Below are 72,089 nucleotides of genomic sequence, written 5' to 3'. Positions count from 1 at the left end.
CGCAGCCGGCCATTGGTTCCAAACATGCTTATTTGGCGGCCTGCGCAATTGTGGCAGGGAAAACTGTTGATGGGGATTTTTAATCTTCCATTGTGCACACACAGTCTCTTGGTGACTGCAAGTCTCAATTGGCAGAGCTACATGCATTGCTTTTGGCTCTTGAATTTGCAGTTCCTGAGGTTCCTATGGTTCTAGTGTGCAATTCCTTTTACTGTGTACAATCCTTCAATAACAACTTGTTCTTCTGGACACAATATGATTTTTGTGATTCTAAAGGTATCGCAATTATACATAATACCCTTTGGGTTAAAGTGGCCACTCTTAAGGAGCACTTGCCACTCACACATGTTATCCATATTTTGGGCCATTAACGTGTGGGAGCACACGCTGTTGGTAATTCGTTGGCAGATGAGGCAGCCAAATCTGCAGTAGCCACTTGTTCAGTAGCAGCAGTCACTAGTCTATGACTAAAATTGCTGATGATATTCTAGCAGCTATTGCAGCTACGAAGGAGGGAACAGCGTTTCCCCAGGGTTTTCCGTCATGTTATTCATATCACTTGTCTTCCGATCAAGTCCCATTAGCAACTATTCCTTCCATTGGAGATCGGCTGATTACCAACGAGGTCCGCAGAATTTCTTTGATAATTGCCTCTCATGAAGGCATGGCTTCTGTGCATGCCGGAGTGTCAGCGACAGTGTCTCTTTTACAGCAACGTTTCTGGTGGCGTGGATTATATCAGCAAATGCCTAAATATGTTCTTTTTTGTGACATTTGTCAACAAATTAAGCCTTCTACTGTTGCACGTCCACCCCACACTCAGCTTTACAACTCCAATCAGCAATTTTGGCTGCATTTATCTTGATCACTGCGGTCCTTTGACATCTGATACTGCATTTAAACATATTTTGGTTGCAGTGGATTCATGCACTAGATTCCTTTGGGTTTGGCCACCACATAGTGCTGACGCTCAAACTGTCATTAAGGATTTTCGTGTCATTGTCAGGACGTTTGCCTGCGGCACCTTCCATTCTGACCAAGGTCCTGCGTTTGCCTCTCAGGCTTACTGGGATGCGATGAAGTCTCTGGGGGTGCAGTGCAATATTCTTCTCCAGACCGGCCTGAGAGCAATTCAGTCGTGGAGCAGATGAACCGTGACTTAAAGCAATCTTTAACAGCTAGGGTCTGAGGTACTGGCAGGGGTTGGCTGACTCATTTCTATGGAGTCCAATGTGCACTAAATAATATCCCTCGAAGATCTCTGGATGGGCAGACCCCATATGAAATGCTCTTTGGCATTAAAATGTTTTAGCCAGAACTTGATGGTATAGACGTTGTGGTGGCTGCCAAAAAATGTGACGTAGAAAATCAATGTGCTATGTTAGAAGATTTACAAAAAGCTTGTGATTCTCAAGCAAAGGCCAGTTGCTCTCTTCCGTAGATGCAGCGGTGCTGATTCCTGTTTCTGGCTGACTTCCTAAAGTTGGAGATCTGGTCCGAGAAAAAGTGGAGAACAAAAAAGAATTTGGTCCATCCTACCGTGCACGAGTCAGAGTCCTTGGTTTGAAAGGCACCCGTACTGTGATCCTGTCTCCCATACCTGGTCGTAAGGAGAATCGTTACATTTCAATCAAACATTTTAAGCTACACCATATGGCTGATACTGAATAGTATGCCTCCAAGCATTTCACGTCACTATCTTTCTTTGAATCCGATGGTTTCTGGTTCTTCGACTACTCTCCTTCAAACAGAAGAGGAGATGGAAACTTCAATTAATTTATTAACTGTTTTTCCTTCTACATCCACATCTGCAGATGTAGAAGGGAAAACATGGCCGCAGTTGCAGCTGATGCAACTGGTGGTCCACGGCAGTGTGCCCATAGGCATGCTACAGCCTGACACTCTCTCCTTGGAGTAGCGCTCGGACCTTGCTGAAAGACAGCGGATCCAAAGCATTCAGGCAACCTTACAGGTTGTAGGCGTGATGGCCATATTGGAAGTGTGTACTGAATCTCTTCTATGTATACATTTTGCTCATTACCAGGCAAGGCTGTTACCACATAGGTCATGAACACATTTTCTGTATACCCTTCTACAACAGGTCAGTTCTGACTTGAGATGGTGTGTTGTATCCACAGCTGGGTCTTCGCTTCTGGTGGGTTCTTGACTCCATCTTGCTTCTTCTTGCTTAACAGATTTTTTTCCTTAGAATCTTTTCACATCACCTGCCTTTCTTATCCTATTCTTACTTTGGTTTTGATTCAGCCAGTTTTTCAATCTGCTAGTCTGCTGGTTCTGGCCGTTTAAAAAATGTGGCCTCTCCTCTGTTAGTTGCCCTGCCTCTATTTCAAGTTCTCCAAAATGTTTTTTGTGCCCAGAGCTTTTTCCTCCTGCAGCAACTTCTTTTGGGAATACACTTCAGGTGGTTCTATAACCCATCGGAATTTGTGGCACTTGGAAGGGATTGTCCTTACCTCAGCGTCAAGAAATGAACTTTGTGATCAGCAAAAACCTGACATTAAATGTTTCAAATAATATCTTGTAGCTTTGAATAAAGACTGAGAAAAAATATCGAAGAAATTGTATTAATTAAATTTCTTACATTTTGAATCCGTGGTTGCAAAATAACAGGCAATGAAATAGCGTAGTAAACAAGTGATACAAGTTCAGCACTGGTAGAGGTGTGAAGAAGGAAAACAAAATTAAAAACAGGTACAGTCGCATGCAGGGTGTACAGTTGTTACATATATAAATTAATTATCCAAATGTTCTAACAATCTGTACCTACACAAGTTGACATTCAAAAGCAGAAGGTTCCTAAGAACAAACTTTGTAATCAGAAACCACCAGAAATATCTAAAATTCAAAAACAAGAACATGTTTTGGTAAAAGCAATTAGAACTGATGGTAATGTGATGGAAAGACAGAAGGTAATAAAGGGGGGTATAGCTACTACCCTTTGCAAAGAATGCACAAATATAGACTGTACACCAACGAGGGAAGAAATAACCATGATGATGAGGCAAAAATTAATAATGCACTAAATCAGGGAAAGTCATTGGCATAATGAAAGCCATTACAATTCAAAGGCACTAAGGGATCCAGTACGGATAGATTATCAAATCATGTTCAAAATTAGGGAGATTAAATTATATTAAAGTTAGAAGCTGGGTCAACTAAAACCTAGAACAAGTAATTACAGCCCTTGAGTAAGGACCTTCCATCTATGACAATTTTAGAAGTGGCATGGTGATTAGGTGAGGTCAAGGTTGTCACACTTGTAGACTCAATTGTGTATCCTGGTGATGCAATGTAGAAAACCTATTGTTCCTGGTCTAACAGGACAATTATCTAAAAAACAAAGCAAAGATAGTCAGTGACACAGAAGATGTAAGGTGGGAAATTAGTCCGAAGATTGTGTGGCAAAAGAGAGATGTTTCAACCTCCTTTCTGCTGTTGCCAAATTGAAGCAAATATTACCAGATCATGGCTAGAGGACCAAAGAGTTGTTGTTAGAGTGTAATGTAGCAAGTAGCTTGCCTTGAGATATTTGGGAGTAACAAGGTAGATAGGGATATTCAATGTCCCATAGACTACTACAGGCCCTCCAATCCATTTGGTGCACTGCCTGGTGAAAAGTAGTACTCTGCTGTCATTCAGTAGGCTGAGCTCTGATGATTAGGTGAATTTAGACCATACAGACAGGCTGCAAACCTCAAGAGGCCCTTCCTTGATGCACCTCAGTCTGTAAACAAGAGCTCCACAGAAGAGCCATTGAGGGGCCAGTCTTTGGTTCTGGATAAATATGATTGGGTCAAATCATGTTTTCTCAAGTGGAACTGCTAGATCAGGTAAACACAGCAATGAAGAAGTCCTGTACTCTGCTACCTCAAGCACGATGTTCCCATATCAACGACAGGTGTGTACATCCTGTGCCTCTATCTAATGCCCGACAGGAAGGTGTCAGGTATTTGCACCTCGATATGATCTTGCAGTTAGCACACAATGCATTTTCAACCAATTTGCCCAGTAAAAGAAGGCCAGCAGTGTAAATTAGGATACTCCTAGGGCTCTGCTTGGCATTTTTTCAGCAACCTGCTATAATGTCATGTTGTCAAGTGACTAGCAAGGCTGCAGTGAAGTGAAAGACTAAAATGAGTGCATTTTTTCTAAAGAGACTTAGGGCCTCATGTAGGAAGCCAAATACCGGTCGGTAACGGCCGATTTTCGGTAATTATACCGTTACCGACCGGTATTTTGGCCATTGGTATGTAGGGGGACAAACTTTGCTTTCGGAATTTACCGAATCGGTAAAATTACCGATTCGGTAATAATACCGAATCGGTAATGTTACCGAATCGGTAACTTTTCCGAATCGGTAATTTTACCGATTCGGTAAATTCCGAAAGCAAAATCGAGATGTAGGGGGAGTGTGTGTGTGTGTTTAAGAGTCGGTATTTACCACCAACTTATAGTTGGTGGTAAATAATGAATGTATGTGTAAATGCATTTTTACGCGCGTAGCAGTGTGCAATGTGGCATACATACATGCCCTTAGGGCATGTATGTGTGCCACATGTGCACACATGGCCGAATCAGGGGTGCAACAGGGTGTCAATGTGACACCCTGCCACCCTTGTATGTGTTCCCCCCATTACCGAATCGGTATTTACCGATTCGGTAATGAGGCATACCTTCCCATCAATGGGAAGGTATGCCTCATTACCGAATCGGTAAATACCGATTCGGTAATTACCGACTAGTAACGATTCGGTAAAAAATACCGACTCATTACCTACATACCAGTTACCACTTCTAAAATACCGATTCGGTATCGTTCGGTATTTTAGAAGTGGTAACTGGTATGCTACCTACATGAGGCCCTTAATGAATATGGAGATGTGATAGGCTGGAGACTTGGAAAATAGAGGGTGTCAGGGGAATAGAAGGATCAATTGTGAACACTGAGGCTGTTAATCATTCACAGTCAAGGTGCATCTAACACTTGAAATTGAGAGTAGGAGAGTTTCTGAGAAGCAAACAGAGATAAGTGCTGGGCAGTGAAAAAGGGCCTATGCAGAGGTGGTAATGTTGAGCATGTTATTCAAAACACTACAATTATTTTGCCTTCTGGTACGCTGAATTCTTTTAATTTGCTTTTTGCTATGGCTCACTACTATTTCAACACTTGCACCCTCTAGCCATAGACTTGCTGGTTAACTTTTTTTTTAACAATTTGGGAAAATCAGTCAGAGGACCGCTTGCACTGTGCAAGATGCCGTTTGCAATGATTGTACAGTGCGGACAAGCATCCAGCACTGTTCAATCAGTGCGGACAGCATTTCCCTACCGCACTACGCAGTTCGCGTATCTACGCGTAGCGTGCGTAGTGCGAAGTGCACTTCGCGTAGCTACTTGTAGCGCTACTACGCAAAATACGCCATTGAAAATATGTAATGTTCATGGAAATTTTCTTCTGGGCTAGTGAACAAAGTTCCCATAAGATTTACAGCTACAAACTGTTTAGGATCAACACTTATCTTGCTTTTGGGACAATCTCTTCCAAACATTTTCTGGATTTCTTTCAGGGTGTCAGGAATGGCATGGAAGAGACAATTATAAATTTGTCAGATTATTTATTTTGACCTGGCTAACACCAGACTCTCTCGACCAAGGTCTCTTATTTGCTAGGCTAGCAGCACAACTCAAAGCAGGCAGGAATTATACTAGGTACTTTTGCAGGGCAGAGGCGGAACTTGGCTCGCAACGGAGATGGCTGCTTAAGCCTCGGGCTCCGGCATGCAGCACCTGTATCCTACATTTTTCCGGCCCTGCACTGCTTGTAAACGCGGCCAATGAAATGAATTGTGCGCCGGGCTTGGTGCGCTACCCAGCGCTATTACTCCTGAGCTGAGAGACTTTGCAGGGACTGTGAAACGACTGACGGAGCGTGGTGCGGTGCTGGGCCGCTAATCCCCGGAAGCCAGTATGCGCACAGGCGGGCTTGCGTCGCTGTGCGTGCGGACTGAATACTAGATGTGCCGTTGGCCCCCACTGTTGCGTCCCAGGCTCAGGCACTGTGGCAGCTGCGACGCGGGGGGGGACAACGGGAGCGCTGCCTCGTATCGCGGTTAAAGCGAGGGGGGCGCTCGGAGCTGCAGGCACCTCCGTATTCCACTAATCTTAGCCGGGAAGGGCCTGATAAGGAGGAGACTCGCCCACCATCGCTAGATGCGTGAACGGCGGCTGGAGCTGCGCGCGCCGTTATCGCAAGCTGGAAGCGGCACATTGGGGGTACTGAATGTGCACCCTGGGGCAGCAGACTGATGAAACCTCGACGATAAATACTGCCAGACACAGGCTGCCTTGGTGGGACTTGACAGGAGAGGCCTTCAGATGTGGTTGGGCGGCGACCACCGGAGCAGAGGTTAGGTGACCGTGCAGGACAGCGACATGTCGCGGATCGGCCGACCGAGGTATTGGATGGTCGGCGCCCCTGGGACAGTTTGGGGCCGCTGCTGCGCACAACGAGGGAGTGTTGGCTGCAGGCGGTTGTATGGCGCACCGGTGAGCGTGGCCCGGAGCGTAGATTGAAGTTGGATTTTATGGGGAATCTGAGAGAAAAGTATTGCCACAGCGACGAAGCTCTGCAGGCCACGGTGAGCAAGGAGCAGACGGGAACCATCGTGGCGGCCCCCTTGCCCAATGCATCTGCCCTTACAGTGGGAGGTGAGGAGTAGGAAGAGCACCGCTGCACGTGTGGTGGATCAGTGGGCCTCCATAGGGAAGCCGGGCGGTGACACTCTATAAGGGAAGAATAAACGACGGTGCTCCACCCGCAGCTAGTGCTGGGACCCAGGATTGGAGACTGGTGAGGACTGCACCAGGTGAGACACGCTGCTTCTCAGCACGCCCTAGTTGGCGCCTTTGGGTGTATTTTTGGACGCGGTGTGCGACGCCACACGGAGGAGGTAGCCGCGATGGGCAAGTCTGACAAATCCCAATCGAAACTATCCTTTGAGCTGAGGCGTCCCAAGCCCCAGGTCCCTGCCGAGGGGGCTGACAGTGGCACCTCTGTCCCTCCGGAGGAAGACCAGGATATTCGGAGCTTGCTGCTATCCATGGAGAGAGGATTGCAGAACTGTATCACCTCCTTGGGCGTAAAGATCGACGCTCTCTCATACAGAATGGATCGAATGGGGAAGCGAATCGATAAGCATGCGGAAAGACTAGATCAGTCGGACCAACGCCTTGTGGAAGTTGAAGACGCACAAACTTTGTTGGATATGGACCACAAGAAACTTGGGCGTCTTATGCAGGTGTTACAGGATAAAACAGAGGACCTGGAGGCACGTACCCGTCGCTGCAACTTGCGCATTACAGGCCTGCCGGAGACGACGTCAACAGGAAGAATGGAGTGTTTTGTGGAGTCGCTACTGGTAGAGCTGCTTGGTCAGGATGTGTTCTCAGGGATGTTTGTGGTGGAGAGAGCGCATAGATCCCTGGGACCCAGGCCCCCTCCGGGAGCGCCGCCGCGACAAATTATAGCGAAACTGCTGAACTACCGTGACAGGGATGCGGCACTCCGTGTGGCACGGGAGAAAAAGACACTGGTGTATGAAGGGTCGACCATCTCACTCTATCCGGATTTCACTGCCAGAGTGCAGGAGGAAAGGCGGCAGTTTGCTCCAGTTAAAAAGCAGTTGCGGGAACTGGGACTGGATTATGCGATGCTGTATCCGGCCAAGCTGCGAGTCAACAGGCAAGGGAAATCCCATATCTTCCTGGACCCAAAGGCACTGCAGAAGGCGTTGACAGACTGGAATAAAGAGTGGAAGCGGAGCCCAGAGAGACAACTGCAGGGGCAGTGGTGGAGAGTTCACTGGAGCTTCAGGACTGATCCAGGAGAACCGGCAAGCATGTGTTGCATTTACTTTGTACCTAGGGAGGCGAAGAGGGTGGGGGTGGTGGGGGGATTTATTTGGACGAGGGGCAAACAGCGACGGTTGGATAGACGCTCACTGAAATGGTGTCAAACTGCATGCATAACAGTCGGCCAAACATCCTATAGGCTGTGCACTGGGGAATGAGGGCTGGCATGCAGGCATGGGCCCCAGCGGACAACACATTACGCAAGAAGCTGGTGGGGTACACGAGCTGGGCGCGCAGTCGGGGGTTGCGGGTTGAGTAGAGATGCAAACAGTGTCGTGATCCTCACATGGTGGTGGGGCAGAAATTTGCTTGCTGCGCTTGGTGGTAGTAATTGGTTACAAGGTGATAACCCGTTAAAAACTGAGGACTGAGCGACCTCCGCCCGCGAGTGAATACCACAACTTTGGGGGGTCAATTTGTTCAGGGCAGGTTGGTGGGAGGTGCGGGTAGTCCCTACATGGGACACGGCATGGCCAAGTTGTGGGTGGTCTGCTGTGGGAGGGGGGTGGGTAGTGGGTTCCTTTTTCTTTTTCAGAGGTTCAACTGTCAGTATGCTATATTGTGCATTCTCCATCATACATGCCGCATACAGTACTCAGCGGTAGACGCTATGCGTTTCAGACAGGATAGTAATGACTAGTGAAACTGTTTCACGCGGGTCGCCTGATTCTGTAAGAGTGGTGACCTGGAACATCAGAGGCCTGAATGATCATCGGAAGTTGCGTAAGTTGTTACACTACCTCAATAGACATGCTATTGATATAGCCTTCCTACAGGAAACGCACCTCCCCAACCAGAGCCAAATGCTGCGTACCAGAGGGTTGATGGGAAATACACATGCGACTGGTTTCACCACCCACGCTAGGGGGGTAATAACTTGGTTCAACCCTAAGTCGGACTACAGGGCACAATTGTTGTCAGCGGTCGGCGGAGGCAGGTTTGTGCTTTCGCGTTGTCTGGGTAGAGGTCTGGACTTATTATTGGTTAATGTTAATGGCCCAAACTATGACTGCCCGGAGTTTTATACGGCGCTAGCTAACACAGGGAGGGACTGTGGAGTATCACACATGTTGTGGGGAGGAGATTTCAATATGGTCATGAATCCAGGCCTTGATAGATCGGGAGGCCCGGCTAGAACACAGGCAGCTGCAGTTAAAATATTAGGATGGGAAATGCTCTGTATGGCCCTTACGGATGTGTGGAGAACCCTTAATCCTACGGAGGGGGGCTTTACGCACTACTCTGCCTATCATAACCTACATACGCGTATAGATTACTGGCTCGCGTCGACGTCTCTTATGTCACAGGTTCGTGCGTGCCAGGTGCTGCCACGTACTCTATCGGATCATTCCCCTGTCTTGCTGACCTTGGCTACACCCGGAAAAACCATACCACCTTTTATATGGCGGTTTCCCCCACACTCACTGCTGGACCCCCTTTTTAAAGAAGACATGGCGGAGGCGATCACACTGTTCTTCGAAACCAATATTGGTTCATTGGATAGCTTTCAAACGGTTTGGGAAACATTTAAGGTTTATATTAGAGGGGTGGCAATTGCCAAGCATTCCGGGGTACTGCGCGATATACGGCAGAGACTGTCGACATTGGAGCGCAAGCTGGGGGACTTAGAGGTTAGGCAATAGTCTGATGCATCGGAAGATACAGCGGCTGAGCTGAAGGCACTGTTGGCGGAATATCATGAGGCAGCAGATGCGGAAGTGCAGCATCTAGGAAAGTATGCCACGGCTAGGGTGTATGGGGAGGGCGATAGGCCTGGCTCAGTATTAGCTAATATACTAAAAGCCCGGAGGGGTAGAGCCGCTATTACGAAGGTCAGATCGGACGAAGGCCTACTACTAACGGAGGAGGCAGACATAGCTACGCGCTTCAAGTCGTATTATGCTACTCTCTATGTGTCGCGACAGATCGATATGGAAGAGAGCATACGAGACTATCTAGACCACATTCAGTTACCCTTTCTCACCAATGCACATAGGGAATTTCTGGCCCTCCCCATAGAGAAGGATGAAATCCTGGAGGCGTTGGCGGTATGAAGGCGAATAGCGTCCCAGGGGCGGATGGTCTTACGGTCGCCTTTTACCGAACCTTTATAGACCTGTTGCTCCCACATATATCGGCACTGTTTAATGATATGTGTGTTACGGGCCACATGCCACAGTCTATGAGAGAGGCCATATTGGTCGCTATCCCCAAACCAGGTAAGGTGCTGGAGGAGTGCAGTTCTTATCAACCGCTATCTTTGTTGAATGTCGATACTAAACTATTTGCGAAGGTTTTAGCTACGCGCCTGGCCCTGCTCACTTCGGAGCTGGTCGCTCCGGAGCAGGCGGGGTTTGTGCCCGGTAGAAACCTCACGTATAATCTGCGGACGGTGTTTGGCACTATGCAGCATGTGCGGCGGGATTCGAGGGCTCTGGCTGTCTTCCTGGATATGGAGAAGGCCTTCGACTCGGTAGAATGGCCTTACATACGACAGGTCCTGACCATAATGGGATTGGGTCCAATCTTCTTACAAATGATTGGGGTGCTATATAAGGGACCTACTGCGAGGATACGACTAGGCGACCTGGTCACGGATGCTATTCCAATCTCTAGGGGAATGCGTCAGGGCTGCCCCCTGTCACCCATACTATATGCCCTTATAGAGGTGTGAGCTTTCCAACCTACAGGATCGTGGTCTCCACATACGCAGACGATACCCTGCTTTATGTCAGGGACCCTGAGAACAACTTGGCACCGGTGCTACGAGAGGTGGTGCATTTTGGGGCGCTCTCTGGACTAAAGGTAAACTGGACTAAGTCCATCGCTTTTCCGTTGACCCCGTCCACTACCCCATTCGAGATGGAGTATCCGCTTCAGTGGTCGGACGACTCGGTTAGATACCTTGGGATACAACTGCATATGGACTCCAAAGTAGTACTCACGGAGAACTATGGAAGAGCCATTGATAAACTAGAAGATGATGTGGAGACCTGGATCGGGTTACCCCTGTCTATGGTGGGTCGGATATCCATTATGAAGATGGTGGTACTCCCCAGATTTTTGTTTTTGTTCACTAATATCCCTATCGTGTTGCCGCACACCTTTTTCGCTAGGCTTACTAAGTCCCTGTTGTGGCTGGCGTGGGCAGGGAAACAGGCTTGTGTTAGCTGGCGCGTATTGACGTTACCTTACCATATGGGAGGCCTAGGGGCGCCGGATTTGGAGCTGTATTACAGGATTGCACAGGGAGCTCAGGCGCACAGCTGGATGCATGGAGAGGACTCGGTCCCATATCTAAAGCTAGAGAGACGGTTTGCAGCACCTCTCCTGCCACCCGCGGTTATTTTTGAGCCGGCTGATCGCAGAACGGGATTTTTAGACTCACTAAACTCAACTCGACATGCATGGAATAATATACTGTAGCAAACGGCGGGGGCATTATTATACTCCCCGGCAATGCCACTTGAATGGGCGGTCTGGTTGACCCTTTGCAGGGATCGCGGGGTGGTGCAATCCCTTCGAGAGCTGGGTATACACTTGCTGGGGGACCTGTTCTCGGAGGGCATCGATAAAACATGGGATGAGGTGGCTGCCACAGTTGAGACCTACTACACAACTCCAGCGCTTTCAATTCCATAGGGTGAGGGGGGCATGGCGGCAGCACCTAGGGGACGATATGGCCGAGCCCCCTGAGGTTCTGGAATTATCATATCTCATCAAACACAAAAGTCCCCGTAGGCTGGTATCCAAACTATATGGCATAGCGATGTCACAGAGATCTCGGAAATATACTAAGGCCAGATTAGCCTGGCAAAGGGACCTAGACACAGTAATAGACGACGCCATGTGGGCGTATTGCTGTTCTGGTATACGACGCATATCATTACACGGCAAACATAGGCTGATTCATTTTAAATTCATAAATAGAGTCTATTACACACCGGAGAGATTGCACCGGTATGGCCTGCGGGAGGGGTCGACTTGTGAGAGATGCCGCCACCCCACTGCTGATTTCATCCATTTAGCGTGGGACTGCCCAGGTGTAAACAAATTCTGGGAGGCTATCTTTCAGCAGATAGGAGGTATAGCAGAATTAGATCTTACTCCAGACCCTGCAGTGGCGCTGCTTGGACACTCTAGAGTGCTGCCCAAGGCAGCACGTAAGCTAGTGGACATGGGTATGTTATAGCAAAGCGCAGGGTAGCATTGTGTTGGATGCGTGGTCCCTTACCTACAGTGGCGCAGTGGGCACGGGACGTGCTCTACTGCTGCACGCAGACAGACGTTTAGCGAACTGCTCCCTCCGCGGAGTAGACCAAAGAATTTCTGGGGATTGTATGCCGACTATTTCAGGAGGGGCGGTGTGGCTGCGGAGACTAAGACGGGGACAAACAACGAGACGGCCCCCGACGCAGCCGTTCCCTGAGCAGACTGAGGGGGCTACCTTCAGGAGCTCGTAGAGTCGTATAGATGGGGGGACAGGAGAGTTCCTATACTAACAGGGGACTGATTGTAGCGGGGAGGACACAAAAGGCCACTCACTTACGTACACCTGTCTGATATGAGAATTAAGGTATGGAAGGCTCTTATTAGAGGAGACGTCACGGATAGGCACTGGTTACGAGGGTAAATCGTATATGGGTTACTGACAGGACACCTCAACGGTTACGGGTAGGGGGTGGGGAAGGTGTTGGTTTTTCATGTGTTATGTTTAAAGTAGAAAAATCTGTGCCCCCTTCAGGGGAAAATGACTACAAGAAATAGCATACAAGATTGCAATCCTAGCCATACCAAACTACAACTTTTGAACACAGCGATGCCCAGCCTCCGGGATGTGGGATAAGCTGTGATGTAACGTGACTATAAGTGACATAGCAGCCGGCCTCAGGGTTGTAGGCGCACAGCTATGTATGTCATCATGTGTTGTCAGTTAAAAAATAAATAAAATAAAAAATAATAAAAAAAGGTACTTTTGCAGGGCAGGTGTTGTTATGTAAAGAAGGCTGATGTCTATCATCCTAGGACAAATATAGACACTTCAATGCAATTATGTCCATGCAGGATAAATCCCTGCTGGAGCAACTTCACAGGAAATCTAACAACAGAAAGTGCCAGAGAGGGCCCCAGTCTATAATAGGCAACTAGGGGAAATTCAACTGAAGGTAGAGTAATGGAGAGTAAATGAAACTGGAAACACAAGTAGAACACCAATGGAGGGTCACTTAGACCTGCATAAGAAAAGGTCTGCAGGAACTCATCATCCCCACCACAGGCAACTTGCACACAGTCGCCCAGTCAAACAACAAATGGTAGACATGCTACAAACACATCATAAAGTTACACACTAATTTTAGGCTGGTAGTCTGCCTCTCCTCCAGAGATAAGACCAAAAAAGCCTGTGCACCTAAACTACAATCAGCTGCCACCCAGATTTAGTCCCCAAATAGCTTGATATGAGGAAGCAGTGCCCACCTTCAAGTATGTATGGAGGAACTTCGTTTCGCACATCACACAATGCACAGATCTTGCCTTTAATTACCACTTCATATGATAGAAGATCAGTTTGGCGATCTTATGATGGTGAAGCGGGCACTTCTAAACTACTTGGCAGCAAAATAATCTGTGAAATCCTCATATTTAAAGGACAGCTGCTGTTAAATCACAATGATCTTTCCTTCCTTCCTTCAAGATCCTGGGACAGCTTTATATGATTGCAGTAGGTGCAATCCAAGGATCAGGATGGTAAGAATAATTTTGGTGGTGGCAATAATGAAGCTGCACTGCCCTAGTTTCCGATTTAACCTCAGGAACGTCACAAACTGGCCAGGACATTCATAAAATATAATCAAAAATGTATATGCCCTAATAAGTTAATAAATAGTCTCTTGATGACAATTATGATTATTATTCAATCAATCAATCAAATCAAAGGAAATTTTGTATGTATGTATATAGCATTCCTGAAGTACAAACCTAGCCAAAAGTCAGCAGAACGCTGTACTTAGTCAATTAACGTCTATAAAACATGTATAAGAGGAAAGCGTATACATATGAACCAGTTATGAAATTCATGATACATTACGCAAGTAAGAGGTAACAAAATGTACATAATTTGCCAAAATATAAAAATTACAAAACAACTAACCTAATTTATATTAGATACATGGTTTCTGCGTAATCAGCAAAATCATGAAGACACCATAGTGACAGACCAAGATAGAAAGTCCTAACCAAAAGCAAGAAAGAATAACATTAGTCGGAAAATACTGACTGACCACATGATCAGACATAGGAGAGGTCCACAATTCAGTATTCAGTGTGCCAGTCTCAGCATACCTGTTCTGATCTTCCAAGCATAAAATAATCATCTGGTGACAACCATTACAAGTCAATTGCTCAGATTTAGTCTAATGTGTAAGAGGACAGGAGAAGAAGATCAGACCCACTAATTGAATGTCCTTTCTGCTTGAAATATGTAGAACTGAACGGCAAATTGGATATTCATTGTAATTGCTTTTGTAATTGCATTTATATAGTGCTTACTACCCCTGACGAGGCATCGAGGCCCTTTTCAGCTAGTAGCACGCTACTCCGGAACCCAAAGTCTGTTAGTCTGTTAGTTGGATTGAAACGCATAGGGGAGGGATAGAAGAGGGAAGGGTCTAGAAAGTGTTTATTTGCAGATCATAGCAGTAGAGGGGAGGGGGAAGAGTCAGAGGGAAGGGTTTAGAAAGGCTTGTTTTGCGTTGCAGGAAAAGGTTAGAGGCCGAGAATGACTGATCACATGCTCTCCCCCCACTGAGAAGTCGGACTATTTACTTGCCATTAATGCATAAATGCTTGGAGCAGTCCCTAACAGCATGACCACATCTCAACAAGAACAACATGTTGTTAGCATCCAGCTTCTCTCTCTCTTTCTGTTTCAGTTAGTTTTGCTTCCAGCTTCTCCCAGCTGCTTAGATTCAAATTGGGTGTTTTAGTGGCATACTTCGGTATGGCTAAACTTAAATCTTTTTTCCAAACTGCTTTACTTGTTTATCTTACAAAGCTAAATCCATTAGCCATTCTTGATCATCAGGGAGAAAAGACACAGAAGACATTTTTTTCATTCACATCTTCGTTAAGTCCTCTGTGGAAACTTGCAACTTGCACTTCAAGATTCTATCAAGCGTCTGTTGAATTCCTGTAAATGGTTATGCACTGATTGAATTATGGAGCAACATTTAAATACTTTTGCAAAATAAGCTAAACACTGATCAAAATTTCCCGCAACGTGATCTTTGGTATAAATATGAAGTGATTTCTGGCTAAGGAATTTACTCATAAATTCTTTAAAAGGAATGTCAAAGTGAAAAAGAACGATCAGATGAAGAGACTTACATTGAAAAATAATATTTGAGTAATTTTTAGGGCCTCCTTTGAGCCCCAGCCCTTGCAACATTGCTCCCATTGTATTGATGATTACATATCGAACCTTTTCATCCCTCTTCTCTTTGGGCATAATATGTAGTCTTTCTTAACTGTTGAGCTCACATGAGAGAGAGAGAGAGAATATGTCTTTGTGACTGTATGTGAGCCAGGGTTTTATGTGGGGTGGTGATCAGCACCAGCAGTGCTTCATAACAGACTGCCTTTCAAGTCCTTAACTATAAAAGCAAACACAATGATTTCTTTCTCCATGGTATAAGTTTCTGATAGTCCCATTCACTGTGTCTCAAAGGAGTTTTTACTACATGCTCTTCCAGTCCTTGGGTTCTCTGCAGTGTGCACAGAGCCATGGTTGCCTATGTGACAATAGTAATTACAATTCTGTGGGAAAATGTGTGAAAGAATTAAACAACATTCAAAATATGGAAACCGCCAATAAAAAAAAGAAATATAGAGTGGAGAACCCCCACTGGACCCCCGTCATGGGGGAAACATGCTTGCTTGTTGCAGTCCAGTATTGCATTCCTTATGCCAGCAGTGGGCAGTGCCAAGTATATGTTGATTGAAAACATTTATTTTCAGCTAGGACTCAGACAGTTACCATCACAAAATACTAAAGAAAAGAAAACGCCTCACACCGCAACCTGTGTTCAGGGACATTGATTGAAGGTATGCACGGGTATCAGATACTATCTCTGGAATGGCCTTTTCTCTCTGTCGCAGTACTACAGGTCTCAGAAGCCAAGAAGGCAGTGTGTAAACAAGGTGTATAGGGCTTCTTGAGTCCACTTTACTTTATGTAATTGCCACTGCTTGATCTTCCCCCAGCTCTTTCGTAAGAACACTGGGCCTGAGTACAAGTTTGAGGGATGGGATAATAGTTCCATATGATACAATGGAATCAAAATTTGTCTGATGTGATATCCATCAAGTTTGTGGCAGAGTAACCCTGTCTGCCATACTCGTAAACAGGCCCTAAGACTTTATTGGATATTAGAACATTCAATCAATCAATCAATATAAACTTTATTCGGATACAAATACATATCCATAAAAGTACAGACAAACAGCAGCATGTTCAATGAAAAATTTCAGCAACAAAAAACAGTTAAAAAGAATCCAGTTGAAATTAGAATTAGTCCTCCAATAATACAGTACACAGGATAGAAAGTGCAAAATCCATTAAAATGACGTATAGCTTAAAAATTAAAATATCAAGATAAAATACAAGGATTCAGCAGGGGCACATAGAATTACGAGTAAGTACCGCCGCCTTCAGGAAAGAGCAAAACCGAAAGGTTAGCTCATCGTCTTTTAAAGCGATGACCATATGCAGCCTTATAATCAGTCTCCGGTAAGGCTTTAAAATACGGAATTAAAAACCTTTTAGAACATTGAAATGTTGGGAGCTCCATTGAAAACAATAGACTGGTCTAGGCTTCTAATGGCCGGTAGAAGCCCGGAGCATCACCATTCTAATGTTTAACAAAGGTCTCACGGAGTCTGAGGGATTTCAACCCCAGAGGGCTCCGAGGACCCTTTGTTTTACAAAGTAGAACATTCTGTCCTCTAGGGGCAAAATGCTCTGATAGCCTTAGAGCCCTCTGTAACTGGTTCTAACAGCCATTAATGGCCCGCTCTCTTGCTAAAGGCCCTTGCCTTCGGCTCAGGCCTTTAACGCTGGAGCAGGCCTTTAATGGCACTTAGAGCCTGTTACGGTGGGCTCTAAGGCTATTGTAGTAATCGCTCTTCCCCGGGATGTCACTATGCGTCACTTATGGTACTTGTTGCATTTTGACGAATCCCCATGCACTTTTCAATTCATTGCTCTCCAAGCTTTCTTTACGATTGTACGAACTCTGTGGACAAAAACAAGTTAATTCCATTACGAAGCTCATGAGAACTCTACCCTCCAAATATTTCTGTCCTATTTCTTTGTGCCAACATATCGCAGTTCACCATTATAGAAATTATGCAAACTGTGCACTGCTTTATATAAGGAAACGGACAGATAGTATGCAATCAAGAAACTGTAAAGCTTAAGTATTAAGAGCATGTGACATTGCAGAGATGGTTTTCTTAGCCCTGCCTCAGGGCAAAATGCACTCAAAAGCTTAAATTAAAAACCCTTCCTCTGTTATGCACTGAACTCAGCAATTACTGAATAAAAACAGCATATTTTACAAAGCTTTATAATGCCTTCATTTTCGATTTTGCAGCATTGAGGTTTTACTTTCTTCTTCGTCTTGGCATTGTCTATGAAGTCTAATGTGATGGGAGAACCTGTTTTAAGGAGCAGGGGTCTTGGGAATCACAGTGTGTTTGTGTGTGCATAAGAAGATGGGATGGCAGGAAGAGGGGGAAAAGGACTGGCATTGGTGGTGTTGCCACAAGAGTGCCTGCCATAGTCATCTTTACTGGTACTTAATCCAGTGGGAAATGGACGGGGACCACCAAACACGCGCAAGTGCTTTTCTATGAATGTTGTCTAATGTTTAATTCACAAATGTAATTGGTGGCCTCCCACATGGAGTTAGTTCCTCTCTGGATAAATTAGTTATGCCTAGCCAACATCTAAGCAACGGTTTTCAGTTCTTCATAATACTAATTTGCATAAAACAGGATCAGAATATTCCACCAATGTATACAGCATTGGAAATCCTCTTTGCAAGTAAGCCACAAAAGTGAACCACCGAGTAACTTATTTTTACTCTGGTAAATATCAGTCCAATAGACCCCCAACTTCCAGTCCTAAAACGCCACCATACCAAAACTGAGGCCAGCTGCAAAGCATATTGTCATAGCTTTTTCAGTTTCAGGGAATTGGTTTCAATTAGACTTAAACCTCATAAACTCGTAACTATGCTCTGAAACTGTGTAACTTGTAACTATGCTCTGAAACAATGCTCGTCCTCATGTTTAAATTATTTTTATTGCAGGAATTAGTAAATCTTTACATAATCGGCCAGCATTACATCTCAAGCCGGAGCGTTGAAACCCAACCCTCCGATCCCCCCCGGAAGTTGCTTACACAGCCGTTCAGCCCACAACCCTGGGGTCGGGCGGCGAAAGTCCGTGGGGGCTCAGGAGGTTGTCGAGGTCGGCCCGGAGGATTCGTTGTCCTTCATCTGCTTTTCTAAACAACCCTATAACTCCGAAAACACCCCCCCACCCTTAAAACCCCCCAATCCCAGAAAACCCTCCCCCCCCCCGCCATCAGCGCGCGGCATCAACCGCAACCGGATCTTCTTGGGGACCCATGGGGAAAGCAATAAAGCTGAGCAGTGCAACCGTCTACCGGGACTCAGGGCGCGCCGCTTCCTCACGTTCGGCATCGCCGGGGGCGCAGTACTCCCTAAGGGCCTGCACGAGCATCTCCCACTCCAGCGCTGTCTCCTCGGCCTTCTCGTTACGCTGCCTCCAAGCTAGCTGGTATCTAAGCGTACTCTCCCCCGCCGCCCACTTCAAAAATTCGCTGTGCCACCGGCTCCCCGTCGGGCCGGTCCGTGCCTTCCAATTCCTGGTCACCTCCCGTTTAGCAAGGAGCAGCCCCAAGTCGATGAATTTACTAGATATTTTATTCTTGGGGGTATGAGGGAACCAATGCAGGAGACCCACCGCCGCATCCAACGAAAGGGATCTCCCCGTCGTTTCCTCCAGGGTCTTCCCCACTTCCTCCCAATAGGCCGACAATCCCGGGCAGGCCCACAGCATGTGGAGAAGGTCCGCCTCCTGGGCCGGGCACCTGGGGCACTCCGCTGAGGCCGCCGCAAAATATCGCCTGATTTTCACCGGGGTCAAATATGCTCTATGGAGCACATAATAGTGGACTAATTGAAAGCGGGCGTGGCGTGTGCCCTTCCAGGCACGCCGCACCAGCTGAGCCCAGGTCGTCTCTGGGATCTCCTTGCCAATGTCCTCCTCCCATCGGTTTCTCAGGGTGGTGAGGGGAGCCAGCCCCTCCTTGAGCAGTCTACCGTAAAGGCATGTGACCGCCCTTACCGTGCCCGCGGACATCATCACGTATTGGCACACTGGGGACAAAAGGGGTTCTGCCTGCCCGGACCTCCAGTGCGCCTGGATCGCTCGAACAAGGGCCGAGTGCAGCAAAAAGTCGCCGCGGGGAATCCCGAAGCGATCAATGAGTTCCTGGAATGGCAAGAGCGTCCCGTCCTCGTAGAGATCACCGATGAGCTGCAGGCCGGCGTCCTCCCAGGTCGCCAGCCGCGACCAATCTCCCCCATGGGGCAAAGCCGTTAGCATCCCCAGCGGTATTTCGGGTGCATACGGTGTTCGCTGGTGGCCCCGGGCGTGGGCCCGGTTCCAGCACAGGCGAACAGTCCGCTCCTCCATGGACAAGTCCTGCAAGGCCAATCGTTGCCTCATCACTATGAAGGAGAGAACATGCCTGGCCATACCCGTTCCCCTCCTGTCCTCGGGGCCCCGGAACTCCCGAGCGATCTCCTGGGTGAAGGTCTGGAGCTGCGCCGCTAAGTAATATTTTTCGAAGTCCGGCGCCGCAAGCCCACCCTCCTCCTTCGGCCTCATCAGGGTCTTGAGGGCCACCCGCCGGCGGCCCGAGCCCCAAAGGAATCCGACTATCATGGACCGTAATAGTCGAAACGTGGTCGGTGGGATCCAGATCGGTAGTGTCCGGAAATAATATAACAGCCGGGGGAGCGCCACCATTTTAAGCAGAGCGATCCGCCCTGCCACCGAGAGCGGCAGCGTGGCCCAAAAGCCCATACTGCCTCGAAGTGCCCGGATGCCCCGGGCAATGTTCCCATCAAGGAGGCCAGAAGGTTCGTGGTAGACATACACCCCTAGATATTTGAAGCAGTCGGGTTCCCATCTAATCTCCCCACTTAAGGCAGGTGTAGGGGTGCCCCTGCGAATCGGGAAAAGACAAGTCTTAGTCCAATTCACTCGAAGGCCCGAGACCTCCCCAAACTCCGTGAGCGCCGTCGCAGCTCCACGTAGGGCAGCAAGCGGGTCTTCTAGGAAGAGCAACAGGTCGTCTGCGTATAGCGAGACGTAGTGCGGGCCCGACAGGGTCCACAGGCCCGCGTAATGGGCTCCCGACCGGAGATGCAACGCAAGAGGCTCCACCGCCAGCGCAAAGAGCAGTGGGGAGAGCGAGCAGCCCTGCCTCGTGCCCCGTTCCACCGGGTATCGTGAGGAAACCAGCGGTCCCGCCCGAACCCTGGCTGACGCCGAGGCGTACAGCACCCTGGTCCAGCTGACGAAACCCTCCCCGAGGCCGAACCTCCGCAACACAGTGCAGAGGTAGTCCCATTCCAGGCTATCAAAGGCCTTCTCTAAGTCCACTGATAGGACAACCGGGCATGGGGCGTCCACAAGCGGTTCCCCAAGCAAGCGGCACAACCTGCGAATGTTCATGGTCGTGTTACGCCTGGGGATAAAGCCAGCCTGGTCCTCATGCACTAAGGAACTCATGTGCCCAAGCAGCCTCGTGGCCAAGATGCTGCTAAGTATTTTATAATCCACCGTCAGCATCGATAAGGGACGGTAGGAGCCCGGATCGGATGAGTCCCTGCCGGGCTTGAGGAGCGGGACCACCAATGCCTCACACATCGAGCCTGGAAGGCGCCCCAGCCTCCTCGCCTCTCTATATACCACCAACAACCTAGGGGCTAGGAGATCGGCATAAGCCGCATAGAACTCTACAGGAAGCCCGTCCAGGCCCGGGGTCTTATTTCTCGCCATCTTTTTAATGGCGCTACGGATCTCTCCCAGTTCTATGTCGGCCCCCAAGGTTTTAGCCACCTCCTGCTCCATTGCTGGAATCTCTAGGGGCCGCAAATAATTATCTAGCAGGGCAGGGTCTCGGACAGAGCGACTGCGGTACAAGCGCTCATAGTATTGCCGGTAGCAGCTCAAAATCGCAGGCTGAGTATACACCTGGGTTCCGTCTGCCCTACGCATGGACGTCGTCAGTGAAGTCTGCCGCGCAGGGTTGGCCAGCCACGCTAACAGCGCGCCCGACCTATCCCCCTCCGCGATGGACCGAACCGTATAGGCTTTATAGTCAAAACAGCGGAGCCGTTCGACCTCTGCTGCCACCGCCTCCCTCGCCTCCGCCGTGCGCGCCTGTAAGTCTGGGTGCCCTGGGCGGCGTAATTCCAACTCGCGGAGTTTCCGATCCGCTGTCTCCAGGTCCGCGAGGATAACTCGCCGCACACCGACCTGTTTAGATATGCAGTACCCTCTCACCACCACCTTAAAAGCGTCCCACTCTAGCGCTCTCGTGCTCGCGGTGCCACCATTGGACGCGAAGTACTCCGAGATCGTGTCACCCAGGTCCGCCTTGAAGGCACTGTCCTCAAGGGTCTCGGGACGTAATTTCCAGGTGGGCACCGCCGGCACCCCAGGAAACCAGCGAAGGTCCAACAGGAGGGGGTTATGATCAGAAATGGTTCTGGTCAAATATTCAGACCGGACCGCCGCCGAAACCAATTCGGGCGAACCAAGAAAGCCGTCCAATCGAACGTGCAATTCATGGAGGCTCGAGAAGTAGGAGTAGTCCCTAGTTGTGGGGTGTTGCGCCCTCCAAATGTCCGTTAGGCCCCAGTGAGTCTGCCAGTCCCGACGGTCCCTAGCCAAACGACGAACCGGAGAATCAGGGAGGGGTGGGTGCGAGCGGTCATTGTCTACATCCACTACGGAATTGAAATCTCCACCCAGCAGGATGGGCCCGGAGAGGCAGTGGGCCAACGAGCCCGATAACCTGGAAAGGAAGGCAGTCTGGTCGACATTAGGAGCATACACACAGCAAACGTTTAGGTCTCTCCCTCCCAAAGTCCCCGAAATGGCCACATAGCGCCCTTCTGGATCTATCACTGTGTTCGTGACCTGGAAGGGGACCCCAGCTCTAACCCAGATCAGCGCCCCTCTGGCATACGCGGAGTACGAGGTGCAAAAGACCTGCCCCCTCCATCTACGCTGTAGCGCCGCCCCTTCCGCCTTGTTCAGATGGGTTTCCTGCAGCAGCGCCATTTGTATCCCCCTACGCACTAAATAAGCGTGGACCTTGTGATGCCTGGACATTGTATGAAGCCCCCGTACGTTCCAAGTAACACATTTCAGATTGGCAATCTCAGCCATTGTCCCATATCAGTCTCGCAAGGTCTCCCCAGCTGGGTCCCAACCATAAAAGGACATCGATCCTCATAGCACTGATGGCGGCCATTGTCCCCAAACAAAACTGAACAACCCAAATATTAATCAACTCCCCATCCACCCTCCCCAGAACAGGACCCAAATAGCACCATCTAGTTCCCATCCAAACCACACTCCCCAACAACCCACTACACCTTACTAATCCTGCAGTCGCCACCACAGGAAGTCCTTAAGGGCCAGGTGCGGGCCGGACGGAGGCAATGGGCCCTCGTCGCCCAGGCCACCAGGACTAGAGCAAGCCCACAACAGTGTCACGAATAGACCCCCTGGGGGCCAGTCCAGGGCACCCCGCCCATCCTACCCCGGTAGACAACCACTCTTACCGTCACCCGCCATCCCCCCGCCGGGCCCCCACCCAACCTGAAGAAGCACACCCAGTTACCCCTGTCCATCCAGTATGTCCTCCACCGATTGTGGTGTGATCTCCGGCGTATGGCCACTGTCCGGTACAGATCCCTCGGAGTCCGTTGAGCCCCTCTCGTCACCCGGGATCCCCTCCTCCGCCGTGGCATCGTCCCGTGACCCAGACAGCGCCGTCAGCACCTCCAGCACTCCCCTCCGCTCCGTCGATGTCTCCACAGTTGAGGGACCCCCCGATCGGCCTCCGCGACCTCTAGTCCTCCTGGATCTCCGCCTCTGTCCCGGCTCTGCCATCCGTCTAGGCGAAGAGCCGGATCCACCTTTCCCCGCTCTATAGAGTTCGAGCCAGTGACAAGCGTCCTCTGGGGTGTCGAAGAACTGGGTTTTGTCATCGACAATTACGCGGAGTCTCGCCGGGTAGAAGAGCGAGTACTGGATACCCTCACTCCGGAGCTCGCGTTTAACCGCCAGGAAGGAAAACCGTCTGCGTTGGGTTTCATAGGTGTAATCCGGGAAGATGTTCACCTGACTATTCGCCACTTTGAATGGTCCATTGTGTCTGGCGGCATTGAGGATCAGGTCCCTATCCCTGAAGTGCAGCAACCGCGCCACCACCGGCCGCGGGGCACGGCCCTGCTGCGGCGGCCTCGCCGGGACTCTATGGGCACGCTCCAGAGTGTAGAAGGAGGACAAACCCTCCGGGGCCACCGTGTCTCGGAGCCAGGCCTCCAGATACGCCACCATGTCGCCATCCTCGACCTTTTCCGGCAGGCCAACCACACGAATGTTGTTCCTCCTGTTGCAGCCTTCTGCATCCTCCGCTCTCTGCTCGAGGACCGTGATCCGGGATAAAGCCTCCTTCATTTCCGCGGCCAGGGTGCGCTGCGCCGGCTCCAAGGTTTTCACCGAGCTCTCCACTTCCTTGACCCGGTCCGACAGTTTGCCGTGGTCCGCTCTAAGGAGACCCAGGCTCGTCGCCACCTGGGCAATGTCCTGCTGGAGGGCCGAGCGCGTGGTCGCTATCGCCTCCAAAACGCGGTCGAATTGCCGCTGCAGAGGTGCACCACCGGCCTCCTCTGGACCTCCGCGTTCCTCCTTGTCCTGGGTCTCCAAGTCCGAGACGACCGGGGCAGACCCCTTGGCACCTCTAGGTTTCCCCATGTCGCCGGCCGTTCTCCGCCCGGGTCCCGGAGCAGGCGTCCCCGAGTGTCGGCACCGGCTACGACTCCCTCGGGTGCTAGGCCACAGGTCAAGTGCCGGAGATCTCCGTCTCCAAGGCCCGTTGGATCGTCCCAGCCGCGGCCCGTGCCACCACCTTGCCGTCCGGGGGCACCGTGGGGGAGGCGGGGACAATCGTCGCCGGGCCGGGCAGGCTCACACGGCCGACCGAGTGTCACCAGCTCTACCGGACGACTCGCGGTTCCAAAGGGTTGCGCCTCCCATGGGAGTGGGTCAGCCAGGAGAAAGTAGCCAAGTACGATGCAGGGAGTGGGGCCACCGTCGGGATCTCCAGTTGTCCCAACGTGGGCTCCGCTATGGTGTGGGCATCCGTTCATCCGAGTGCAATCCCCAGTAGAAGAGACCACTCTGACCGATGTCCAGTTTCAATCCCCACCGGGAGACCACCGAGCAGGGGGCGCCCCGTCGTCAGCGACGATCCTCCAGTCTATCGGATCCGGCCACGGGGACAAAGAAGTCCGGGCGCCATGTTGGGTCACACTCCGCAGTTCCCTTAACTGCGATTTGCACCGGGTCACCGCTCGTGCCGATCACGCTGGGGGCCCCGGCAGGTCTCCGTCGGGCCGGTCACCAAAACATGGGGGTCGGGGTGCCCCGTAGCCGCCGATTTACAGGATAATCACGGGCTCAGTCCCGGAGCCGAGCTCTCAGGCGACCATCGCCATCGGCGCCCAAGCCACGCCCCCCAACAATGCTCGTCCTCATGTAAAGCGCTCTGATACCTCCGGGTCTAGCCAGCGCTATATAAAACCTTTCAAATAAAAATAAATAAATAAATGTAAGCAAAGAATGAAAGGCTGTGGAATACAGGAGACATACCGAAGACGTCTGCAAAGATAATGAATAAATACAAATAGCATTGGCAAAGCCGATACGTCCAACCTTTTGGATTTGCCAGTGCAGACCTATTGGCTTTGCCAGTGAATTTTGCCAATGCTGTTCAACATCTACAAATAGAAAGAAAAATATTTATTTTCGAAGCTGAGTAGCATCTGCAAAAAAACAAAAAAAATCACAATGTATATGAGCCTGAGTGTTACCACGCAAGCACAATCATATGTCATGATGCACCCTCCATTTCTTCCTAAATGTACAATTTTAAGATGGTAGATGTCCTTCTTGGAGCATTAAATTATAATAAATAAATAATGTGGGCGCAAAAAACATTTTCACAAAGGTGCTGCCCATCAGGAAATTCCAGCTGCCAGGCCTTCCTAACAATTTTTATTTTTTTTTATTAAAAAGGGACGGGGGCAATGAAGGAATAGGGTGTTGGGGTATATGAAGTCAACGCCGCCAATGAGCTGTGATGACAGTTAGCAGGAAGGGGCAGGGAAGCAACAGAGGAGTTGGGGTTATAACATAAAAGATGAGTGGGATGGGGAGTGGTGGGGAAGCATCATGGAGTTGGGGTTGATGGAGAGCAACATGGAAATCACAGGGCAGGGGTGTGTAAGGAGAAGCAGTAAACTGGTAAGAGCCACGTGGTGTGCTAAAACAAAAGAAACAAGCTTTCCCATAACCAGTAGATTGCAGCTGTAAAGGTGGAGCAATTTGCTTCACAATGCTTGATATTTCTACATAGAAAGGGTTTCAATTGGATGACTTGCACAGATTAGCCCCGCCTATCCCTACTGCCAATAGCTTGAGAGAGGGAAGTGTGAGAGGAAGCGAGGAAAAGAGAAGAAGGAAAAGGAAAGAGGGGAATTAATACATGAGGAGGGTGGAGAGGTAAGGAGAGAGGGATAGAGAGCGAGAGACAACATGAGAGAGTGAGAGGGGAGACAGGAGAGAAACTAAGTAGGAGAAGTAAGAGGGGAATGTTAGAGTGAGAGAGAGAGAGAAAGGGATGGGGAGAGACAGGGTAAAAAATAGTAAGAAAGAGAATAGGGAGAGGGGGAAGGGGAAGGCAGCGAGAGAAAGGGAGATTGGGGCGACAAAGAGAGATTCATGACATTACTGATGCATGCAATAGCAGATAAAGTTTTAAATTAGTCCAGGACTGGCTGAGTCTTCCGCCCATCCAGGAATAGACAGCCTGGGCATGTTTGGGTCCACTTCACCACCCTTCCACATAACAGCGGACATCAAATGTTGCCCTTCTTGCAAACTGTTTAACAGAAAGGAAAAACAGTATTTCTGTGAGACACTGGCCTCAGGAAGGGAACATGGCCAGGAGTAGCAGACTGAGATGAGAATGGAAGCAACAAGCTGAACAGAGGGAGATGGCATCTGCTGTGCAGCAGAACACACTCCTCGAGTGACTCAAGAATAGAAGAAAGTGGATAGATTAGGCAGGGGAAGGGTCTCAGCTGCAGCAAGACTTCGCCATTTCTTCTTTGAGAGCATGAAAATAAATAGAAGAAGCTATGTACAGTCTCTGCTACTAGGTGAGGAGCTTGTCACAGTATGAATGTAGTGAAAAGGCAGCCGCCTTCGCCATGTTTGCTTAGACCTGGGAGAGGGGCGAGTGATGGAATTGTGCATTAGGAAGAGCACAAATAAAGAAACGCAGAACATCAAGTAAAAAATGACTTCGACCAAAGATGAATGACTAACTTCAGAATGACCTCAGCTATTCTTGGACCTGCAGCCCATCATGCAGTCATTCATTACCCTGGGTATACTAGTGAAAACCAGCTGCCGTCAGTCCTAGCTTTGGGGTTGCAGCCGGGGAAGGGAGATATTTAAAACAAAAAACAGGGGGCGGGTGAAAAGCAACAGATAAGCAGGGGGAGAAGGGGAAGCGACACAGAGAGTTAAGGGGCAGGTGCAAAGAGATGGGGGAGCCGCATAAAGAAAACATGGACCTCTATTGATTGCTTAAAGGAATTTTTTGGGGTTTTTTTTGCATATTTTATAGAGCGAACTCGACCCGAAGGTATTGGAGCGCTTTACATGAGCACCGTATTTACATTACACATTCAGGCACGGGGAGATTAAGTGATTTGCCCAGAATCACAGGATGTGGACGCGACCTCGATCGAGGCTCGAACCCAGGTTTCCTGCACCGAAGGATACATGTCACTAAATGAAAACACTGTGAGACTGAAATGCTTCTGGGAGGGGCAAACTCAATAATAGGGAGGAAAGACTTTGAATCAGGAACAGGAACGTGAGATAGACAACAAAGCTATCCAATCTGAGCACTGGCTGACCCAAAGCCCGTTCTGTAAGAAGGGGAGGAACAAATATGAGCAGGATGGAAAGCCACTCAATAAAAAAGCAAGCAAATGGGATTGACAAGAATATCCACCAATGATAAATAATAGGCTGACCCAAATCCCACTTTAAGTATTGGTACTGTGAACAGTTGTCTTTAGGGAAGACCTAAAGAAACATTGGCAAATAATTCTAACCAACAAGGGAGCCTTGATTTAGCACTCCGAAATTCGGAGCTAGTCAACCAGTTTCAGGCCAAAGCACATTTGCTACGCTCATGGGCAAATGATGTTTGGTCATGGTTTATGTACGGTTTATTATTAATGAAAATGGTTTAGTTTTGTCTTGTCACTCCGTGGTTGACAGAGGAAGAATTATGTAATAAGTGTTTTTTGAACTGGGTCTTTGTATTTGAATTTCACAACACTGAGTTTATCTCCCTTTTTTCAAAATAATTTGTTCACTAGATCCCGCTGTGACAGTCTGTGTTTTGATGTGTCTAAAACATTGAGTTTTATTATCTGCATTAAAACAATTGTCTGTGACCATCCACTTACACGAATAAACACTTCTTTCAATTAAAGTCACTCTTTTAGTATTAAACCAGCATTCACACTGGAAATCAAATTGCAGTGATGTATCGAGCAGCACTGATCTGAGCTATGGCCCTACCAACATGGCCACCTAGGTCATGTATGGAACTGACACAGGCCCCAAACCTGCCTCTTTATTTGCCTCTGATGAAGGTCAAGGGATGGGTCTGTGTATGTGTAAGTGACAGACTAGGAAAACCACAGGCAAGAAAAGGCAATTGTTGGGGAACTGCATAGAGACATTCATTTTGTGGTGCTTTCTTGCCATTTTAGTTGTAATAGAACTAGCTTTCCAGTGGATTCCTGAAAACCGTCTTCATCAAAGCGATGTTGTATTTTGTGCAACAGAACTTTTCTTCCTCCCCAATTCAATGTGAAACATATAGGTATCAACTGGTCCCGTGTCATAGGCTGTCATGTAGCCAATCCTGCATTTTTATCTACCAGCACAAAGCATGCTGGTACTTTTACAGGCCTATGTCTAATGGGAAAATGGAAACTAGGACACCCAACACCTCTGGTGGGTTTGGCTGGTAAACAAAGCCCGAGTGAGTGGCACATCAAGCTTCAGGGTCAGTGCACATGACTATCTTGAAGTGAGAGCGACCTACCTGTATCTCTAATAACACTTGAGAACATAACATCCTACTTGTGCACCCCAAAGACAATATTTTCACAACTGACAAAAAGTCATTGAGGAACTGGAAGACAACAGCTCCAGCAGGCCACATTTATGAATTTGTCAAATCCAATTGGATCAGGGAAGGCCTTTCCGGTGCATTTTGGTTCTGAAAAGTAGTTTTTTACACGGCTGTGCAAATAACTACCAGGCATTCAGTCCTTTCATAGTGTTTTTTCACGAGTTATTACCTATTGCGCTAATTACCTTCTCATATGCCTCGCTCTCAGCTGCTCTGTCTTCTGGCCTCTACATGTATTGTATTGTATTGCAATAGCGCTTACTACCCCCGACGAGGCATCCAAGCACTTTTTCGGCGAGTACCATGCTACTCCGGAACCCATAAAGGATTATTGGTGAATTAGTATAGTGAAATATGAAAGTAATTTGAGTGGTGGATGTGCTAGTTATTTGGAGTGAGAAAGAAGAGGGAAAGGTCTAGAATTTTATTTTTGTTGGAGTTTTTAGCCATAGGAGGGGGTTTGGTGTGAGTAAAGGGGAGGTGGAGGGGAGTTAGTATAGGGGAATATTAAATGAATTCGAGTGATAGACCTGTTATTCTGTTTTTTGGATTTAAAAGGAATAGTGGATGGAAAGAGGGGGATAGAAGCGGGAAGGAGGGATAGAAGAGGTTCTAGATTTTCTTTCCACTGATCAAATGGCCACCCTTCAACATACTGTACAAGATATCCAGCGGCCATCTTCAAATATCTGATTAAAGCAGATTGCAATGTTGATCCACCAGAAGCAAAGATTTCCCCTTGACTCAGTGCTAGGCTTAAAAGGGCTGTGATTGGCTGCACCTGCAGCATATCTCATCTAAGTTCATTTATTCCCAAAACCCCTTATAATGAAAATGCCTTAAAACTAAATCCGTACCGAAAAATACAATTTGAACATGATGAACCTAAAATAATGTGAATTAAAATACATTGCTTAGCACCATAGTGTGAATCTGAGACCCTACTGCAGAGTGTTACTTGAGCATTCAAAGTTTGATATCCAATCAGCTATAAGCAAAACATGTTTCTTGGGGGCATATTATCAAGACAAGCGATAAAATTATTATGTAAGATGTGAAGGACATCTAACCTGAGCTTCAATTGGAATTCCATAGAGCATATTATCAAGCCCATTATCGCAGTTTAAGCGGCAGTTTTCTGCCGCTAAAGCGGCGATAATTTTATCGCCTGTCTTGATAATATGCCCCTTGATTCTTTGTAAAATTAGGAAAACCAAATACCACTCGTGGTCATGCTATTAGCATGCAAGTATGTCTTATATGTGTTTTTTGTATGGCGCTAATCTAGCCAAACTACGTGGCGTGTTTTGCCAATCATGCAACCGGATAAGGCAAAATATTCAGCACCATTGTGTTGCCTTTTTTAAACCTTTTGAAAGGTGTGGCCAGAACATAAATCCCACTGTGATAGAAAAAATGTTTCTTAATAAAGAGAAGTATACGTTCTCCAGCTCCTACTCAAAATGCTTTTCAGCACCAATGCATGAGTTCGCCTTTAATGGAACAGACACTTTATTTTATCATTGCCCTTTCTAACTCCCAGAACAAAATAATTTGTGTAAAATGTACCGTGTTACTTCCAAGTGAAAACAAGCCTACAGGCGCATACTTCTTGAAGTATAAGGTGTTATTTTTCCATTCTCTGCACCCGAGTTATGTTGTAAACAGATCTCCAATTTTGAGTTTACCATGTTCAGACTGGAATGTTTCTGGCTTTGAAGCACCAATTTCCACTAAGAAACTGTATTCTTGACAGCATTGTGTATGAACCATGTAAGGATTTTTTGACAGGCTCAAGGCAAATGCCCTTGTCCCAATCCATCATTTGGGGACTTTAGTACAGTAGTCTGTACAATATTGTCACATTTTATGCATCTTTTAATGCTTGAATACAGCAAGCATAGAATTAAACTAGTCAGTTAAATTTTGCAAAGTCCAACTACATGCGCAACTTTTTGGAGAAACTTTTGCTCCGTTTTTGATAGACACTAGCTTTTTTTTGCTGTAATCTGTAAATTATGTAGTAGATGGTTTGCTATGTAGCAGCAACCCAGATCATACATTTTGTAAAGGCTGCAGCCTCAATGTGTAACCGGGAGTAGTGTGCTCCTCGCCGGAAAAGCGCTTTGACACCTCGTATGGGGTAGTAAGCGCTATATAAATGCAATTACGATACAATACAATAATACAAGCACCCATGGCCATGATTCTTTATTCCTCCTGTAATTGCCTCTACTGTGCTCCAGTGCCCTCACTGCTGGGGCTGGAGTCAGAACATGCAAGGTTAATGTAGTGGCCAGTCACTTGAGGGGGAGGTTTGAGAGCACGACATACATTGTCATGTGGCAAGGATACTGCTTTGCTTCAATTCATTTGTGCAAAAACAACAATTGATGGACAGAATGCAGAACAATGTCATACATTCACCCCAGTACAGAGATCTGGGCCTAAATCCATCGTTTTTTTGCTCACCATGCCATTCCAGTTTGAACCCAGCCATATGCAATTCAGTCTTGACCCTGTGCCTCATGGGAACAGTCCAGCCCGAACTGCCAAGCCAGGTCCTCCCTGGACTGGAAACAAGCATCCTAGGACCGGTTCCGGGGCTTCACCCCTCTTCAGGCAAAATAGCTTGATTCCAGTGGCATGGAGAGCACGGGACTCACATCTGAGCATACCCGTCCCACTCGGGGTGACAAATGCAAAAACAACAATTGATGGACAGAATGCAGAACAATGTCATACATTCACCCCAGTACAGAGATCTGGGCCTAAATCCATCGTTTTTTTGCCCACCATGCCATTTCAGTTTGAACCCAGCCATATGCAATTCAGTCTTGACCCTGTGCCTCATGGGAACAGTCCAGCCTGAACTGCCAGGCCAGGTCCTCCCTGGACTGGAAACAAGCATCCTAGGACCGGTTCCGGGGTTTCACCCCTCTTCAGCCAGGATAGCTTGATTCCAGTGGCATGGAGAGCACGGGACTCACATCTGAGCATACCCGTCCCACTCGGGGTGACAAATGCAAAAACAACAATTGATGGACAGAATGCAGAACAATGTCATACATTCACCCCAGTACAGAGATCTGGGCCTAAATCCATCGTTTTTTTGCTCACCATGCCATTCCAGTTTGAACCCAGCCATATGCAATTCAGTCTTGACCCTGTGCCTCATGGGAACAGTCCAGCCCGAACTGAATTCATTTGTGAGCACACACAAATGGCTGCATATTTCCTCCAGGAATCAAATGAACACAGAGTTGACATTTTAATGCTCCACTTTTTCCACAACATATCTTTTTCAGTAGTAGCCTCCTAATGCATGTCATAATTTTATATGAATTAAACTAAACAACACTTCTGTATACATATGCAAATATTAGAAACAGACATTTGGAAAGCATGCCACCCATTGCATATAGCCCGAACTTTGATAAAATCAAGAGTCTGCAAAGCTATATATATATATAAACATCTCTGATGCTTTAGTTCTTAAGCAACCGCAGCTTGTTTTCATTTAATTTCTGTTGTGTTCAAGCCTGAAGCACGCAGAGGGGATGTGGGGTAACTTTCAGCAGAAATGTATAGGAATTTAGCTGGCCCACGCACTACATTGTTGTTCGGCACAGGAAAAAAATTGCTGCCTTTGCGCACCCCCCAAAAAAATCACAGTTTCAAGGCAATCGGTATATTGGAAATCAAGAGGTGCCAGGCGATGAAAGACAGCATTATCTTTTCATAAGGGTTATTTATTGGGTGATAAAACCAGAAATCTGTGTCAGTGTCTCTGGAACTGATTGAGGGTGAAGTTCGCTGAGTTCTAACATTACAAATGCACATTAAACTGCTAAAAACAAGTAGGTGGAGAAGCCCTTGGTTATACTCTGGTTTTGCCAAACCTCAGGTCTGTTGAATACCAAGGCTGCCTAGCCTTCATTCCACTCCATGCCTCTTTCTCCTTCCACCTACAAGGGGCATCTTATCAAGGACGGCGTTAAAATTATCGCCGTTAACTGCCGTAAAGCAGCGATAATGGGCTTGATAATATGCCGCAGAGAATTCCAATAGAAGCCCATGTTCACACCAGAACATGGGCTTCTATTGGAATTCTCAAGGGCATATTATCAAGCCCATTATCGCCGCTTTTAGAGGTAGTTTCCTGCCGCTAAAACAGCGATAATTTTAACGCCGACCTTGATAATATGCCCCCAAGTCCTTTGTCTTCAGTTCACACTTGTAGCTTCTATTTCGTCTCTGCTTCCTCGCTTCCCACTGTTTTCCTATCTTTCCCAACCTCCTTCTCTCTTTTCTTTGTTTCTCTGTTTTGCTCTGGTCACAGTCTGTGGATTAAAAATAAGTCCTAGTGGTAAAAAAATGAGTACAAGGGCCACTATCTGCAAACACCGGTACAAATTAAGCACTGATTCAGCCTTTGCACAGGAGCTGAGATAAAGCTTTGGAGGGATTTGAGGCTTGGTAACTGCAGCCACCAACGAGTCTCTACTGCGGTGGGAGGAAAAACTCCACCATCCTAGTCTAAAGGATCTGTCTGATTTAAGGTTTCAGATACAGTATCAGTTGTGTTTTTTCCACTGAGTAAGCTCTCAATGCCAAATTGGGAGGGTAGCGGCTCTCTGGTGACAAGACAGCCAGGCATAGATGGCACAGTACCATCACGGCATGTGCATGCTGGCACTGTATCACCAAAGTTGAGGGGTAGTTCCCCAACCCACATTAGAAAAGTTCCTGAAGTGCTGCAAGTTCTCACCAGTTACACCAATGTTGTGGCTCTTTGCAAGATTGATGGAGGCTTTGCTGCCTAGAATGGATTGGGACCAGCCATTCTGATGCCATTTCAGGTGGTGTCATCATTGGTCAATGACTGGACTGGCAGTGGCCATGACAAGGGGTAGCTGGGTTGTCATGTGTGGCATCTGGGCCATCATGTGCAGGGGCTGGGCCATTGTATGTGACAGATGGAACATCATATGTGACTGTTGGGCAATGATAAGCGGTGGCTGGGACATCATATGTGACAAACTGGCCATCACATGTGGTGACTGAGCCATCATACGTGGGAGATGATCCATCATATGTGGTCCACATTTCTGATCAATCGGAGGATTTTCATCTAGTTTATTAGTTCATGACTGCAGGTCCAAAACATTTATACACTATGGCCGCTACTTTACATCTCACAATGACTTTCAGATATGAGAAGATAGCAACAATACACATCCCAGCAGATCTCTCCACTTCGCTTGCAATGCCACCTCTGCCCCAGATCTTTATCCAAAATTTCTGATTTGGACAACCCAGTGCAGTAACCAGCAAAGCAGACTATATCATAAAAAACACCATAAAGGCACCTGCAGAGCTGTGCAAACCCGCTGGCGTATTGAAAAAACATAAACTGTGCACCTGTGTCTCCCACCGCTCATTATCCCCCACACTTCTTCGCGATGCATCTCGTAACATGATAGCTGTACATCAGTGGTCATAATGCATGATATAGAATCCCTTCCCACATAGCATCCTAAAACAAAGACAACTTCCTTCCAGCCACAAGCCACACTATATGGCATAGCTTGCTGCCCATGTAGGTAAGCACTTCAGTGTCAAACAAAGGGGTAGTAAGTGCTATACAAATGTGCAATACAATATTTATCATTTGTGTATCACCAAGATTTGTTTTTATCTTATTAAAATCTTTTTTTTCCATCAAAGTTGAGAATTATAAAACAAAATGTGCTTCATTTGTGCTTTTTCACTGCGGGTATAAGTTGACATATTTGTACAGTATATTTACAGGTATTTACATTTTTGGTGAATTAGAAACAAACTGACATCCTACTGTATTTCTACTCATGCTCCCTGTATGCAAAGCCACTAAAATTATGTGAATTTGCAGCTGTGGCATTTTTAGCGTAATTATGAATTTGCTGCATTTAACACATAATCCATCATCTGCTTCGTAATTGACAAATTTTAACAAAAAACAGATTTTGTTTCTAGCTCAAAAAGATCAAAAGCTACTAAGAACTCTGCAACACATGCTGCCACAAACTGAAAGGTCCTTCACATAGGCTGACTGGTCACCTTTCAGTTATTTATAGCTATATTTGGTTGTGGAACTGGTACTAATGAAGTGAAACCTTTACCATGACTTTACAGCGATGACATGTAAAAATGATAAAATAGCGACGTGAAACTATCTCATAATGTGCCATGTTAAGCAGCATAATTTGCGTTTTCTTGCCACATAATTTAGTTGACATTTCCGCAAAATATAGCCCTTCCCTGTTGCATAATTCCAGTGGCCCTGTCTGTACCCCAGAGAAATTGTCACATAATTCACTTTACAAAATCCTCTCACTCTGCAGTCAAAGAAAGAAAAGAAAACAACATCTCCACACAATTTGTCAGGGTACATAGTCTGTGTTAGAAATGGGGGTATCCAGTTGGCAGTGGCTGTCAGGGTCTGTCCGGGACAATGTCAGGAACACAGTCAGGGACTTCGGCAAGGACTGCGAACAGGGTAGAAAACGTACACAGAGAGCAGTACAGCGCTGCCCAGGATCACTCAGGAAGTCAGAGGAAGAAAAGGGATCCAAAGGGGAATCCGGTACAAGTGAACATTATGGTTTAGACTCAATAAGGAAGGGCACTCACAAGGCAGTTTAGCATTCAGGCTAACTAAACCCAGGACAGACGTGCAAGACATATAGATAATACATTAACAATAAAAGGGGAGTATGGGGTAAAGCACTCAGCAGCTTCACACGGTAAGACTGAAGCTCAGTAAGTCTCTCATCCACAATTGCTGTTACAGATACTCACTGCAAATACCCATATATAGGATATGCATGCATAGGCTTGGTCTGTGGAGCTCATACCTATGGTGATGTTATAAATGCAGCTCAAAGACAATACTCATAGTGAACAAGAAACACCACCTAGGTAGTTAGCTGTGCCCACGGATCCTGGCGATCAAACAGGAACAAGCAAGGCAGCAACAGCAAGGGGGTAGAAAAAAACACAAGCTCAATAGACAAGGAGCTAGCAAGGAGCAGGGCCGGACTGACTACCGGGCGTTTTGGAATTCTGCCGAGCAGGGAGCTGATTTCACTGTGGTGGGGGCTGATTTCGTTCATGGAGACCTGCGTGAACTTCAAAATAAAGCAAAACGAATTTCGTTCAGTACACGCAGGTCCCCATCAACAAAATCAGCCCCCAGCTCAGCAGCATTCCAAAACACCCGGTAGTCAGTCCGGCCCTGGCAAGGAGGAGTGCTTAACAGGGAAGGCAGGAAATCACAGGGCACACTTGGCAGAAAGCAAGTAACAAACATACAAGGTAATAGAAGCAAGACAGCAGAATAGAAAGACAGCAAACTAGGAACTGCGAACTGGGAACAAGGAAATGGGAAGGAAGGCAGGGACTGGATAAGGATATGCAGAAGGGGAGGCTACAAGGGTATACTAGAACAGTGCAGGTTCAGGAATCAAGAAAACAACGCAGCATAGAAGGCAGTGCTGGGGCAGGAACAAGAATTGAGCTAAGGCTCAGGAGTCAAGGTAGAACTGCAGGCAGTGCTGGTTCAGGAACTGGGAAGTACTAAAGGTTCAGGAGTCAAGGTAGCACTGCAGGCAGTAGTGGTTCAAGGAAACAGGAAATAGCTACAGCTCAGGAAACAAGGAGTCAAGAGAGCACTGCAAGCAGTGCAAATCAGGAACAAGAAATAGCAGAAATCCAGGAACATGAACAAAGAATAACTATAGCTCAGGAACTCAGAAAACAAGGTAGCACTGCAGGCAGTGCTAATTCAGGCACAAGTGAATAGCTATAGCTCAGGAATCAAGGAACAAGGATTAACTATAGCTCAGAATCCAGGAATATCAAAAGCTCAGGGAGCACTGGAAACAAGGATCGGTCTCACCGGTACACAGTTACAATGACCAACCCTGGGCTGAAGGGAGCTGGGTCTTAAAAGAGCTCACAGTAATTACATGCATCAGGTGTTAGCAGGCTAGCAGCAGCCAGCCACAGGTGAGCTGAATTCCTCCACCCATCCTTGGCCTGCAGGGGTGGAGACAAAGCAGTGAGCAGTGGATTATAGGTAATGGAGTTTCCAGCATGAGCAGACTGGCTTCCACAAAACCCGGCATGGATTGGGAATGGATGTCAATTCCTAAATGGTGTCCAAACACCTGGAAGTCAGGATATGTATGCAGGGGAGTGTCTGGAAGCATATTAGAACACTGGAAAGCCCCACAATCGGCCCACTGGTGGTGGGCACGAGAGCACAAGGAGTGAATCGTGACAGTGGCTTGCACCCTGTCCAAGTAGTGCTGGACTTACTCCAGCTCTCAGCTGGAGTACAATTACAACTCTTTTGGGCTTATTTTTGTGGGTGGAAAATGCCCCTCCCTAGAGCCTTCCCCAACACTCCCTTAACCCCTCCCTTTGCCTGCAACATTTACTAATAAAGCACATACTTTTGTTTGCAGAGTTCTCCACAGTCAGGGCAGAGATCATCACATGGAAATGATAGGAGAGGCGAAGGCACGGACTTCCGTACGTAAGTATCTGACTAGGTTTTTGCAGTGCATTAGTAGTACTATTGCATTACTACTAAACTTACTACTAAATGCAGTTTGTGAATAGTTCCACTATGTCTCACATAAACTGGGGGGAAAAACTTTCAGTACATAGCAGAGAGTTCTTCTGTGATTCTCTGAGATTGTCCCCTGTTTTTGGGATCTCTATTTATTACTCACTTAAACTAGGGTACTTTAGCCATGCCACCACGGAATGGCAAGAGCTCCACCATGTTTTTCTCCTCCACGCAAGCAGTTTTCTCAATAATCCTTGAGCCATGTCAGGGGAAAATATCCTCAGGAATCGCAGGCATCTCTAAATTTGGTAGCCTGTCTCCCACCACTGTGCCAAAATCACTGCTCCTGCCACACCAGCAGCTTGGCAGCACAGTCATCATACAGCACATGATGTTCTAAGTTTGGATAGACAATTTCCAGATGTCACCATATAGGCCCAATCTCTTGCATGACTTCCACTTTGCAATCAGATTGCAGACTTACACAAGTTCATGGCAGCCAATACTTTGAGAGTTTCTTGTGAGATAAAATTGGTAATGTAATGAATAAGTCGAACATGATATATGGCATGGGTGTTTTTTTATTTCCATATTCTATGGAAAGTGAAAAATCAGGCATCTGACAATGCTTTCTCCTATCTTCAGTTTACATAGACTCTGTTGTGGTTGGTTGCACCTTGTGGCTGTAAAGAGTAGTTCCCCTTGATGCCCTGTCTGGGAACTGAAGAACCCTGAGAGGATTGGGCAACCTATGCTACAAAGGACATAGTGGTAGAGGAAAATGGTGCCTCTAAGGGTGTTTAACAAACAAATCCCTACCATTATCGGGATTTGTGTGGATGACTATGATTCACCTATCCAGATGAATCTTAGGTACAGTCGACAAGTACATACAAACAGAGATCATTACCAAAACATCAGCAGTTGGAAGAAATTTTCAAAAAGATTGTAAATATCCAGTTAAATCCCATCCACTGTATCATATCTCCAAGAAACCTTCGACTCTGCTACCAATCTGAATTCTGTATGAAGTGTAGAACATAAATTGTAACCTTGCAGGTGTTGGAGAATGCTCTGCATATTCATTGATCTGGTGATGCATGTTTCTATTTAAGGTCTCAGAAGTGGCTTTTGATCTTTTCGATTCTGAGATCCTTCTGCATATATTCTCCAAACACTTGGAAATGGGTGGATCTCTTTTAAACTGATTAATGTTCTTGCTGCTAGCATGTGTCCAGTTCATCGTTATGGAACATGCAATCCCCATTCTTTCTTCTAGCATGTAGAGTACCCAACTGATAAACTCTATTTACCTCAATTTTCAGTTTGTACCTTGAACTCGTGGATCACTAATCTCACTAGAGTACTGACTAATGACCAATGCCCCGATGATAACCCCTCACACATCAAAGTTTTCTGTTTGAGCAAAATAATAGTCTAAACAAATAAATGTCCTTCTTTGATCAGTGGATGACTGCCAATTCTCTTTTAGATGTATTTTATTGTCTGTACTTTTATGGCTGTTCTTCTTTGATGGCCAAATAAAGATTTGAAATGAAAATGAATGCCTATCCCAAAAATAATCCATTATGTTATACAGAAAGAATACTACAGACGTACAACAATGGCTGGTCCAACATGTCTTCCATCAACCCCAGTTTAATCTGCCAAATTTCAAAGTTTCACTACTGACTCAAAAGCAAGTATTCGAGCCTCAATGATGAGGCATGACTAACACCAGACCTCTGTATTTAGGGTTGCATCACTGCCTCCCATCGATAAATGTATCGTCTGCATGTGCCGCTATTTCTACTGGAGAGCAGTCTTTAACAAAGTCCATATCTTCATTAGAAGTAGATCTATTATAGAAAATCCAAGCAAGTGCCTATGTTCTTCTTACTAGAGCCTCTCAATTACCAGGATCTAAAGACCCAGGATAGGCGGCTGATCTTTCTCACATTTGACTGAGCATGCTTGGAACTACCCTGTCTCAATCTGCCCTACTGAAAATCAGTTGATATTTTGTTAACAGATGAAAACAATTTTATTCGCTGAACACATGAAGGAAAAAACATTCCTTTCTCTTGATGAGCAGAAATAATAGTTCCAGGGCACTTGTTCTTAGGTAACAGTGCACTCTAAGGGGTCTATTAGCATGGCAGTCGGAAAATCACTCAGACCGCCATGGTAGCGGGAAAACACCGCCCGCCAGGATCGCGGGAAAACCACCAGTCCAATTATTATGCTCCGCAGTGGAAATCTGACTGCGGCGGTCGGATAGCAGCAGTTAACATTGTGGTGGGCGGTGCTGCCAGCAGCACTGCCGCGATGTCCAAGCAAGCATGTCGGGCATGTCCCTGCACTGTGTTGCAGGCACTGTACAGTGCCTGCCACCTGGTTCAGGGAAATGTGCACCCACACCCCCCCAACACATTGGGGGTCCGCAATGGACCCCCGGAGATATTCTCTGCATGCCTTTCCATGGCGGTTCCACCATCGCGGAAAGCTGGCTACCGCCGGCATCATAATCGTGCCTGCGGTGTTTGGCCCTGATCCGCCACAATTGTAGTGGTCCAGCTCCGCACGCCAGGCAAGCGGGCGGACTGCACCGCTGCGGTCACGACCGCAATGCTAATCGGACCAGCGGTGTCCAGGGCTTTGATGGCGGGGGCTACCACCCGCCCGGGGAAGACATCCGCCCTACATCCTAATGGACCCCTAAGACTTTATATTTATTCATTGATTGAAGTTCATACCACAAAAATCTCCGAAGCATTTAACTAAAATTAATCCGATAGATTTGGCCCTGATTTACTAAGATTTTGCATCAGGTTGCATCACTTTTTTTGACGCAGCCCTTATGCAAAATCTCTTTGGGTATTAACTAAGTGAAGCAAAACCTGATTTGCATGCCTTTGTGTGGCTTTGTAAATAAAAAGTAACACAAGATAGCAGTGCATAGTGTTATCTTGTGTTACCCTCTGTCAGGGATGCATTACATAGGTGGAGCATGGGTGTACCATGCATCCACCCATCTATTCTGACGCAAACCCATATTTGCTAAAATCGATACGCATTAGGTGGTGCCAGAACGGTGCACCTATCTGAGGCTGGTGAAACGAGGGAACATTTCTTTTTTTCTCTTCAATACTTCCTCCTTGTATGTGTGCTGAATTCTGCGGCACACATACAGAAAGCAAAAATAAGCCTCTAAGAATAGTTTATGTGCAGGAAGGTGTACCTTCATACACACAAGAAACTTCCCTCTGTGCGTGGTGTCAAACTTTAGTAAATCTGGGCCTTGGTTGCTTCTTTCCTGGTCCTCTTGCATGCACTTAGAAGTGCTGTCATCACTGGGCTCTCTGAAGACAATTTTATAGCTGTAGAAGAGTTTCCATTCCACAGTTCTGTTAGTAACAGGAGTGAAACAAATGAATTGCAATAAATCGCTCTTGATTTGTAATCCCAGGAATCCTGAGTTCCCATTAAAGTTCTCCTGTAAATTGGCAGACCTCCATCAACCATCTTAGGGGCATATTATCAAGAAACGGAGTTAAAATTATTGCCGCTTTAGCGGCAGAAAACTGCCGCTAAAGCGGCGATAATGGGCTTGATAATATGCCCTTGAGAATGCCCATAGAAGCCCATGTTCTGGTGTCAACATGAAAAGAACAAAAGGAGTGCCAATGCTGCATTGAAACTACACGACAAACTTTAGGCAAGAACTGAATTAAACACGTCCATTGCTACCATTGATTAGGTTGATTTTAATCAAAAATATTTTTTGCAAATTTTCTTATTATTTTGCACGGTAAAGTAGAGAAGTGATTAAAGCAATTCGATAATCAAAAATTCAAAAGCCACAGATTTTTACAAATATATACATTACATTACATTAACACATATAAATGACATCACCTCTAGCGTACCACAATCACTCGACGAACAACAACACTCAAAACACCACAGATATGTACAAAAAGTATTCAATAAACATTATAAAGCTCACAATATACAGTTGTATGTACAAAATGTATAAGGCCATCAACAACTAACATTTACAGTATTTCTAAACATATAGTTTTAATTGTTCCAACAGATGATTGGCCAAGGGCGAAGACAAGTCAAGAAAGGGGGGTCTACGCGTTTCGAATCCCTTCACCGGGGACTCTCTTCAGGACCAATATTTTTTGTTCAGGTATGGTAACTCATGGGCGTGATTGTATTATCGTGCATAAAGGCGTGTTGGAAATCACCAGCTGAGGCCTTTATTCCGTTAGTCAAATGCCGCCATTGCGCGCCGTGCTCGCCGCACCGGAGACTAAGTATGGATGGGAGCGATGGCTGTAAAGTGGATGTTTGTCCGCTATCAGTTGAAATATTTTTAGTCGCCAGCTATGGTCTATTGTCCAGTAGTTTTAAACGCTGCCGTCACCATCGCGCTGTGCTCACCAAACGAACGACTGATTCTGTGGCTTTTGAATTTTTGATTATCGAATTGCTTTAATCACTTCTCTACTTTACCGTGCAAAATAATAAGAAAATTTGCAAAAAATATTTTTGATTAAAATCAACCTAATCAATGGTAGCAATGGACGTGTTTAATTCAGTTCTTGCCTAAAGTTTGTCGTGTAGTTTCAATGCAGCATTGGCACTCCTTTTGTTCTTTTCAGTTTATATGACTTGGCCTTGCTGCCATCGAGTCAAAACCCAAGTGTGTTTTGCTAAGTCCCTGGTGTCAACATGGGCTTCTATGAGAATTCTCTGCGGCATATTATCAAGCCCACTATCGCCGCTTTAGCGGCAGTTTTCTGCCGCTACAGCGGCGATAATTTTAACGCTGTGCTTGATAATATGCCCCTTAGTTCCTTGAGAAGTTCACCTTCACTATAAAAGTTTGCTTTACGGGGAGCAATCACAGATGGAACTGGCAATTATGAATGGCTGAATGCATCCTTGGCGCACCAAAATCTGCATCCAGATTTGCCCAAGGATCAGAAAAGAACAGGCCAGTCATATTGAGAGCCTAAGTGTTTTCTACCTCTGAGTTAAAGTGCTTTAGAGACGTCTCAAGCTAAGATATTGATGTCTATGACACGCTCAAATCCTCTCGGAGGAAAACCTCCCAGGCGCAGATTGACACCTTTCGTAATTCTGCACTGAGATGAAGGAGTAGGAAATTTTTTATTGTTTTTACTTAATTAAAATTACACTCAGGCGCATCTTCACCAAAATCTGATTCACATGGCATAAAAAGTGATAGTGATGGAGGGATAGAAATCCCACTGATGTGTTAGGTTCCGCAGCTCCACAGTCACCACTCAACTGTTTCCTGGTCCGGCACACGTAGAAACATGTGTCAGGCGAACAACTTACTGCAGAGATAGGACAGAAATATTAAAGCATCAGATAGTTAAAAAGAAAGTTCAGATCTGGAGAGAAATGTAATTGACATTTTGTCACATGCATTTTAATTTTCAGTCCTGCCACTTATGACAGCAGGAGTGGTTGGATGGTTTCGCCCTGGGTGACTATTTAATCTCAACCCTTAAAAACACCTAAAACAGGAGGCAAATCTGGAGAAAGAATCCTGATTCTTATGCCCTACCTTTGAAACCAGAGCAGGATCCTCCATTATGCGAAGTGTGGCAGGTTTCTTAGTACACCACATAGTGGTGGCACCGTGGGGCATATTATCAAGGGACATAACGCCGCTTTTTCGGCACATAGCGCCGAAAAAGCGGCGATTTCTTTATCGCACAATCTGCCGTTTCCATAACGCTTTGCATCTTAGCGATATACATCGCTAATTAGATGCAAAGTAGGCGTTCCTGCCAAGAAACAACATGACAGATGTCGCTAACACGATATCGCAGTATTTACAACGTGGCCCAGGAACCACGAAGCGATCAAGAAGGCCGCGCAAACTGTGGTTATCGCCGGATTCTTACGTCTGCTTGAAAGTTGACTTAGCCATGTTTTGTATGGGAGGTGGATCTTCTGGTTACGTCCACACTCCCCTATTATCAAGCTTTTCATTAGCGTGTGAAATCATCGCCGGATTTCACACGCTAATGAGAATTATTGCCGTCTATCGCTGGTTTGTACATCGCCTGTTAGCAGAGCGTTGTTAATACGCCGCTAACATGGCGATATAAACCAGAGATAGACGGTGATAATCAAATTCACGCTAAGCGCGATTTGCGATATTTACCGCTACCCGTTGATAATATGCCCCCAAATTATTTAAAACAGACGGAAATATGACTTTTTGTAAGTGTAGGTATAGGAAGCGTCCTTCAAAGCAAATTCTATTTTGCCTGGGGCACTGAAAACCCTCGCACCGTTCCAGTTTGCAACAATTAATGGCTTTGCTCCAGTACAGGAAATTTTGCTTGTGGTGCGGAGATGGTCTCCTAGACACCACTCGCTTTATCTTTCGTGCCTGAGTGGCTGGCTTGTTCTGCCTCGGTTCCTGGGCACAAATTTGTAGAGTATGAGTCAGATATTAAATACATAGTCATTGTTTCCGGTCACATATTTTAAACAATATAAGGCCTTCAATAGTGTTGTGCATTGTTAGTTTGGCATGCATGTAATTGACGGTGGGGTCATCTGCATCAGTGGCATGGTTATGTCAGCGTTTGCTATAAGTATGTTGGGGTTACAGAGGTGGAATTTTAAGGCTGTTAGCTAATTCATTTACATTTTCCTTACTGTCTTTTACAGTTCTAAAGTTCACTTTTAATGTTGTGTATTTTAAGTGGTTTTGCATCAAGATTGTTGTGGTTTGTTACATCTTGCCTTTGTATTATGCGCAAATGTATATGTGTTTCCTAAACAATTTAGTTCATGTTTGTTTAGTTTATTTATTATCATCCATTTGGCCAGCTTGTTCGATCATATTGGTTCATTTTTTTTATTTTCCAAGAGGGTCCACAATTCATTACATAGTATGCATATTAAAAACAGACATAAGGAATCAAATAAGGTTAACCCAACATACATCTGCCGTTGGCACCATTAATTACATTCATTCCTCTAAGAGAACATATACAGGATTACCCTGAAGAGTACCAATAAATCCATTAGTCTCCAAGTACAAAGAAGTCTTAAATATCCCCCTTTCCCTATTTTTTACAGTGTGGCATCTTTCAGTTCAAAGTAGTGCATTGTAACAAGCCAGGAGTCAAAAGTGGGTGGAGACTGGCTTTTTTATTCTCGCGCCATACAAATTTTAGCACTAATGGTGGAAAAAGGTAAAGCCAACGTATCACAGCAAGATATTCTCAGATTTATACCAAGCATAATATTCAATACATCCACTTCTGCCATAAGTCTAGCTTATCAGAGTGCCAAAGGCAAATGTCATCCCAATAATCTTGGATTGTGGGGAAAGCTTGCACATATGCATGATATTCGCCACCAGAAGGACGCATCTAGGGTAACAAATGCCACCCGTATACCCACCCGCCATTTAGCTAAATTTTCTGGTGTATATTATAACATTGAAATAGTTTTATATTGTTGCAACTTCAGCCTTGCCGATATTATTTGATATTAATTGTGTGAAAAGGAGATAGTGAATGCTGAGGCGATCATTGGGGGATCCACCTCTCGTCCTCGCAAATTAGACCATTTTCTAGCTAGTTTCTCGGGATCACATTACCTGGATTCGTTAAAACACACTATACGTAAGAATCCTATCTGCTTCCTTAAAAATGAATTCCAATAAGTTATGCCCCCTGACTATAATGTTTGACTGTCTGATTAGGATATCGTGCAGCTGGAGATACTTCAAAAAAGCTTTTGGCGGGAAGTACAACGTCCTCTGTAAAATAGAAAAGGAGCTGATTAAATCGGCTGATAAGTGACATTAGTTTTAAGATCTAAATTATGCCATACCTGATGAGTAGAGTAAAATGGCGGTAACAAATTATTTTTATACATCAGTGTGTAGGGTGGATTAGTCCTAAATTAAATGTTTTACCCCAGTACATCCAAATAGACCAAACTTCCTGCACCACCTTAAGTTCACCCTGCGTGAAATAGTTGGGGTTAAATCTGGAACAGGCATGCGCCTCTGTCCCCAAGCTCATTTCATAAACGTTATGGGGCAGATTGACAAGCCCCATGCGAAACTTTTACGCTGCTGTTGCGTCACTTTTGTGAGGCAGCGGCGGCGTAAACCATGCGCCATGTTGCGACTTATTTACAACGTGACGCATCTAGGCAGATGCGCCACGTTGTAAAGCCCTGCGCCACATGAAACCTGCGTCAGGTTTCATGTGGGCGTTCTGTCGCAGGGTGTGCGTTGCCTCGCAGTAAAGCCCTGTAAAACTGAAGCAGTGAAATCTACAAGATTTCAATGAGTCAGTTTTACGACGCTGCTCCGTCAAATCCTTACGCCTGCTTGAAGCAGGCGTAAGGAGTGACACACCACGTTAAGTATGGGCGGCCCCTGTGCATTGCAGGAGTTGCATCGCGCTTGCGACGCGACTCCAGCAATGCGTCGCCCGTACGCCACAAGATGCATCACGCATCTTCCCCTCCTTGCACCATGGTGCGCCGCATTGTAAATGCGACGTATCAGTGGTGGCGCAAGGGGGGATTACGTGATGCATCTGTTCTTGCCATCCCTGCTGATTTGCAGAGATGCGCCAGAAGTTGTAAATCTGCCCCAAAGAATTTTAGGATCCTACTTGATGATACCAAGCAGGGAATGCTTTCCCTGAAGGCAGCCCAAAAGTACTGTTGCAAATCTGGTAGGGCCAATCCACACTTTAGGTAATGTTTTCAGCCACTTAATAGCCTTTCTAGCTCTCTTGTACCCCTATCAAAAGCTACCAATAGGGGAGCACAATCGCTTAAAAAAAGAGCTAGGATCTCGAAGAGGGATAGCCCAAAATAGCTAGAGACACTTCGGGAGCACATGCATTTTAACGATGTTGCATCTTCCAATGATAGAGGTAGGCAGTCGATGTCAAAGCTTCATTGATTCAGTAGTTTTAGCAAGCCATACCTCATAATTAAGCTTGAATATGTCTTGAATATTGCATGTAATTACAATGCCAAGATAAGGTGCAGAGGAAGTCACCCGTGAATTCAGTACAGTTATGGGATAATTCACAATAATTAGCATTTTATTCTGATTCAGCTTGTATTCAGAAGCCTCACCAAAATCTAGTACCTCCTGTTCAATAATGGAAACATCAGAAACGGCTTTGGATGAGTACATAGCGAAATAGTTGGTATAAGTTGTTACATGCAACCTGGCCCCATTAACCTCTAGACGCGAAAGAGACTGATTATTATGATTATTAATGATCCTAATTATATAAGGTTCCAGATAAATTAAAAAAGTAGAAGAAAAAGTGGGCATCCCTGACAGGTGCCCCAATGAATTATGTTTACCTCTGAGGTTTCACCATTGATAAGTATCCTAGCTCTAGGTTTTTGATATAATGAGAGGACATGCGGCATGCGTTTCCCCCCCGAACCCGATCTTGATCATAGCCACCCAAAGAGACAGCTAGGATACCCTATTGAATGCCTTTTCAACATAGAGATGGATCATACCGGTCGGTTGATGTAGATTATTAGCCACAATAAAATCAGTGATTGCAGTATTTGTATAGTAGTTTTTCTGCCTGGAACAAAATTTTGATGTTGTTAAGACGCATATCAATCATTGCAGCCACCCTTAGGGATAACATTTTGGAATAGATTTTAGCATTGGCATTGAAGAGAGAAATCGGCCGATATGACCCTTGCTAGGTGGGGGTGTGGCATCCCCTTTTTCAAAGAAGATGCCCAAATATTCACTGACTCCCATTACTCCAGAATATCTTCCCCTGATCGATACTCCAAATAATTAATAGGAAAAGAGGAATCAGTGCATCTATAAAAGTTTTTATAAAACTCTGTAAGTATCCAATCTTATCCTGCTGCTTTGCCAGTGGAGATTGAGACGATCAACTTACCATACCATACAAGGAGTCTGAACAGAGAGTAAAGAATGCTCAATTTGTGTATTTAAATAGTGGTTATCAATATCCTCTGTGCTGTATAAATAAGCGACATTGCTCCAAAATCTCACAAGTATGGGTGATTAACTGACCTTTGTCATAATGTATATAATCGATACAGTTCCTGGTTTGTCTCTCCTTTATTTTAAAGCCAGTATCTTACCAACTGATTCCCCTTAATTCGACTCTTCCCCCTTCTTACTCAAAAAAGGGTAGCAGTGTTTTCCCTAAGTGGGCGTCCGACCGTCATTCAGCAATTCTCCATGTGTAAAAAACACTCCCCCTCAGCTGTATCTTGCACAATAATCAAGGCAGCATGCACATTTTCTAAACAAAGTAATTCTACCTATCCCCATACTTTACTATCCCCCGATTTCCGACTGCGGTTAGCAACATACCTAATTGGGATCCCCAATATGTGCTTTTAGAGCCTCCCAGACCATGGCGGTAGAAGCAGAGCCCAAATCATTCTCTGTAAATTTTACCAGAAATATATGCTCCTCTTAAAATCCTCATCCATTAAAACATGACATTCAAATGGCCAGAACCTCAACTTAGTCCCTGTCTGACTAATTTGTAAAGACAAAATGATGGGGTATGGTCAGATATTAGCTTGGGACCAACATCTACATATCTTAAATCAGGCCCCATGATATGAATAAAGAGGATTTTATAGCTTTCTCTTTTAAAAATGAAATAAATGTTCATGATCATATGGCAACAAATATGTACCTGGTGGAATGCTCATTAAATTCCTTCACACATTTTTCGAGAAATGCTTTGTTTTTAAAGAAGTTGCCACCAGTTTAAAAATATATATAAACTATAAATATAAAATCACCAATTAAGAACAGCATAACTCTTTACATTATCAATAAAACCAATCACTTAATCACACAAGAGCTCTACACATTGTAAACCATAGAGTTTACATCTTCTGAACCTTGGTTTCCAATGAACCAGCATTCTTGATAAAACAGAATCACAAACCATAATCACAATGCAACAGTCAGATACTTGGTCCAATTTGGCACATTAGGGATAACTTCCCAGATTAGGTACTTCCTCAAATAGCGTATCTGTGAGGTATGAACTGTCAATAATCCATGACCAGAGGATATAGGTACAATGAATTTATAGTATGCCACAATTTCTGCAAAGGGCAGATGACAATAATATGGTTCAATATCTCAACTTTGTTCCACAGAACCATCACAACCTCCTGGGCGAACACACAGAACAGGCCCCACAAATCCCATAGAATGAAAGAACATCTAGCCAGAAGATCATAAACATAAGCCTGATATTTGGGTATGGTCCCAGAATATCGTTTACAGCAATTTCATGCAACAAGAACATTATATTAAAAATATTTACAACCACAATATTGACAAGTTAAACATATGTAGGTAAGTACAAGATTACTATGCTTAACTTCACAAACCCTGAAAATGCATATCTTCAAGGTGCACAAATGTGGGGTTAAGAATAGTAAATGTATTTCTACCAAAATATACTTATCTTCAAAATAGTTGGCTGTTATTATTTTAGTTACAATATTCTTGTTTCTCAATATTTCTCTTGTCCATGTTCTGACATATAGCTGGCATTGGGCAAAACTCTGAAATAAAACTCATTTTCCCTGAACACCATGCACAATTCCCAAACATTAAAGACAAAATAATACAGAAAATTTCCAGAAATCATATTACACCATTCACATGTAGTGCCTGATGTAGAAGTGAGTTGTAACAGAAATCTCCAATTTCTGGAAGAGATGTAAAAGCCACCTGAAAATTCACCCTTAGGTGAATGTATCCCAACAGTGGAGGAAATTCCACCGGTGGATTTTTATGCTGAAGGAAACACCACCTGAGGATTCCTATGAAGGGGGAAATTTCATTGATTAATCTTCAAATAGATTTCCCACTTTCTCCAGAAATCATAGGGTTTTCTATTGCTACCCAACTTCAGAACACCCTTAGTGGCCAAAGCCCATTTTAGCCACTAAAGGTCCACTCCAGCATTAAACGCCCAAGCCAAAGGTGGGAGTCTTTAACAAGGGAGCTGGCCTTTATTTGCTGGTATTGACCAGCTATGGTGTGCTATAAGGCTATTAGAACATTCCTTCACTATAGGGCAGAATGTTTTAACAAATAAAACAAAGATGTCAGGGAGTCCGAGGGTATTTAAAATCCCCTCGGACTCTGAGGCCTTTGTTCACAGCAACATCTGTGAATAACAAACATTGGAATGTTGGAGCTTCGGGCTTTTAACAGCCAATAGAAGCCCGGAGCACTTCATTGTCTTCAATGGAGCTCCCAACATTCCAATGTTCTAAATTAAAGTTATCACATAAATAAAGCTTCAAAATCAAACAACCACAAAATGTAAATGCTGCATTATATTTTCAATTATTGTACACCGAGAGAACACCTGTAATGTGTAAAACTGGTTTAACCATGGAAACTCTAATAACACTGGTGGTTGTTAAATAAAATACTTGAATGTTTACCTTGATCCTCTTCCACAGATGAAGAAGCGCCCCCTCTTATGTTAGGGTCTGGTTTATTCTTCATAAAATTATAAACTTTTTTTTATCAAAATGAAGAACTATAAACACTTTTGGCACTTGATCTAATTTATTCCTGATCAAAAGGCAAACACATTTTACTCAAATGTAACAAAGTGAAAGTAGTTCTACAGATTCCACTGTGTTTTTTTAATGGTTCTAGGCTAGGAGAACTGTTTGAAAATAAGCATGTTCTAACATAGGTGAAGGTGAGGACTTCTGCTTATCTCTCATATTTCAGTTTCTCATCCCTGGTGTGATCCTGCCACATTCAAGTATCCAGAAAACATGCCAGGGCCAAACAATAGCAATGCATTGAAGCACAGATAGTCATCATGCACAAATTGAAGCCCAAATTGGTCAAAGTTTTGCATCTCATTTGCGTAATGCAAGGGGACACAAAAACGCCGCAAAACCCAAATGAGATTTATCAAGCCACTCAAGGCCACCTTGCAGTGTCCTTTGTGACTTGACAAATGTAGAGTAGTGCAAGACAGCCCAAATCGCTAACTTGCATTACTTGTGCAGCAGGGAGGCGTGCAATGGGTAGAGTGGGTGTGTTCTCACGCACTCATACATGCATTTTGACACATTCCCAGATTAACCGACACTGGTAGACCAGGTAATGCAGCAGAATTGCATGTCTCCCCACCAGAGGCATATCTAGGAGCAATATCTTTATTTCTCCTTTTTGTTTCCTCTTTCTAATTGTGCTGCTTTCTTGCTGCACACTTAAAAATGAAGAAAATACCTCAGAGAAATGTTTTAGATCAGGTAGGATTACTTTCCTGCACAAAAACAATCCTGCCTACAATGCAGGCACGCTTGCCCCATGGTGCAAGGGTATCTGCCTTGGCACTAGAAAGAAGTTGGTGTGCTAGCACAGGCAGAGCGCAAGAATGCACAGTATAATTAATTACACAGTGCATTCCTGCCCTCTCCCTTGCACGCAGCACAGAAAAGTGGCTTGCTGCATTGTGTTGCATGAACCATCGGATAAATGTGGTCCTTAGTTTTGAAGTGTGGACAGCCCTTAAATTTGAGGAGAGCATCACGGGAGCTACAAATATTTTGTTGGGCATAACATTACAGTGTCTGGTTCAAATTGTAGGCAGTATTTTTGAGATGTATTGAAAATCCATTTTCAGTTCAGATATCTATACCTGGGACCATATATTATTCTTCCCTTGTGGCTAGAAAGATTCTGTCACTTTCCACATTGCCTATGGCAAGAAAGGGTTATTTATGACTTATGAATTTGTTTCCAGTAAACAGCAAAATTGATCTAACTCCATAACATTTCAGTGTGTAACTTAGGTAATCTAATGTTGTGCTGACTGATAACCAACATTTAGTGTGCTCTTTGGTTTTATTCAGGCACTTAGTGTGTCTAAAATGTGTGCCTCCCCCCCACCTACTGTTGAAAGAATTGTATTGATTTCCTCAGAAAACCAGAATCAAGTTGTCCAACCAGATTATCTATGACCTTCCCAAAAAGTTCCAGAAAGGAATAAATACTTTACAAACAGGGATATACTGACACGCGAGTCAAAAAACAGGATACACATGTGGATGTTTTTGTCAAGAGCATCCCATTTCTGCAGAACTCTGTCCCAGCTACAATAAGGTGTGAGAAAGACCTTCGCACAATTTACAAAGAACTGATTTTTTCCAATTCAAACATGTCTTGGATTGAGAAGTACTGGGTCCTAAACCCTCCATACTCTCTACCCACGAATTGCCCCTTGTCATAGTGATATATTTAGTTGAGCTGTAGGTGCAGCTTCCACTCACCTTTTCTCCACCTTCCTTTTCCTCTCTGCTCCACTCTGTATCCTATTTATTACGTTGAACACAACCTGATCTCTAAACTTTACTATCAAGACCACACATTCTGCTATTACCCATATATTCAGAGCTTGTTTAATTGTCAACTCTGAGACCTGTATCCTAACAGTTTGCTTCAATGTAACCTAAGTTCTCAGTCTCCAGCACTAGCTGTGTCATGGTGTTTTTTTGTTTGTTGCACAGTGGGAGGTTGAAGGCAACACAGAGGGAGGGTGGCTTGTCAGGCAAAAGGTACAGAGGGCAAGTGAAAGGGTTACCAGAGTGTGAGTGGGAGGGTTTGGGAGCAAGCAAACACACAAGGGAGAGTGGGAGGGAGGAGCTGGAGAAAGCTGATGACAATTGAGGGTGGGAATGAGGGGCAGGGGCAAGCAGACAGACAACGGGGAAAGAGAGGGGCTGGGACAAGCAGTCAGACAACAAAGGGAGGGAGGCAGGCAGATGGACAGCAGAGCACCGGAAGGTACTTGGAATATTGAACGGGGCAGGTACATAAAGGAGACAGTTCAAAGGACACAGTCTTGAAGGGTGCTTAAACACAAATAAAAAACGCACCTAAAATAATGATCAGTAGAAGGACACAAGTAATGCAACTATGCTCCAGAGGAGGGACAAATACATGTAGAGGAAGGAAGCCTACAGCAGCTGTCCAATAAGAAGCAAGGAAATGAGCCTGACAATGAAGCCAACCAAAGATAAGTAATCAATGATCTCTACTCCAAGCCCACTGTTAGAAAACAAGAGGTTTTGAAGAGACAGTGCACGCGCTGCCTAGGCTAGACTGAAAAGTGATGAATGAAATACCTTAGCCAATTACTCTTAACCACTGGAAAATCTTTCCAGTAGCAATCCATTTCATCATTCTTAAGCTTTTGTAGGCTGTTACAAAATTGGAGAAACAAAATGAAAATGAGTCTGCACAAGAACACAGAAAATATTAATGCATTTTATTCTTTATGGTTTAGCTTCAGTGACTATGCAAAGCAAGTTTATATTCACATTTAGGAGTACTTAGACACAAGCCCAAAGTGACAGATGAAAATCATCTGGGATTGCCAATACTACTCATGCAGAGAAAATGGAGATTAGCAATTTGTACTAGACTATCCTTCACGGGATTCGGTGTCAAGACTGACTTGCACCTGGTGGCTCTGTAACGGAGCAAACATGCTTAAAAACAATGGATTGGAATGCTCAGTACTTGAAATAGAAGAACAGAAGTGCAGGTACAACCAGGGTACCTGCTTGTTTCTGAGAAATGCCGGTACTCTCCAATTAAAAGTATTACATTTATCTTGAGAAATGCCGGTACTCTCCCTCGCAAAATAATAAGTGCCAGTACTCAGTACCAGACAGTACCGGCCCATTTAAAGCTCTGGGAATGCTAACCTGAAGAATTCCTCTTGGTTAAAAGGCATTTCATCAAGCACATCCTTCCATCATTTTTCAGTTGTCTACTGGTGTCTCTTTGGTGCCTGCTGGCATCAAGAAGAAGGGTAGGGGCATCTGAAGTGGTTGGCAATTTACTAATGCACCCAAGACTCCAACCCATGATAGCATCGTCCATTCAAGAGTTAAAAGCAACCAGTGACTTTCCAATTACACAAATAAGCTCAAAAGGTTTGCTAAATCTTTTCACACGTGTGATCCTATTGGAGTCTGCAATTCGTTGCAACTTGGAGGCATATTTACAATGTTGGAGCGCGGAGCTGCGCCAAATTTGGCGGTGCCTCGTTCTAACATTTTCAAAATCAGGGGTGCGCTGTGTTCACAAGAATATGGTGCACCCCTGTGTTTCCCCTAGGGCTGGCACAAAAAAAGCTGCCTAGCGCTTGGGCAGGCACCCTGCCACCATGCGGCAAGGGTGCCTGCGCTTTAGGGACGATAGTTTATGTGCAGGAAGGGACACCTTCCTGCACATAAACAATCAATAATGGTGATTTGCACCTTCTATGTGTGCTGCAGAATTCGTCACACATGGAAAGAGCAAAAAACTAGAAGAAATTATTAATTTCTCCTCTTTGCGCCATTCTAACACCTGGTATACCATGGCGTTAGTTTTTGGAGCTGTCTCAGCCATGTAAATCTGGGGCAGCATCAAAAAGCAATGGTTGTTGCGGTGGAATGCCCACAGCAAAACCCACTGCACGCCCCTTTGCCTCAGGGGACTGTGGCGGAAAGGGGCATATTTACAAGGCGTCAGATAACCGCGCAAAGTGGCTTAGCACCACCTTGTAAATATGGAAAATGGTGCTGCGCCCCCGGAGCATCAAAAAAAGTGAATCTCGGTGTGGTGAGGGCTTGTAAATATGCCCCTTGATTTGTAGTTTGTCTCTAACCGTTGATGGCTGAGCAGAAAAGAATCGGCAGAAATTTCTCTACAAATGGACATGTATCTGTTTGGCTGAGTTTGTGATAGCTGAGTTGGTGGACTTTAGACTAAGGGGGGATTTACTAAGATTTTGCACCTTGTTTGCATCACAAAAGTGACGCAAAACGGCACAAAATCTTTTTTCCTAATTTACTTTCCAGCACTAAACTTGTTTAGCAGTGCATCACGATGCTTCACATTACTTTGCGCATTGGCGGCGTACCAAGATTGGTGCATGGGCATTCCCATGCAACCGCCCAAGATTTCTCACTCAAATCCAATTTAGTAAATACAGTAGATTGAGTTTAACGTGAGAAAACTACGCCCTTTTAAACTAGGTGCAAGGAAGGAGAAATGCTTTCATTTCTCTTCCTTTTCCGACTTTGCACGCGTGCTGCACTGTGCAGCACGCATGCAAAGTGGGAAAAGCTTTCAGTACAGCACCTAAGCCAGACTCACACACACACCCTAGCACTATGGTGCTAGGATGCTGTGTCGCGCACGGCAGCTGTAACCAGTGCCGGCATAAGGGTAAGGGGAGGAGAGAGCCATATCTTTGAAAATATGGCGCTCTCCTGCTCCTTCCATGTCGCGCAACGCAGCCTCGCAACAGGCTTACGCTGCGTTGCGTGGAGATTTGGTAAATCCCGCCCTTAATGTGCCCATGCTCATTCTCTCCCCTTGTCTCAGTGCTCCTCTCTCATTTCCCTTAACCCCTTCCCCACTCATGACGGAACCACTCCGTCATGAGCCACGGTCGCCGTGTGCTCATGACGGAGTGGCTCCGTCATGCTGCGGCCGTTGGCGGCCGTGCCGCCCACGCGGCACTAATTCCCCGCCTGTGCGGGCGATTAGCGCAGTGGGCGGAGTCATGACGGAACCACTCCGTCATGAGCACAGCTCAACCGCGGCTCATGACGGAGTGGTTCCGTCATGAGCACCGCGCCACCGCGCTGCCCCCAAACCCCCCCCAGCGCTGCGGCGGAATTCCCGCCGCAGCGAAAGGGTTAAGGTCCCACGACGCCCATCGTCCCTCCCACGTGTTTCGAAGTCTTCTCCAGGAGACATGAGGAGCATCATAAATAACCACTTAAAACGAGGGTAACATGTGTTGTTTGTTTCCCTGCAATGATTGATACCATGCATACATTTTCATTAATTCATAACATATGGCTCTACTTATTCATCATAAACTTGTTTCGCAAACACATTTGATTGTGTTATACTCGTACATCACTTAGTCAATTGCTGTGTTAAACATTCCTTTACTTCCATGGTCGGGAAAGCAGGATTTGCAGATTGCTTCAGTGAAACCCAAATTGTGCAGAAATCGCATCCACAATCTCCTTTTCTCTGAAATGTCATTTTGCAAGCTGTTTTGAATTTAATCTACAGTTTCAAGCTACCGCGACTGGGCGCCTATGGATTGCAACATTATTGTCAGAGGTCCTGCTCAAAATTAAATGACACTAAACTACTTCAGTTGGAGTGACTCTATCATCTTAAAAACTTCTCGTCTGACCTACAAAGCAACAAGCATCGGTGGACAAGCAGACTTGACCGAAAATCCAGTCGCTTCGGGTGACCACCGTAAGGAGCCAAGATCACCTACCTAGAAGCCTTCTCTTTCCATACATGCAGATGTGAAATAACACAAGGAAAGTACTCTTTCCATATATCCAGATGTGAACTAACACTAGGAAAGCACTCTTTCCAAACATCAAGATGTGGAATAACACCAGGAAAGTACTCTTTCCAAACATCAAGATGTGGAATAACACCAGGAAACGACTCTTCCATACATCAAGATGTGAAATAACACCAGGAAACGACTCTTCCATACATCAAGATGTGGAATAACACCAGGAAACTACTCTTTCCAAACATCAAGATGTGGAATAACACCAGAAAAGTACTCTTTCCAAACATCAAGATGTGGAATAAGACCCGGAAAGCACTCTTCCATACATCAAGATGTGGAATAACGCCAGGAAAGTACTCCTTCCAAACTTCAAGATGTGGAATAACACCCGGAAAGCACTCTTCCATACATCAAAATGTGGAATAACACCAGAAAAGTACTCTTTCCATACATCAAGATGTGGAATAACACCAGGAAAGTACTCTTTCCAAACATCAAGATGTGGAATAACACCAGGAAAGTACTCTTTCCAAACATCAAGATGTGGAATAACACCAGGAAGGTACTCTTTCCAAACATCAAAATGTGGAATAACACCAGGAATGTACTCATCCATACATCAAGATGTGGAATAAAATCAAGAAAGTACTCTTTCCATATATCCAGATGTGAAATAACACTAGGAAAGCACTCTTTCCGAACATCAAGATGTGGAACAACACCACGAAAATACTCCTTCCAAACATCAAGATGTGGAATAACACCCGGAAAGCACTCTTCCATACATCAAAATGTGGCATAACACCAGGAAAGTACTCTTTCCAAACATCAAGAAGTGGAATAACACCAGGAATGTACTCTTTCCAAACATCAAGATGGGGAATAACACCAGGAAAGTACTCTTTCCAAACATCAAGATGTGGAATAACAGCAGGAAGGTACACTTTCCAAACATCAAGATGTGGAATAACACCAGGAAAGTACTCTTTCCAAACATCAAGATGTGGAATAACACCAGGAAGGTACTCTTTCCAAACATCAAGATGTGGAATAACACCAGGAAGGTACTCTTTCCAAACATCAAGATGTGGACTAACACCAGGAAGGTACTCTTTCCAAACATCAAGATGTGGAATAACACCAGAAAAGTATAAAACTACAAAATCAAAAGCACTGCTGGCATTGCTTTTGTTTAAAATAAAACAAGCCACAGTATGGAGCCTTGTGTAACAGCGGAATATGTTCCGCTGATGGTGAGGACCATGAGGCATTGTCGCTGCAGGGAAGCTGTTTACAAGTCACTCACCTACTGTCCCCATCTACTGGAACTCCTCTGGTTTAGAGCAGGAGTTTTGGCGGTCAGGGAAATGTTAGAGCAAAGGTGCATATGCCTCTCCCTGGGAGTTCCTATCCTTAGGACAGGACTTATTGCCGGGTGGAAAGCAAGATGATCTCATGAATGCTAGATATGCAACAAGTTTGGATGCCATAGGTTGGCTGATTATACTGTTGACTTTACTATGCAAGTTGTACCCGTGAATATTAAAAAATCTCTTGTCTCTAGATATTTCTGTAAAAAGACAGGGGCGTCATCATTCAATTTTCTATGTCCAATGCGCAGAGCAATGAAGGATATCCACCAAGTGAATAGATGCCAGTGTAGCACCCGTAGGGCTGGAAGCATGATCCCAGTGATGTAGGTGCAATAGCAGTCTTGCAGTAGTATCTTTAGGTATGATGGTGCTACTTGGCGTAACCCATTTGCCTAGTCCAGTTTAGTCATAGCTAGAGCAATGGTGGCCTGGCCTCAGGAAACCACAGATTATGAGTCTCCTGTATGGATGCGTCAACGTGTGAAGGGAAGATGTGACTACCACTTTGATCTTTGGTACCAGATAGAGGTTGGGCACCAGTATAACTTTAAAGGATGGGTTAGTACTTGCCGGGAATTTCTGCATTACGTGGGTCCCGCAATCAATTCAAAACAGGCTGTGCTGAACTCCAGTCCCCATAATACCTTTCGAAGCATTAGGTTTTTGGATGAATCGCATTCGTCCAGTTTTCAACTGCGAGTAAACTTCGTCCTAGGGCGCAGAGATTGACACCATCATGATTTTTTGGAGCCTGGGAAGGATTTGGACTACATCGCCATAGCTGTAGCAGTAGGACTGAACACGTTGATGACTGAACACGTTGATGACCCATGGCAGAGGGCTCAGATAATCTTTGAAGAACAGGGATACATTTGCAGATCCCTGCGGTGAACCTGATAGTATAAGCTTAGGCCTGGAGGAATATGATGGGATATAAATTCTCTGGGACTTTCAAGTGAGATAGAAAATGACCCAAGACAAATTTTATTTTTGAATTTCCTTTAGACATATCTTCCCGTAAGGACACTGAGAGCTCCTGTAACATGAGAGCTGGTTTTCAGATTCTTTCACTATGTAACAGGGAATAGGTGAACTTCTGAAAACTCATGTAAACGTGTCTAATTAATGACAAGTAAAGCTTTTCAAGCAAGGTTCACCCTTTGAAATATACATGTCTTTTACTCTTCTCGGGCTTGAATCTATGTGAAGCTTTTCCAAAGTCATTGCCTTTTTGGGACAACTAGGTCTTGCACATTCACACAGTTCCTCTGTCCTGAGAAGCCAAATGAGTTGATGTTAAAAGTTAACGTAGTTAGAACCTCACTTTTAAATCTGGAAAAGTTCACCTTGACAATCCAGATATTTTTCAGTGGGCCTCACTTACTAGCAATGCCATGGCATACCTTAAATGGGTTTCTTGCTTCGTTTGATCCTAAACCATCTGGCATTCGAGAATGATTTGAAAAACCTCCAATTTCTGCAGGCCCCCACCCTCTAGGTCAATAATCTGTAGTCAAGACATGGATGTGTGGTGCGACTGTAGTAATCCGATTAATCTATAGTTTCCTTTATCTTGCTTACTTATTTATAACATGTTTTTGTGAATTACAGTGTTCATTCCTCATGAAACTGTTGCAAGTCCCATATTGCTGATGTAGCCACAGAGGAAGTAGCAGGGAAATATTTAATGACTGCACCACAGCTGGGCCTTGGGTTTAGGGGGGAGGGGGGTGGGGGGGGTATCATGGTGCAAGGCTCCTCAGATGTAGCCGGAAAAAGTATCTTTTAAACATAATAGTAAGGGTGGCAATAGTTCGAACCACTCATAATTTAGACAATTCACGTCCTTTCAACAATATTAGCACAGGACAGGAAGGTTACATTTAGCTAGATTATCTTAAACTTTTGATCAACATGAGACCGTGGATTCAAAAATGTAGAAACATAGTTAAAGGAATTATGCAGCGCAGCTGTTCAAAAGCAATACATGCGAGCTGATTAAATAAGATAAATTAGAGGTGTGCCAAATAGAATAGGGAAACAGTTAAAGATCTCTGGAAATTCCAGGAATTGAGTCAACCAAGTATCTTCGAACATACATGGCAGTAGTTGGTCTGTAAGCATTAAACTGAGGGTAGTAAACTGGAACACCAGTAGATTTCGAAGCCATAGGAAATAATGAAATGTGTTGGCCTGTCTTAAACTTCTGACTCACTTAATAACATGCCAATAGGAAACACATTTATCTAAACAAGCATTGGCCAAGCGACCAGGTCTCGCCTATGCAAGAGATATTGGCTTTGACAATATCTTTTAGTCAATCTGTACACCAGCATGGCTGCTGTTCAGCATAGATAAAAGTTAGTGGGGTAAAGGAGAGAGGTGCAGCATGGAGTGGGCTGTCATAGATTGGAGTGTTATGGAGTGGTGTGGAGTGGTGTAGAGTGGTATAGAGTAGAGTTGAGTGGTGTGGTGTGGAATTTCATGGAGTGGTGATGAGTGTCATAGAGTGGCGTGGAGTGTTGTAGAGTGTTGTAGAGTGGAGTGGTTTAGAAAAGAGTGGACCGCATAGAAGGTGTAGCGTAGAGTGAAGTAGAGTGTTGTAGAGTAGAGTGGCGTAGAGCGGAGTAGATTTATCATAGAGTGGAGCGGCATAGAGTGGAGTAGTGTAGGACAGAGGAATGGCTAGAATGGAGTAAAGTAATGTAGAGTTGAGTGGTGTAGAGTGGAGTGGCATAGAGTGGAGTTCAGTGGAGTGGCATAGAGTGAAGTGGCGTAGAATGCAGTGGCATAGAGTAGATTGTTTCAGAGTAGAGTGAAGTGGCATAGAGTGGAGTGGTTCGGGGTAGAGTGGAGTGGTGCAGGCTAGGTTGCAGAGGTGTAGAATAGAGTGATGTAGATTTCAGTGGCATGGTCTGTTGTGGCCCAGAGTAGATTAGAGTGGCTTGGAATGATACAGAGTATACTAGTATAGAGTACAGTATAGTGGCATAGAATTGAGTGGTGCAGAGTAGTGTGCATCAGCGTAGAGTGGTGAAGAGGAGAATGGTGCAAAGAGCAGTGGTGTAGAGTACAGTGGTACAGAGCAGAATGGAGTGGTGTTGAGTGCAGTGACGTACAGAGCAATGGTGTAGAGTGGCATAGTGTGCAGTGGTGCAGAGTAGAGTGATATTGAGTTCAGTCGCAGAGAATGCAGTCTTGCGGAGTAGAGTGGTGTAGAGTGCAGTGGCACAGAGTAGAGTGGCACAGAGAAGAGTGGTGCAAAGAGCAGGAGAGTAGACTACAATGGTGCAGAGTGGCTTCAAGTTTATTTTATTTGCATAGTTGCTTAAAACCATTGCAATATAATAAAACATTTAATAAAACAAACAGCCAATAAAATGATAAACACAGACAATAAAATGCAATACACATATGCGAAAATAAAAATAGCTCCTTACAGGCGAGAACCATCTAACAAATAATTAATCGTCATACAGTTTTCTAATTGCCTGGGTGAGATTCAAACAGCAGCATTGTCAGATAACAGCCAAGCTCCTCTCGGTGGGCCAATCGCAAAAGTGAGTGCAGAATGCACCAGTTGGAAGCGCTTTAAATGATTTTAAAAGTGCTAAGACTCAGAAACCCCTTCCAAACAACCAGGCTGTGTATCCAAGTGTAAAATGCGCCAAATGCAATGTGCATAAGAACCGTTGCCTGTAATCCAAAGTTGCTGCAGTGTCAGGAATGGCCAGAGTGTAGTTCCAAGCGCAGAGTGCAAAGTACGGCAATGCTTAAAGTGTCGAGTGCAAGGATGGCAGGTACCGACCTCAAGGAATTGTTTAGCCATGATAATAAAGACCGGAACAGATGTGGTTTTGGCCGGCCACCACTTGAGGTACTGGAAGAGTCATGGTCAAACCGCCTTAATGTCTCATTTTGGCATTTTCTTACTCACCAGTGCAAGGAACTTTCCTAATCATCAGTTCAGCTGTGGATTCTCAGAAGCATAGCAAGCCAGCATGGCCTGCCTCCATGTGCAGATCCCTCTTTGGTTGCAGTGTGCCTTAAGCAACAGTCTCCTTTCCTCCAACAGCTCTTTACAGGTGCATAACAAGTGCAGCAGTAGGACTGAAGGTGCAGAGCAGACAGCAGTAGCCCCAAACGTTATTTGAGGAATTGCTCCTTGATGGCTCGGGAGTAGTCTAGGCTAAAGTATTTTTGGGGAGTCAGTGCGCTGTAACTAATCACTGACATCCAGGCATGAGCTCTGCCTAAGAAGGGTGCCTTGTCTTCCACTAGCAAGAGGAGCTTTATTGATTACCATACTAATTTTTTAAAAGTGGAGTGGCTGATCGAGGCTTCCCATAGTTGGGTCAGCCCGGTCTTAGTCAGGGATTATTGAACCTAGGTTCTGGCTAGCAATGCATCTCTCTGTTGCAGCTCCTGTCATAGATAATGATGTACAGTGCTGGGAGCAGCCTTCCTGATTTTGCCCCAGCAGATTATGAAAGTTTCTTGCAGGGCCAAGGACTGCTTTTACAGTCCGAACTCCAGCCTGATCTGTGGGATGCCATTGGGGCCATGGGCCCTTCTCTCCTGCCTTTTGAAATTTGGCATCTGATTGAGTTCCATTAGATGACCTAGGGGAGTGCTGTAGTCCAGCTGGTGGTTGAGGAGAAGGTGATGAAGGACTGCCTTCCTTTGAAGAGATTTCAAAAAGGGTGTCCGTTGATGGCTTTCTGGTTTCTTGGCCTATGGTGTATGCAGCACGATGATGGTTAAAGTTGTCACCTAAGTATGCTGCCCAAGTATATTCTGATATGTGAGACATAACTCGCCCATGTGATGGACGTTAGCTTCTTGATTGTCCCCCAGAATCGTGCACTCTCATTGTGCTTCATATCTGCAAACAGCTTTGTCCAAACCTCGTCTTCTTGTGATCTGCTGGCAGCCTACTTGAGCTTCTTCAGTGTGTTTTTTTGCTGTCAAAGTGATGTTTGTAGAGTAATGTTCAAAGTGTTGTGGTGAATGGACCTTAGAGTGCTGTTTATGGTTCGTTTGCTTGTTTTAGTTGGATCCATTGAGACGTTGGAATACGCCCAACTCATTGGGTGTTTGGAGAGGCCTTGCTTTGACTGGCACAGCAAATGAGTCCACTAGACAGGTAGTGAAGCGCTCCCACCTTCCTATTGTACACTTTGTTGTACCCATTTGTGCTGTAGATGCGCCATTGCTGATTGTGCCATATACCCTATGGTTCACTGTGTGAACTTAATCCTCTTATAATTAATTGTAAAAGTGGAGTGGTATCGCTGCCAAACATCTGAATATTGGCTCAATTGTTAGAGATACCACTTAAGGACAATGATCGCTTCCACATTTGTCTCCTAAGTGGAACGAGAAGAACACGATGAAACAATGAAAGGGAGAAGAATCTATAATCTATTGTCGTGCTTGTGGAAGAGGAATAAAAGAAGGCCGCCTGCGGGTTATCTTTTCATAACCTGCCATTGAGAGCCCTAAGATTGAAATGCTCTAGATCGTCCAATAGGCATGGGCCTATTCTGTTGGTTTTGCCTTGAGGGTATCTGCCTTGTGCCAGTATGTCCCAAAGTGAAGATTAAGCTATCACAGAGTCGTCTGATGAGGAGCCCAACAGATGCAGGTTCAGATCCCCTGTGAGGACAAAGTTGGCAGTTTACATCCCACTAATTTATACCACAAGTTGTTCTACCAGTAGTTGCGCGGCATTTGCTTTGCATTTCGGGGTGAATGTAGAGGTTTACTGATTATTATCTTAGTTGCCATGTTTTGAGAAGCGAGGTGGCAATCTTGATTGTGTTGATAGCTGAGGAGGCAGAGTGTAATAGGCATGCTGAAGTGTGCAAGCTATTGAAACATAAGTTGCCAAGCGCCATGTTAAATGGCCATGTTTCCCCCCCTTTCCTGCTTGCGTAAAAAAACACATGTATAACTGCTTATGATGCAGTTCTGCCAACCAGATTCCCTGCATTACATTGATATTGAAGGATTTTAAGTAATGGAGAAAGTCTCAGTCTGATATTTTGCTAAAGAGACCATTAACATTTCATGATCACAAGCTAAGAGGGCCTTTACAGTTCTTAGCGGCTTCATTTTTCTACTTGTCCTGTCATTGGCTGTCAGGTTGACTGTTTATTCTTCTGGAAATCCACCCAAGGTCAGTGTAAAAGAGGTGTGTCTCAATTGTGCTCCGGCGATAACCGTGTAGATGTGGTGGGGCCCTTGTCTTCCTTGGTGTCTGCCCCAGGACCCCTTTAAGGACAGAGCAGGTGGAGTTGTTTGAACCTGCAAACCCTCTGCCCTGGGCAGGTGAAAGCAGGGGTGAGGGATAGCCTGGTTCACAATAAGGAGTGATATTCATTCCCCAGTTCTTAAAGACAAGCTTTCCTCCAGAACGTTCTGGGCAATTGTGGGTGTTCTCCAGAATGCCTTGGTGGCTTCACCCACCAAGGGTATTTCAGAGCAGATGAACTATATTGACAAGAGATCCAATGAGCTTAGGCCGGCTAGGTTGGGAATGGATAATAACACCAGTAAGATATTGCATCTATTCAGGCCATCACAGTTTCCTCTGGATTTGTACTGAGGTCTGAAGATTAAAGTTTGTGTATCTGACTGCAAGTCAGGTGATGCCTGAGTCTGATAGTTTATGACTAGAGTGCTGAGTGGCAAATCTGTGTCCTTCAGGCTGGGTTTGGTCATATTCCCCTAGCCTGCAACAGCTTGCTGTTATGGCGATGGAGTTGTTTACGGACTAGGTACCGGCCTGTTCGGAGAGGGATGTAGCTTCCAGTCTGAAGTCCCTGACTGAAGATACCCGCTGCTCGTCGTTAGTTTCTTGTGGTGTTGTGCCCAAGGCTGTGGTGCTGGCTGTTAGGGCATGGGGTGGTTGGCCACACTGCGGGCAACAGCTGAGTAATTACAAGGCTTGCCTTCTACACTGATATAACTTGTTTCTTGCTGTTTCTTTTGCTGAGCGTCCCTCTTTTGAGGTCCAGGGTGGGGGACTGGTGTAGGGGGAAGTAGAGCTTCCAGTAGGTTGTTCTAAAGGACCCCCAGGGGTGTGAAAAGTGACACTCGTGCACTCAATTGATGGTGCTGCTGCTGCTGAAAGGGCTGGCTTCCCCCCCTCTAATTTGTTGGAGAGATGTCTCATTAGGTGTAGTCATTGTCTTGGAAGATAGTGCTGGCGCCATGTCTGGCCTAGGTTTCCCCTCTGTGCCTTGCTGGTGAAGGGACTTTTCTGTGGGGGTTTCCTGGTGCATGCTGGAATCTCCAGTGAACAACTGACCCAATGTGGGCTTGTGATAATTTTTTGTTCCGATGTTGGCCTAAAGAGGGGGCAGATGTCTTTCCTCCTTTGAATATGCCTTTACCTTGAGATTGTTTTTATTCCCGGAGCACCTACTGGAGACAGTTCTCCTTTGACAGTGGGATATGGAATGTCCAAATGGTCTGAGGGTAAGGGGCTGTTCTCCCCAGTGAACTGATGGGAATTTGCTGGAGATACCTTGTTGAGGTGGCTGACGCAATTTGTTGCTCTGTGTGGAGGTGCAGCTCAGGTGGCAGTAGGGCACGACTAAGGTAGTCTCTTTTTTGAGTTCCTCACATAGGTCGCTGAGCATAGAGGGGAGAGAGGATAATTTGTCCACAATAAGTCCACACCCGTAGCTTAGTTGCGCCTCTAGTGACCCTGACAGTGCCTATTTGAGAGGCGAGTTCAAGTTCCCTAACTTCCCATCAATGCCTGCAACAAAAACTGCTAAAGTGCTGAGTAGTGTCAGCTGAACATCCATTTTATCTGATTGGCACTGGAGATCCTCCACCAAAAGCTACATGGTGTTCAGGAGAGAGGCCCATGCGCTGTCCTTGATCGTTTGGTCTCGCTGTCCAAGTTGACCTTGTCCTCGCAGGCCAAAATGGGGGCTATGCAGCCTTTTGATACTGCTGGGGGGTTGGGACCCAAGGTGGGTCTTGTGGTTACGAGGGCAGCATGTCCACCTGATGCATTTGAGCGCCCTCCTGGTACTCTTGGTGCACTGGAGATGAGTGACAAAGCTTGTCACTGTTTGCCGATAGTGAGAGCTGAGATCGGTGAGGTGGTTGTGCCTTCAGGTCCTTAGAAGGGTCACATTAGTACTCAGAATGATCGACTTGTCGTCCTGGGTTACTGTTAGGCACTCATTTAGTTGATAGTTCTGCAGCCTTGTGCCCTGTCTTTTGCCTTCTTGCATAATACATGCAGCTGTGGCCCTGCTTTTTGCCACTGGAGTTTGTGGGGCTGAACCTCCTGCTGATGTTGTGGGGAGTTGACATCCTCCACTGACCGAGCCAGTTCCCGTATCATGCTCATGAGCTGCAAGGACATCCACCAAGACCATGGACCCTGTTTGCCTGCACAGACTGAGCCTGGCCAGGGGATAAAGGCCCCCACAGCAGTAACAGGTCTGGGCTAGGTTCCTCCTTTCCGCTTAATGTCGGGTGACTGAAAGGAAACTTCAGTCGCTTGATTGCCTGTCTCTTGCGGCTTTAGAGATGACTGCAAGCCCTGAATCCTGCTGTTGGTTGAGAAGAGAGCAGAGCCTGCGTCTTTCAAAAAGCAAGATTTTGAAAGTATTTTTGGCTGAAAAGATATAGTGTGACTCTTCTTAGCGTTGTCTTTAGCTTGTGCTGTACTTCTGCTTATTGTATCCTCAATGCCAGACCCAATTTCAGTGAGTGGTGAACCTGGCTGCATTTGTAAATTGGTTTGTGCTGATTGCAGCCTCCTCGTGTGCTTTTCCTTTCGGATTTAGTGGGGTGTGGCCCCCTCATTTTCTCTGAACTCAATGGGGTCTGTGCTGGGGCCCCCGAAGTCAGAGCTTCTTAATCAGTAATCTCCTTCTTTGGGGCCAGGTAATATGACCTTTGGTTGGACGGTACCACCACACCCCTGCCTAAAGAGTTTGTATCTTGGTGGGGGGGCACACGCACCCATATCGTTTAGAGATAGAGAACCCCCACCAAAGCCATCCTGGGGGAAATGGTGGGCAGTAGAGATTGAAAGAGGGCGATTCAGGAAGGGGACGAAGCTGAAAGCGGCACCCAAATCTAGCTTCTGCTGCAGCGCTCTACCCTCCCTCTGGCAGGGCCCCCTCTACTGGGAAACCATACCAGTGCTGTGCAGTCCTGACCCCCACCCTGAGTCTCTCTACCTCTCCTCCGCAAGGGTCTCCGGACGGCCGATGAATTGGCGAGGCTGATGAAGGTTGAAGGTGAGGTGAGAGATTGAGGGTTTATGGCAGGAGGCTACTGAGCTCCCTTAGCAGCAGTTTTTGACAGATGGTCCTAGGGTCCTTCCACCACCTCACCACTTTCTTTGCTGCCCTCCTCTGCTATCAGTGTGCTTTCAGCCCCAGCTCCCACTTCCCCCACTTCCACGTCATGGTTTACGCAGGGATCTGAGGCGGGAGTAGAACTTGTGCAGCCCGGGCCACCGACTAACAGGGCCGCCAAGGGCTGTCGACAACAGTTGCAGTGTTTGTGGCTGTGACGGGTAAGGCAGGCAAGGCTGGTGGGCGAGTAAGATGAAGCGAGTAAGGCAGCCACATTGAGACCTGGAAGCGGGTACCAAGCCCACAATTACCTTCTAACGCCACTCGACCTTCCACCACAGCTCCAAAGATCTGCCCGGCTCAGCTCTGCCATTTCCCTAAGCCCCTTGTGCGCTCCTCAGTAAGGCTACCATTGATTGGCTTCTCAGTCTCTCACCAACACACCAAGAGTGGCTACTTGGTGCAGAATAGAATAGAGTGGCATAGAGTGCAGTGACATAGAGCACAATGGTGTACAGTAGCATAGCATGCAGTGGCTTATAGTGCAGTTGTGCAGAGTAGATGTCATGCCCCGCGGTCATGCCTGGAGATGCGGGAGGTATTTAAGGAGCATGGAAGGCTTCTAACACTGCTTAGCGTTCTAGCTGTTAGCCCGTTTTCCGTCTCTTCGTGGTATTGCCTGACTTCCTGTCTGGGAGTGTTTCCTGTTTCCGGTTCAGGGGTCGTTGTTGTAGCGGACAGTACGAGCTTCGTGCTGTTCCTTGTGCGGCAGTGGTTGGATCTCCCCGTAGTCTTTTGGGACAGCAACGGTAGTCACGCGCTGGTCCATTTGCCCTGCTGAAGTCGTCTACGGTCCAGAAGCCTCCGGTGTCAAGTAAGGCCTCGGCGTTAGTAGCGTGGTGCTACTCACGGGGCTATTCTCTGTTCAGCTCTCTGTTGAGCTCTCTGTTGTGGACTACTGGTGCTTATTTTATACGAATCCTGCGGTTAAGGAGCCTCTCTGACAACTTTGGTCAGAGGGATATTGTTTTCTTGTAACTCTTTAGTTCCGTTCATATTTCATTACCCCCATTAGGCAGGAGAAACTGGCGTGGACCTTTGGGGTTTATCGTAGGTTACAGTGGTACTTCATCAATACACACGGTAACCATTAGTCATTGCCGGGGTTTATTGGGAGAGGGTTGTTCAAGCATATCCCTTACATTCTTTTCCACTCACATTCCCTGCAGCTCTTCGTTGTCATATTCACCTCAGATTATCAGTGGACAAACAAGGAGACTAGAATCCCGCCTACTCACACTCATTAGAAGATAGGGGTAAGCGCCACTATTACAGTTCAAGATATGGTCTAGGAATAGATTGAACGTTGGTGGTAATCTTTGTGTATTCACATAGGGGTCCTGACATCTACAATAAGATACATGCTGAGACATTCCCAAAGTTAACATAGCGTGGTAGGTGTATTTTCATTCACACAAGGTTAGACTGTAAAGAGGGAAATTAATGCGCATTAACGAAGTGTCTTTGTTTTACAGCTGTGAAGGTCTGCCTGTTACCCAGACGTTGTGCACCACACAATCTACCTTTTTTCCCTGCCTACCCTTGTTTTGTTTCCCTGTTTTCCCTAGCGTCCCTCCTGGCTCTAGTGTTTGATAGAGCGGAAGGGGCGTGGGGGACGACTGAGGACTTCTCTTCAGGATTCCTGGCGCTCCTGTGGAACAGAGCCATTGATCATTACAGAGTGCTAAGCCTAAATAGATAGTTCTGCCCGAGCGCCATGGACCTGGGAGCAGTCACACTCGCGGATTTAGCTGGCATGTTGGGTAGTTTACAGGCGGAGACACAGGCTTTGTCGACCAGACTCGACTCTTTGCAGCACAGGCAAGAGCCAAGAGCTGCTGGGGGGAGAGTTGAAACCTCGCCCTCCGTGATCCATGTCACTACCCCTACCTCCATCCCTTTGGCCCCTCCTGAGAGGTTCTCGGGTGATGCTTCCAGGTGCGGGGCTTTCCTTAGCCACTGCCAGTTGCACTTTTCGTGTAAAGCTTCTTGCTTTCCCACAGATCAAGCCCGTGTAGCCTTTCTAGTGTCTTACCTCAGTGGAGCAGCTGCAGATTGGGCTATACCCTTGATAGACCGCGATGATCCCCTCTTATATAATTACTCTGCCTTTACAGGGGAATTTCGCAAATTATTCGACAGACATACATACACCCATTCTGCGGACACCGAATTGCTAGCTTTGAGACAGGGTAACCAGGATCTGGTGGCTTACATTACCTCCTTTCAGAGATTAGTGGTCGAGGCCAATTGGCCCGAGGAAAAAACGGAGCACTTTGTTCTATAGGGGGCTCCGCGACGATTTAAAGGATGCGCTCTCTCACATTGTGGACTTGCCCTCTGCTTGTACTGAGCTGATAGACTTAGTGGTTAGGATCGAACATCGACTCCAAGAACGAAAACTAGAAAAAGGAAAGGGCGAACCACGTTTTGTGCCTGTTAAGGAGAAGTGAGTGGAAGCTGTGAAGGGTACGGATGACAGCGAGCCAATGCAGATAGGTATAGTGAGAGGGCCGTTGTCAACGGAGGAGAGGCAAAGGAGGAGAGCTAATCGGCTCTGTTTATATTGTGGAAAGGCTGGTCATTTCCTAAGGACATGCCCAGTCAAACCCAATACATTCAAGAGTTCGGGAAACTAGAGAGCCGGGGTTTCGTGGAGACGGGAGCCCTGGGCAGTTCTGGTCTAACAGTCTCCTCTACTGAACATGACATTACACCTATCCCTCACCTCTATGTATCAACCTTCCTCACTGTAGAAAATCTTGGCATTCATGTATCCACCATGATTGATTCAGGGGCTTCTGGGAATTTCATGGATGAGGAGTGGGCAAGGAATAATCTAATTCCCTGTGTTGTAAAAGACGTTTCCACCAAGGTCTTTACGATAGATGGGAGCTCTCTTGTCTCGGGGCCAGTGACTCATAAGACAGTTAATCTCCATATGCACATACAACCTGATCATCACGAGGTCATTGAATTTGACTTAATTCAGTCACCACAAATACCTGTTCTCTTAGGCATTCCATGGTTACACATGCATAACCCCATTATCGACTGGAAAGCAGCGACCCTTACGTTTCGCCCAATTACACACTGTGAGGCTCAGGTGGCAGTGGTCCAGCATTCATTGGAGATAGAAGTGACCAACCCTGTATCCGAATTACCTGCCTGTTATAGTGACTTATACACAGTTTTTGATCCCTCGGAAGCAGAGGTCCTTCCTCCGCATAGGGTATATGACTGCAGAATAGACCTAGAGACTGGAGCCAGAATTCCGTGCAGTAGAGTCTATGCCCTTACGGAGAAGGAGAACCTATATCTCAGAGAATACTTGGATGAGATGTTGGAGAAGGGGTTTATTAGACCGTCTAGATCTCCTGCCTCTTCGGCCCTGTTTTTCATTCCCAAGCGTGAAGGAGGTTTGCGGTGTTGTATTGACTATAGGAGACTGAATAATATCACCATCAAAAACCGTTATCCCTTGCCTCTGATCGCTTCCCTCCTTGACAGAATACGCAACGCCAAGTATTTTACTAAACTAGATCTGCGGGGCGCCTACCATTTGGTACGGGTCAAGGAGGGAGACGAATGGAAAACGGCCTTCTGCACAAAATACGGACTATTCGAGTATTTAGTGATGCCCTTTGGGCTTTGTAACGCCCCAGTGGCATTTCAATTCTTCATCAATGAGGTGCTCTGGGATATGCTTGACGTTCATGTCATAGCGTACATTGATGACTTACTGATCTATTCCTCTACTCTGTCTGAACATACGGGTCATGTCCGAAAGGTGTTAGAACGTTTGCGTGACAATAATCTGTACTGTAAATTGGAAAAATGCTCCTTCCATACGCAAGAAGTGCCTTTTCTAGGATTTATTGTTACGCCCCAAGGACTCCGCATGGATCCTATCAAGGTCAAAGCAGTCCTCTCGTGGCCGGCACCTGGTTCCATCAAAGAGCTTCAAAGGTTTCTAGGGTTTGCCAATTTTTATAGGCGTTTTGTTCAGAATTTCTCGGAATTGGCACTTCCTCTCACTGCACTCTTGCGGAAGGGGACTCAGTATGTGTGGTCTGCTGCAGCTGAATCCTCATTTCAGCGCATGAAAACGGCCTTCACATGCGCACCTGTCTTACGACATCCTGACCCGGCCTTGCCCTTTGTGGTGGAGGCGGACGCCTCGCAGGTGGCAGTGGGAGGGGTCCTGAGTCAAACAGATCCAGAGAGTGGCGAGTGTCATCCTGTAGCTTATTTCTCTCATAAGTTCACTCCGGCTGAATACAACTATGCTGTGGGTGATAAGGAATTATTGGCGATAAAAAAGGTCTTTGAGGAGTGGAGGCAGTATCTACTGGGAGCCAGGTTTCCTGTTGTTGTATATACAGATCATCGCAACCTTCAATACCTTAAGACAACCAAGGCACTGTCCATGAGACAACTTCGTTGGTCTCAATTCTTTTGTGAATATGAATTCACTATACAATTCCGCCCTGGATCTAGAAATGGCAAAGCAGACGCTCTATCACGGCTGGGGTTTCAACATTTAGAGAATCCGGTTGATGCTCCGTCTATCATCCCCGAGAAGCACATCATAGGAGGAGTGATCACCGGAGATGTATTTCAGGACCAGGTTAGGAAGAGTCAGCTCTCGGCGAACATGCGGGCCATTGTAGGGTCGCATGAGACTCAAACGGTGGATGGGTGTATTTGCGTTCAGGGAGGAGTAGTATTACCTACATCTGATTTGCAAGCCCAGGTACTAGCTTGGTATCATTCACATCCCCTGTCAGGGCATCCCGGAATAAAGAAAACTACTAAGACCATACGGGAAAAGTTTTGGTGGCCAACCATGTTGCAAGATATAGAGCAGTACGTGAAGACATGTCATGTTTGTGCCCAAACCAAGAGTTCCCATCAGAAACCCGTGGGTCTTCTACTGCCTATTGCTTCTCCTCCGGGTCCCTGGCATACGGTCTCCCTAGATCTCATAGTGGACCTACCAGTAACGAAGAAATTGAATAACACCTTGCTGGTAGTAGTGGATCATTTCACAAAGACTGCACACTTTATCCCATTACCTGGTCTGCCCAAAGCCTCAGAATTGGCCTCTATTTTCTTACAACACATTGTTCGCCTCCATGGCTTGCCCTCGGTTCTGATCTCAGATAGGGGGGCTCAATTTGTATCTCGGTTTTGGAAATACTTATGTGCTCTGCTGCAGATTGATGTGCGACTATCTTCTAGCCATCATCCGCAGTCAGATGGCCAGACCGAGAGGGTCAATCAGTGTTTTGAGCAATACGTAAGAAATCAGGCTTTACACTCCTTGGCTGACTGGGACGAGTGGGTATGGTTGGCAGAAATATCGTATAATAACAGTCCACATACATCCACCACTATGACACCTTTTTTTTGTTCCCACGGTTTCCATCCGAAGTTGTTGCCTGTGGGGGTCTCGATTGACAGCCCTACTCCTGCTGTCACTGACCTAGTACTGAAGCTACAAACCCTACACAGTAAGACATTGGAGGAGCTAGACATGGCCAAAACACGATATAAGGAGGGGGCTGATTTGCACAGGAGGTTGGAACCAATCTATGCTCCAGGGGATAAAGTGTGGCT

Source organism: Triturus cristatus, chromosome 11, assembly GCF_964204655.1.
Source record: "Triturus cristatus chromosome 11, aTriCri1.1, whole genome shotgun sequence".
Classification (NCBI taxonomy): Eukaryota; Metazoa; Chordata; class Amphibia; order Caudata; family Salamandridae; genus Triturus; species Triturus cristatus.
This window is presented reverse-complemented; position numbering follows the sequence as displayed.